Source organism: Trichomycterus rosablanca, chromosome 6 (genome assembly GCF_030014385.1).
Source record: "Trichomycterus rosablanca isolate fTriRos1 chromosome 6, fTriRos1.hap1, whole genome shotgun sequence".
NCBI lineage: Eukaryota > Metazoa > Chordata > Actinopteri > Siluriformes > Trichomycteridae > Trichomycterus > Trichomycterus rosablanca.
This window is the reverse complement of record NC_085993.1, coordinates 13610364-13682452: the sequence shown is the minus strand read 5'-3', so window position 1 is coordinate 13682452 and position 72089 is coordinate 13610364. Positions and strand designations below refer to the sequence as shown.

The window sequence follows — 72089 nt, the reverse complement described above, 5'->3', positions numbered from 1 at the left end:
GAACCAGCAATCTTCTGATTACTATGCCCATGAGGTAGAGGCATCTATAAGGTCAGGCATTGATGTTGGACAAAAGGTTTGCTCCACAGGTTAATATTCTGATTTTTTCCTAAGTTGTTCAACAGCATTGAAGTCAGGGCTTTATGCAAGCCATCATGTCTTTATTAACCTCGCTTTGTGCACAGGAACACAATCAAACTGGAGCAGGAAATCGCCTTTCTCAAACAATTCTACAGTTTAAAGCATAACTACATTTTTGTCAATAAGTTTTATACATCTATTAGCAAGGAGTGTGGCTGAAACCTCTGAACTTAAGAAATAGGAGGGGTGTCCACAAGTCCACACACTTATGGCCATATGGTGTATATTAAGGTTAAATGTGAGATGCCAAATAATTTTCAGAGTGACTATCTTGTGTTGCGCTTATCATATAATCATAATCATAATGGGTTTAGTCAAATTAGTTTATTAAATTCTTATAAAGGCTATTTGGTGGTTTCTTCTGCTTCTTTGAGGTTCTTTTTTTTTTAGGTTGGATTGTTATGGACAGTTCGTTTATGATGACAAAGCTGTTCTGCAAAAACAGCAACTAATTTTTGGTGTAGCCTGTTTAACCACATGGGTGACAAGGTTTTTGGTCTCCTACTGAGTAACTGTCATAAACCAGTGACATACAGGGGTTGGACAAAATAACTGAAACACCTGTCATTTTAGTGTGGGAGGTTTCATGGCTAAATTGGACCAGTCGGGTGGCCAATCTTCATTAATTGCACATTGCACCAGTAAGAGCAGAGTGTGAAGGTTCAATTAGCAGGGTAAGAGCACAGTTTTGCTCAAAATATTGCAATGCACACAACATTATGGGTGACATACCAGAGTTCAAAAGAGGACAAATTGTTGGTGCACGTCTTGCTGGCGCATCTGTGACCAAGACAGCAAGTCTTTGTGATGTATCAAGAGCCACGGTATCCAGGGTAATGTCAGCATACCACCAAGAAGGACAAACCACATCCAACAGGATTAACTGTGGACGCAAGAGGAAGCTGTCTGAAAGGGATGTTCGGGTGCTAACCCGGATTGTATCCAAAAAACATAAAACCACGGCTGCCCAAATCACGGCAGAATTAAATGTGCACCTCGACTCTCCTGTTTCCACCAGAACTGTCCGTCGGGAGCTCCACAGGGTCAATATACACGGCCGGGCTGCTATAGCCAAACCTTTGGTCACTCGTGCCAATGCCAAACGTCGGTTTCAATGGTGCAAGGAGCGCAAATCTTGGGCTGTGGACAATGTGAAACATGTATTGTTCTCTGATGAGTCCACCTTTACTGTTTTCCCCACATCCGGGAGAGTTACGGTGTGGAGAAGCCCCAAAGAAGCGTACCACCCAGACTGTTGCATGCCCAGAGTGAAGCATGGAGGTGGATTAGTGATAGTTTGGGCTGCCATATCATGGCATTCCCTTGGCCCAATACTTGTGCTAGATGGGCGCGTCACTGCCAAGGACTACTGAACCATTCTGGAGGACCATGTGCATCCAATGGCGGTGCCGTGTATCAGGATGACAATGCACCAATACACACAGCAAGACTGGTGAAAGATTGGTTTGATGAACATGAAAGTGAAGTTGAACATCTCCCATGGCCTGCACAGTCACCAGATCTAAATATTATTGAGCCACTTTGGGGTGTTTTGGAGAAGCGAGTCAGGAAACGTTTTCCTCCACCAGCATCACGTAGTGACTTGGCCACTATCCTGCAAGAAGAATGGCTTAAAATCCCTCTAACCACTGTGCAGGACTTGTATATGTCATTTCCAAGATGAATTTACGCTGTATTGGCCGCAAAAGGAGGCCCTACACCATACTAATAAATTATTGTGGTCTAAAACCAGGTGTTTCAGTTATTTTGTCCAACCCCTACATAAGCTGCTACACACACACACACACACACACACACACACACACACACACACACACACACACACACACACACACACACACACACACACACAAGTGGTAAATTGAAGGGAAATGTAAATAAATTATTTTAATTATTTGATCAATAGTGTTTTGTTATTCATCAGTTTCATCTTTGGCATATGTGTAGGATCAAACTCACATCTGGATAGAGTGTGCTTTATTTTACATTTACTGTGGAGTATTTTATCACATTATTGTTATGTTCACTCACTGAACTCTTTATTAGGTACCCATGTCTGATACCTACATTTGCTGATTATTTTATAAGCTATACCTACTATGCACATGACATAAGTGAGTATACAGTGACTAACTGTAGCCCATCTTTTTTATCTGTACACTTGGTAATCACTCTTTTACGCCATTTGTAATTCTGAAGAGACCCCGATAACCCCTGCTAACAAAATTCAGACTTAGGTGGTGGACCGTTCTCAGCCATGCAATGACATTAATATGGTAGTAAACATGGTTGTAAATGAATGGTGTCTTTGTCTGTATGGTAGGTGTAGCTTAGGTAATTAAATAATAACAAATGTTTGTGACAGACAAGTTAATACAAACATAATAAAATAAATAATAAGAAATATAGTCACACTGGATCCAGATTCTATCCAGGTACCCTGGGCACAAGGCAGGACACCCAGGTACAAATTCATCTTATACAGAACACCAAACCGTCACACTCATTAATTCATACTTATTTACACCTAAGAGCAATTTATAGAACAAAGTGGTTACAAATCCTACATTGTAATGTTGTCAAGTTTAAACACACATTATGTAAAAGTAAATCAAATATTACAGAACACACATTTTTAAATGAGGAACTTTATTGGCTTAATTAGTGCTTGAATTGGGTAGTGAGTAGTGAAATGGTTAAAGACTTACATAACATAATATCCATCAGTAATAAAAGTGATGCAGACCACAATCCTCTTGGGCTTCTGTCCTTAAAACTGTCGGCTGTGCTGACAGCTGATATTTTTAATCCATGGTTTAATACATGGTTGTATTCCTTTAATACTTCATCTGCTGTGCTAAAATTTATTTTAATTTAATTTACTCCTTTCACTTCTGGTGACTGTAACCTTCTTAATACTCTACAACATGCATTAATTAGGGTGTGTTTCATTTAAACAAGATAAACAAATAAATTGCAGCATGTCATATTTAAATTATAATGTAAATGTACATAACAGAAGTGATTTATTAATTGTGTTTAATTGCTATGTGACAGATTCAGATGTGGAGTAGTACGTATATCATTTAGGGCACTTAAATCTGCACTTTTTTATACTCAGTTATAGTAAATAAGAGTCATTACCTGAAGTGGATTCAGTATTTATAACACTTGATAATTAAACATTACAAGCCAGGATTTTTCTTTTGGTTGTCACCACTCATAAACTGGCATGTGTGACAAACCACAGCACATGCATTTTGGGAATTGGGGACTGTTTTATCGTTCTGTTTGAATGTATTTATTCACACTTTGGAAAGAATTCATCACCTGTGCATATTCTTTGACAAATGGAGAAAGAGGAATTAACTCTCTGAGTGTGCACATTCACAGCATATGGTGCTACATCTGTTCCTAAACTGAAACAATTCAAACTGAATAGGCTTCATTCTATTCTTTTGTATATTATTAGTGCAGGTTAAATCTGACTGTAGTCAGGTGCAACTGCCAGCTTTCGGTAACCTGCCAAAACAAGTTGGTGCAAGAATTTAGGTCACCATGAACTGACATTTTGATATGTGGCAGTTGCTGAAGTAAGATGCATTAGAGGAATATTATTTCCAGCTCACTGGTACTGATTTCCTGGTAGGAAGGTTTTCCTGTTTTGACTGTCAAGCTAAATATTAATAACCAGTTGTGTTTTGTTAGACTATTAATTAGTGCCCTCCTTTAAGTGTAGCTCTCTAATGATGTTCCATATACAGCATTGCATGATTTTATTCACCAAAGCCCCATTTTACAAACTGAGGGAGGAGATTGTCTGGTCATCAGTACTTAATCTGAAGTGAGTTATGCAACAAGACAATGATCTAACATAGAAGAAAGTCCAGGCTTAAAATAAACAAAATTACAGTTTAGGAGTGGCCTAATAAAACTCCTGACCCAATTTTAATGCATGACTGGGCTTTAAACAGACAGTACACACTCAAAAGACTTCAAATGTGACTGAATTAAAGCAATTCTGTGAAGATGTGCAGGCCACAATTGTTCCACAATGATTTGAAAGACTTTTCTTCAGGTATTATAAGTGACTGGTTGCTGATATCACTGCTAAAGATGGCAAAACCAGTTACTAAATTTAGAAAACATGGGTGATATAGAGGCTACATGAATTCTTTCCTTCTACATGATGAAACTAATGATTTAAAACTGGGGGGCACTGTATATGCATAAGGTGGAATACAGTCAGAGTATCCAGTGGAAATCTGCCCAGAAAGTTGGAGAACATGGCAAACTTCTAAGACACAGCAAATAAAGGCATTGCTTGAATCTGGATCACTTGAGATATGGCATCATCACTAATTGTTGATTCACTTGGCTAACATTATCTTACAATTTAGCTGAACTGCTGTATTCACAAAAAATAATAATACATTTAATCTGACAGATTATAAATCCAAACTTTATATTTCTTTTTCTTTCTTTCTTTACTAGAAGGATATGATAGTTATAACAGATGAAAGAAATATTGTGGTAGTTTACATTATAGCTGGAATAGTCTGGAAAAAAATATTGCATTAAATCTTGTTTGGAGAATAATAAATGACTGCATATCTTAATCCATCTCTGGGTAATAATATGCAAATTTAATTAACTATATCGTCAACAAAGGAAGAAAGATTTCAGTGGGAACTCTAAAGCACAAAGAACACCAACTATTCTCTAATAAACTAATATTACTGCAATAGAGTATCATTAACTTTTAATATAAAAGTTGTTCCATCAATGAACATGGAGCTCATTTAATGCAGACACTGTAATTTTAAGATCATTAATAATGCACAATATGTAGTAGTTTTTATAACAAAACAATGAATGTATTCCTGATCACTATATGGACAAAAGTATTGGAAAAACCGCTTCTAATGTTTTTAATTCATTTGTATCACTGCGCCCCTGAAAGAAAAGCTTGGTTTAAAGAAACTCCAGTGGCCTGCACAGAGTCCTGACCTCAGCCCAACTGAACAGCTTTGGAATGAACTAAAACATCAATTAAGGCTTTCTTGACCAATATCTGTGCCCAGCCATACAAACGCTCTTTTGATTGAATGGGCACAAATTCCCACAAGACATACTTCAAAGTCTTGTGAGAAGCCTTCTCAGAAGAGTGGCTGTTGTTGTAGCTGAAGGATCACATAGTGGTCACTTTGTTTTAATAGCATTTGTTTTTTTTAAATGGGACATCCAACTAGGTCAGGTGTCCAAATACTTTTGGCCATGTAGTGTACCTTTAATTTAGCTTGATGCTTCATAGAATGTAAAACAAGCAAAACTGGTCAGATTGAATATGCTCATAACTAGAAATGCACAGTTATTGTTTTAATTATTCATACAGTAGTAATATTTGATTGTGTCAGTTATTATAGTCAAGTTTATTTAATATAATGTGTAAAATCCCCTCCGTTCCACCACTGTAGTGTTTCAGGACAACAATATTTAATCACTGGTGAATCCCTAATGTGTTTCCTTTGCTCTGTTTGAAGAGTGCCTGTAGGAAATTCTGGCCATTCAGTCAAAAGAGCATTTAAAAATTGGTCACTGATTTTGGACAAAAAGACTTGGCTCCCAATTGATGTTCTAATTCATCCATTCACTTTTTTCAGGGCGGCACGGTGGCTAAGTGGGTAGCACTGTCGCCACACAGCAAGAAGCTCCTGGGTTCGATCCCCAGGTGGGGCGGTCCAGGTCCTTTCTGTGTGGAGTTTGCATGTTCTCCCCGTGTCCATGTGAATATCCTCCGAGTGCTCCGGTTTCCTCCCACATTCCAAAGACATGCAAGTTAAGTAAATGGAAGACACTAAATTGTCCATGACTGTGTTCGATATAACCTTGCGAACTAATGAACCTTGTGTAATGAGTAACTACCGTTCCTGTCATGAATGTATCCGAAGTGTAAAACATGACGTTAAAATCCTAATAAAAAAACAAACAAACGTGTTTATACTAAACTTGTCAAACCAAGTCTTTATGGACACTAGTTTGCACGGGGTACAGTCAGTTTAAAATTTAGAAGCATCATTTATTTTTATTTTATAAATAATTTTACTCACCTGTTGGCAATTAGTTTGACTAAATACCTGAACTCAACCATATATTTTATTATATTTTGTATATGTATGTCTATAATAATAATAATAATAACAAGTTAAATTTATATAGCACCTTTTACATACCCAAGGACACTTTACAATGTAAATATTAAAGGAAAGAACTCTAAACGTCTAAAATGGGGAACTGCTAGAAGGCCTGTGCCAGAGGATCTTAGGGCATGGTTGGGACAGTAAGGATGAAGAACTTTGCTAAGGTAGGAAGAGGGGAGGCCATGAAGGACTTTAAAAGTAAGCAGAATTACTTTGTATTTGATACGGGTGGCTATTGGAAGCAAGAGCAGATAGTGGAGGATGGGAGTGGTGTGGGCAGACCATTTAGTAGATTTGAGAAATCTGGCTGTTGAGTTTTGTATGAGCTGAAGCCGGATTACCAGCATACCAGGAAATTTCAATAATAATAATGCATTTTAGCACTGTAATCACATAAGTATGTGTTAATATGTTTACAAAACCCTTAGACAGATTAATATACTTTTTACACTTATAATTTACAATTTTATGTGTGCAGTATCTGCCTGCATTGTAGTACAAACAATAAAGATAAAACCGATTTTAACCCTGAAACTGATTCCTCTGCAGTATGCTCCTGCGTATGTGCATTTTCTGCATGCTGTATTATGTATGCACAGATGTTGCAATAGCAACAGTGAGGCAATGCAGGACACATCATAGAAACATCAATACAAACCAAATCATTGTACCTGCTCGCCTGACTCTTAATAATATTCTGCACTTCTATTATTAACAACCATTGATAATGAATTTAAATTCAAGTCATGATAGAAGCCACGTCATTTTAATTTATTCTGGCAAGCCCACATGCACTGTTTTGCTGTGTCTGGATGTTTGGGTGGGTGTGCTGAGAAAAGAGATGCACCTGTCATCGCCCTTTGACCTGTGGGGAATACTGGTGCCGGCTGATTGATATAGAGAGCAGTAAGGTCAGACATACACCTCCTCCAGTGTGAACCTCAGCATCAGAAGAGTTTAACTATTAGGCTTTGATGCCTTTAATGAGACTATCGTGTAATTAACAAGTGTTTGATGCAATTAGCATTAGCATACCAGGGTTGGACAGTTTCTTGTTAGTGGATACGTTTCAGTGACACGTGTAATTACTGTTTATTGCTCCTCTATCATAGGACACATTACACATGTATTTGTCCTAATGCAGTATGTTGCCAAATATATGTAGAACCCTTGAAATATTTAATTCAGTTTACTGCTAACAGCTGCAATGTACAGTCATATAGTCTTTAGAGACGAAGTCTGACAAAAAGAAGATTATAGTGAAGATCTTTACTGCATCATTGATTATCCATTTAGATTTATTCCCCCATATTTTTACTTTTCCCTTTGTGTAAATTAATGTTGTGCTTAATGATCTGAAAAATTTAGTGTGAGAAGAATGAGACAATCATATAGGGAGCAGCTACTTTTTCACATCACCTTAACCAACAACAATATGCCAAAACTGAGGATGAGATAAATAACTAAGATAACTGACACAAACTGTATAGTGCAAAAACTGTATTAGGCATCTGCCAAAAAGATGTGGAAGGTGGATTGGCTACATTAAATATTTATTTATTTGAATTGTACGTTTGGTTACATTCATGACAGAACAGGAAGTTACTTATTACACAAGATTCATCAGTTCACAAGTTTAAAGTCAAACACAGTCATGGACAATTTTGTATCTCCAATTCACCTCACTTGCACATTGTACTATGGGAGGAAACTGGAGCTCCCGGAAGAAACCCACACAGACACAAGGAGAACATGCAAACTCCACACAGAAAGGACCCAGAGTGCTCCTTCTGGGAATCGAACCCAGGACCTTCTTGCTGTGAGGCACCGTGCCACCCACTCTACAGTAAATATATGCGAGTGTGTGTGTCTGTGATGTTTGTGTTTTTACAGAATGTGTGTGTGAGAGTGTGTATGTCTGATGTGAGTGTGTGAGACTGTGTGTGTAGTGTGAGTGTGTGTGTATGTAAGTATGTGTGCATGAGTTTGAGTGTGCGAGTGTCAGAATGTGTGTGTGTGTTTGTGTGTAGTGTGTGTGTTTGTGTGTGACAGAATGTTTGCGTGTGTATGTGTCTGATGTGAGTGTGTGTTCGTGTGTGACAGAATGTTTGTGTGTGTAAGTATGTGTCTGATGTCTGTGTAGTGTGTGTTCGTGTGTGACAGAATGTTTGCGTGTGTGTGAGTATGTGTCTGATGTGTGTGTAGTGTGTGTGTGTGTTTGTGTGTGACAGAATGTTTGCCTGTGTGTGTGTGTGAGTATGTGTGTCTGATGTGTGTGTGTGAGAGAGAGAGAGAGACAGAATGTGTGAGTGTGTGTGAGTATGTATGTCTATGTACTGTATGTCTGATGTGTGTGAGACTGTGTGTGTAGTGTGTGTGCATGAGTTTGTGTATGTGTGTGTGTGTGACAGAATGTGCGTGTGTAAGTGTATCTGTCTGATGTGAGTGTGTGAGACTGTGTGTATAGAGAGGGTGTGTGTGTGTGTGTGTGTGTCCATCAGTTCAGACTCTGTGAGTTGAGAAGTCTGATGGCTTGTTTAAAAAAGCTGTTGCACAGTGTAGCGGTGAGGGAACGAATGTTACGGTACCTTCCTCCAGACGGCAGGAGAGTGAGGGGTGTGATGGGTGTGACGGGTCCTTCACAATGCTGGGGGCTTTGCAGATGCAGCGTTTGTTGTAAACGTCCGTGAGAGATGTGAGAGAGACCCTGATGATCTTTTCAGCTGTTGTCGGATACGGTGCGAATCCCAAGCCAGACAGTGATGCAGCTGCTCAGAATGCTCTCCATAGTTCCTCAGTAGAACGTGGTGAGGATGGGTGAGGTGAGGTTAGCTTTTTTCAGCCTTCGGACACAGTAGAGATGCCGTGGGCATTCTTGGTTATGTAGCTGGTGTTGAGGGACCAGGTAAACACCAAGAAATTTAGGTGTTACCCCCCATAAAAATAAAGAAATTGAATGCTGTAATTGTATTCATTTTGTCCCCTTCTAAAAATGAATGATGCTACTTATAGATGATGATCTATCTATCTTTGTATCTATTTTTCTATGTACCTATCTGTATGTCTGTCTGCCTGTCTATCAATTTACCTACCTACCTATCTATCTCCCTACCACCTACCTTCCTACCTATCTATGTGCCTATCTGTATGTCTGTCTGTCTGTCTATATACAGTATCTATTTACCTACCTACCTATCTATCTCCCCACTACCTACCTTCCTACCTACCTATCTATGTACCTGTCAGCCTACCTACCCAACTATCTATTTATGTACCTGTCTGTCTGTCTGTCTGTCTGTCTGTCTGTCTGTCTGTCTGTCTGTCTGACTGACTGTCTATCTATTTACCTACCTACCTACCTATCTACCTCCCCACTACCTACCTTCCTACCTACCTATCTATGTACCTGTCTGTCTACCTACCCAACTATCTATTATCTACCTGTCTGTGTTTCTATCCATGTACCTGTCTGTCTAACCACATACCTACCTCTATCTATCTATCTATCTGTCTGTCTGTCTGTCTGTCTGTCTGTCTGTCTGTCTGTCTGTCTGTCTGTCTGTCTGTCTGTCTAACTATCTATTTATTTATGTACATGTCTGTCTTTCTATCCATGTACAGTGGTGTTCAAAAAAATAGCAGTCCAACACCATTAACCTGATAAATCACTGTTTTTAGTAGAAGTGATATTTCTACATAGCAAAAAATTGACTTGAAAGTGTAGTAGAGTAATGACAACAAAACAAACCCAACAATTAGGACATGCATGCCACTCACTCTGAGTAATCGAAGCATTGATTGAAAGTGGGTTGTTCAAAATAATAGCAGTGAGGTGTTTAATTGGTGAAGTCATTCATTCTGCAGAAGAACGGGTGTCAATTTTGGCACTTATTTAAGGTAGGAGGGGGGCAAATGTTGCACAGGTTGGTCATAGCGCATTTCCTTCTGAAATACTGGGTAAAATGGGTTGTTCCAGACATTGTTCTGATGAACAGCGTACTTTTATTAAAAAGTTGATTGTGGAGGAAAAAACATACAGAGAAGTGCAGCAAATTATAAGCTGCTCAGCTAAAATGATCTCAAATGCCTTGAAGTGACAACCAAAACCTGAAAGACGCAGAAGGAAGCGTGGAACTACTGTTCGAATGGATCGAAGATTAGCCAAAATAGCAAATACTCAGTCAATGATCACCTCCAGAAAGATCAAGGAACATCTGAAGTTAGCAGTGAGTACAGAAGATGATTAAGTGAAGCCAATTCACCAGCAAGAACTCCTTGCAAAGTCCCGTTGTTAAGAAAAAGACGTGTCCTGAATGGGTTCAAATCTGCCAAGGAACACATTGACTGGTCCAAAGAGAAATGGCTCAACATTTTGTGGACTGGTAAAAGCAAAATTGTTCTTTTTGGGTCTAGTGGCCGTAGACAGTATGTCAGACGACCCCCAATCACTGAATTCAAGCCACAGTACACTGTAAAGGTAGTAAAGCACGGTGGTACTAAATGATGATATGGGGATGTTTCTCATACCATGGTGTTATGCCTATTTATCACATACGAGGGATCATGGATCAGTTTAAATATATCAGAATACTTGAGGAGATCATGTTGCCCTATGTCAAAGAAGCAATGTCCTTAAAATGTTTCAACATGACAATGACCCAAACCATCCTGGTTACAGACAAACAAGATTGAGGTAATAGAGTGACCAGCCCAATCCCCTGACTTCAATCCCAGAGAGAACTTGTGTTCTGATATCTGAAACACGTTTTTTTGAGGCAAAACCCAAAAATTGCAGAAGAACTGTGGAATGTAGTCTAATCATCCTGGAGAGATCCAGCCAGAAGTTGGTCGACTCCATGCAACACAGATCTCAGAAACAATTGTTATGCCACTAAATATTAGTTATTATTAGTTAAATATTAAAGTAAAGTGAAACCTCAAACATTTTTTTCAGTTTATAGATACATTTTTTGAGTTTTTAAAGAAAAATGCTGGCACTGCTATTTTTTTGAACAGCCTAATATTCATTTTTCTTAACTTTCTGTAAAGGATGAACACAAACTGGCTAAATTCTGTTAATGTTTTGATTTAGAATTAAAAGTGTAGTATTTTCAGTGCATTTGCATTTATGGAAATAAAAGTTATCATAATGATTTTGTGCTTTATTCACTTTTTTAAAACCACTGCTATTTTTTTGAACACTACTGTACTTGTCTGTCTACCTACCCATCTACCTATCAACCTATCTATATGTCGGTCTACCTGTCTGCCTGTCTATTTGTCCATCCATCCATCCATCCATCAATGTCTCTGAACATAGTTGTTCACTTTTCCAGATAGGTGAGAGCCAGATGAAGTGTGGTGCCAAACAAATTTTTTAAAATAAAATTTGCACCCACAGCATTCCCTTTATTTAGCTGGTTTTAACAATACAAATATGTGTTTTATGTGAGTAACACGTCCTACCCGGAGTGTCACAGGATTTGGTGATTCACAAGCAATGTGAATGAGATGCATTAATATATGAGAAGAAAAACAAAAATGAACCTGCTTGCCACATCCATCTCAGCTTGGACATTACACACAGAAACCTTTTGTTCTTTAAAGGATTGTTCCCGTCTGTGCAATAGCTGTCTGGATGAAATATAAATGTTTTGCTTTGATTCATTAGTCAGGAAGGACAATGCACACGGGAGCCTGAGCGAACTCACGCAAGCTTCTCTGTTTCAACAAAACCTCTTGTACATTAGTATGACCCTGAATTCCCACAGCAGTGCCAGAGGTCACACCCTCTGTGTTTAGAGACACATTAGATGACCTCGGACGCATAGCCTGCATGAATGTATGAGTGGGTGCGTGCAGGGGTGTACATTAGACAACCTCTCACCAAAAAAACTTCTCAATAAATATTGAAGTGAGTCAGTGATGATATGTGTGTGTAAGAAATGAGGGTTTGTTGTGCTTTGAGAATACAGACACTGTCATTAAAGTAGAAATAAAAGAATGGTGACCCTAATGACACTTGTGACAACACAGCCATTGCGACACTAATATTTCCTGAGGTTCTCTTCGTTTGTCTCACTTTTATTCCTCCTTGGACTGCTTCAGCTGTTGTTAGAAAGTATTCAAACACAGGGAAAGTGTTCAAAAGTTGTGTGCTCAAACACAGGTGTGAAAGCAGTCTTGACACTTTAGTCTTAAAACCTATATAGACCACAGGCAAAATCAGAAAAAAAAATTGTTGGCACCCCTGGTAATAATGAATGAAAATGATTTTAAGAAATTTGCCTTGTACACAGATTTAGGCATAACATTATGACCACCTTCCTAATATTGTGTTGGTCCCCCTTTTGCAGCCCCATACGTGACAAACTGTGATGCACTGTGTATTCTGACACCTTTCTATCAGAACCAGCATTAACTTCTTCAGCAATTTGAGCTACAGTAGCTCATCTGTTAGATCGGACCACACGGGCCAGCCTTCGCTCCCCACATGCATCAATGAGCCTTGGTCACCCATGGCCCTGTTGCCTGTTTACCACTGATCCTTCCTTGGACCACTTTTGATAGATACTGACCACTGCAGACCAGGAACAGCCCACAAGAGCTGCAGTTTTGGAGATTCTCTGACCCAGTCGTCTAGCCATCACAATTTGGTCCTTGTCAAACTCGCTCAAATCCTTACGCTTGCCCATTTTTCCTGCTTCTAACACATCAATTTTAAAGATAAAATGTTCACTTGCTGCAAAATATTTCCCACCCAGTAACAGGTGCCGGGATGAAGAGATGATCAGTGTTATTCACTTCACCTGTCAGTGGTCATAATGTTATGCCTCATCGGTTTATATAAGCAATAAGCCTCCCTAATAAAACTACCACTGAGGTGGTATCTAATGGTTTTGGAGACTTGGTGATCCCAATATGCTATTTTTTTCTGCAACTTTCCAACAGTGATACTTGGGTGGGTTTTTGCCTCTCTTACCCTTCAGTTTGAACGTGGGTGCAAAAACAAACTTGGTTCTTCATCCAGGCAAGTTTGTCACTGATTCAGTTTACTGGAATTTTTTGTCTGAATGTTCCCCCTTTCCCCTATGACCAGTGGTGCATATGGAGTTTGTCCCAAAAGTGCAGGAATACACCCTAGACACAAGGCATCACACACTCACTATCACACTTATTTACAATCACACCCAAAGACAATTAAGCTATAACTAACTTGAAAGTTTTTTGGATACACAATCAAAGACAATAGAAAATTTGAACAAACAGTAACTGGAGGCTGTCAATAAATGTTTGTCGCTCGAGCAGTATGGCACCAACACTGCCAGCATGTAGCCCAAAATGTGAATTATTTTGTGAATTGTGCACAGGGAGTCCTATTAGAGTTTTTAATAAATGCAAAATAGGTAAACATGGCATATAAGGGTTTGTTTCATGTTCAGATCCTCTAAGTTGTATTATGTTGCTTTGCACTCAGTGTTTAAGCTAAGCAAAGAGAAAAGAAGCTGGTGAATTACTTCACATAATCTACTTATAAAATGTTACCTTATCTTTATCGATAATGAAAGGCAAGAATATTCTACCACACAATATTAAATGGAACACACACAATTGCACTTTATATCTCACTTTTGATATGTGAAGGTTTTTCTCAAGAAAACTAAGAGATTTAAAAGGAAAATTGAAGAAACATTGTGGAGCTGCATGAAGCTGGGGAGATCTTAAAAAATTGAGAGTTGGCCGCACAGGTGGCGCAGCGGTAAGATACCGTAGCACACCAGAGCTGGGATTTTAAATACATCGTATCGAATCTCAGCTCTGCCATCCGGCTGGGCTGGGCGGCTGCATGAACAACGATTGGCTTGGTTTTTCACAGGGTAGGATGAGCGGGTTCCTGATTCCTCATAACTGAGCGAATTACGAACTCTGCTGGCTGGTTGATGGCGTCTGCACAAAGTCGAGGAATAATGCTGATCAGGGTGTGGGTCTTCGTGCACAGAGCTGATCTGCATATGAACTCGCCTCGTGCAGGTAAAAAAATGCAGTCCGCTACTGCACACGTGTCGGAGGAGACATGTGACAGTCTCGCTCTCCTCAATCGGGGCGGGGGTCAGCTCCAGTAGAGAGGAAGCATAACACAATTGGGTAAAATTGGACAAGCTAAAAATCAGGAGAAAAAGAGAGAAAATGCATTAAAAAAAAATGTGAGAGTTTATTTTTTTAATACTGTTGGTGCTCTCCCTAGGAATGGGTTTTGTGCTAGATCACTCCATGGGCAGAAAGTCTAATCCTGAAATAGGTATTTAACAGAAAAATATTTGCTAAAATCTCGTAAAGAAAAAACATTTAGAGAATAGAAGAACTTGTTGTACACCTGAAATTTGATGAACATTTAAATGTTCCACAATGCTTCAAGGACAATGTTATGTGGAAATGTTTTTAGAAAAAAATTACAAGGTAGAGTTAAAAGGTCCTGCATACCAAATCACATCAAAATCTCATCTTATTTTTAAAGCAAAGTGGAGGGAGCATCATTGGAGTGGTTGTATAGCCTAAAATATTGAGAAAACAATTGAAGTACTGTATGTGTTAATACATTTCACAGATGAATGTCAGGGTAGAAGTTTGAAGCTGAAGCAACTGAAGCTTCCATTTTCTCTGTACATGAATGTAGATTAGCTAATTGTGACAAAAGAGTCTCATTATGATGTTACAGTGTTTCTGTCTTCTTTCATTCCACTCGCCATTCATATTTTGTCTTGAACAATCTGGAACTCTGACTCCCTTTGCAATCTTTCGAAATCAAGACCAAATCTTAAACTAAGGTCAAACACCAGCGAACATGCTCTACACCACTCATTGTCATGTCCACTCTCCTAGGACAAAGCAGAAAGGAAACCCCATGTGCCACCCCTCTGGTTTCTCAACCAGCCTGAAACACAAGAAGACACACAATTTCTTTCAATTATCATGATCAGGGCAGCTCAATAAATTTCAGTTTGTAGTATAAGACACCGGGGCCCTGGAGTCTGGCTCAGACTAAATGAAGACTAATGTGTGTATGAGCTTGAGCTGCTGAGTCGTTCTTCCACCTTAATGCCTGCACAACGATTTCATGCTAATTAGTATCCAAAGCTCATGCACATGCATTTATAGAAGTACATGCATATACTCACTCAAGCATTTGTTTCACTTCTTGCACATTTTATCAATGAGACCATATTGAGTAACTAAATGACTACGAATCAGTGGACTAGATTTAAAGGGGGGTGACTATGGTATCTATTTGTAGGGTCGTTTTAAAGCAGAAATGATAAAAAAGCATTTACTTTAAACTTTGCAGTATATTTTTACTTTAAAGTATAAGAATCATTTCCTCTGTGAAGAACCACATTAAATGACCAGACGAATAGCCACACTACTGATTTTTCCTGCTCACACACATATGAAGTGCAGTGGTATAGTTTGTACTTCCTTTCTCATTTCTTTTATTTTTGCCTATTTCTGACACTTTATTGTTAATATATAAACAAAAATTATTAAAATACAACCTGAGTAAGAACCAAATACAAAACTTTCCCTGTGAAAAAAAGAAATCACCCCTGTACTTAAACAATTAACCAAATGAACCCAGGCTTGATTACTGCTAACCCTGTTAAATCTGAGCAATAAACACCTTTATGTCCAAGCATTTTAGGATAATGTTCTGGGGAGGTAATAGACTGGGAAGCCAGTAGTAGGAGATTTTGGAGGACATGGCTCCTGTTACATCTATACGTTTACATTTATGTCATTACATCTATACATTACATCATGTCGGCATTTAGCAGACGCCTTTATCCAAAGCGACTTACATTACAGTTACAGTATACAGTCTGAGCAATTGAGGGTTAAGGGTTAAGGGCCTTGCTCAATGGCCCAACAGCAGCAACCTGGCAGTGGTGGGGCTTGAACCAGTGACCTTCTGGTTACTAGTCCAGTACCTTAACCACTAGGCTACGGCTTGTTAAAAAGTAAACAAAACATTCAGTTAAAAAAACATCAAACCAACAGTCAAACATGATGGTGGTAGTGTGATGGTGTAAGGGTACTTTGCTGTCTCAGGGCCAGATCAACAATCCAAAACTGAATCTTAAATTTTGGTCTCAACAGGAAATTTGCCAGGATGATTGCCTGGTCATCAGTCTGTGATCTAAGCACAAGAACAACAGGGATTCCAACTGTGAATGACCTTTAAAGAAAAAAGCTTTAAGGTTTTGTAGTGGCCTGGTCAAAGCACTGTATAATGTAAAGGTGACATTCAAATAAGTTAATGTTAGATGTTGCTGCTGCAAATTAAAAAAATTTAAATAAGAAATGTTCTTGTGCATCTTGCACCTGGTTTACGCAGCAGTCATGTTCCTTGTAGGATTCCAAGAACAACATGTTAATAGTTAATTACGGAGGTGAGAGCGTTATGATATGGGCCTGCAAATGGTGCTGGGGCATTACATGTATTAAAAAAAAAAAAACATAAATGGAGCGATCTGCCATGACGTGGAATGTATAAAAACACAACAACACCAAACATTAAGCCAAAATATCCCAGTAGTAGAATGTGAGGGTTTATGAAGGATTGAAGATTGAAGGTTTATAAAGTCCATCAATAGTACCATAATAACCCTGGAAAATTAAAGACCATTTACCAAAAAAGTCAAAATGAGGAAGTTATCAGTGTTTTTAAACTTTTTATATAATTGTGTACAAAGTACAAACAGATTATGTGTGTACACTTAAAGTAAATATATACACGAAGTAAACTGAATAAAAAAGCACAATAGTTAAACTATTGTTTTACCATCACTGTACATTTAAGTGCGGTTATTTTTTTCTGGACCCTTAGTGGAAACTGCGCCAAAGGCACCTGTCTAATTTGCCCATGCCGATCAGGCTATGCCTGTGGGTTTCCTTCCATCAGCATACCAAAACCTGGATTGGCCATTATTCTAAATTGCCCCTAGGTATGTGTGTGTGAGTCAGTGAGTGGAACCATTAAGACCCAGATAAAAAATATATTCTATCATTTCTTATATATTATGGTTATTTTATGTTATTGTTTGTCATATAATATTATTTTACTTTTATATATACCAGCATTGAAAGGAAATCCATAAAAACACACCCAGAGAACGGATACATGCTGTCCAGATCCGATCCGATCCCAAAGAATCAGTAAATATGGGCAACTTTATCTGGCAGATTTAGGACTTATAACAGGGTGAATATTACAACTGTGTGGTTACTGCATGGTTTGAATTATGGAGGGATTGTGGAAGTTTTACCCCCCAAATTAATACCTGAAACCACTCAAAAAGAGGTAAAAATAACAGTCAGAAGGGGGTCTTGTCACTGTATAATTCACACTCTGGTTACAAATGCTGACTAGAGAATGTGCAAATAGGTTAGGGGATGTAGTAAAATGACAAACAATGGGTTTAAGAGAGATGCAAACTTTAAACTGGTGTTATTTAGAATTTTGTACCAGTAGGATTTTGTCATACACTACTGCTCTGTTCGGTTGTGTGATAAACATTATTGAAGCCTACACTAAATGCAATGTCCACTAAACCTTAACTGTTAGTTTAAACTGCTACTTAGTCCATTCTAATTTACAAATGTTCTTTCAGACTCTACAATTGAGAAACTCTATAGGAGAGACAGAGCACAGTTATGTTTATGTCACAACAGAGCACAACCATTCTAATTGGAGATCAAAACAAACATGTTTCTAACAAAATTACTAAAGTTGGACGTTACTGACAGGCTTCCTTTTAAATAACAGACATATATTATCTAGCAGATCTTTCACATCTCTGAAAGGACATAACAATAATAATAACTGCGGTGAATAATACAAAGCCCGTGTATGGACAGGGATGGTATGCTGGGGGCTTGGCCTACAGGCAACAGTTAGTTGATTTAGGCAGAAATCGTCTTGCTGCTTCAGCTGAGATATATAATTTATAAGTCATACTAGCTAGAAAAATAATTGATTTTTCAATTTGGAAGTCTATCATAAAGAATCACGGCAAGCCAAACCCATTAATAGGAATAGGACATACTTTTGTTTCAAGTTCCCTTTGGCTATTGGACCATCTGCAAAAAATATAATAAAGAGGTGGGGGAGGATGATCACAAGCAAAAACAATCCTTACACTTCATCAGAAATTAGAAAAGAAGAAAGACAATTGCATGTTTGGCAGTGATGGCATCTTAACATTTTAACTGCTTGATGCTTAAAGACATAAACTGTAATATGCAAGTTATAAAGACTATTCAACTGAACACATGCATTAGATTTACTTGTAACATTCAGGGCATTATTGTGGTATAGCAGGTAGTGTGAGTGATGCTTCGCTTTAGCAACCCAGGTTTGATCTTCAGTTATGGGTGCAGTTTTGTTTCTTTTTATTCTTTCATGTTTTTTTTTCTTTTATCTATATTTATTTCCATGATGGCACAGTGGCCCAGCTGGTAGTTTGGGTCCTGCCAGCAATTTGTTTTTGATGTCCTGGGTTTTGCATGTTCTCTCTGCATTAATGTAAGTCTTCTCCAGGTAGGCCTGTTTCCTTCTGCTTCCCAAAAACATAAGGGGAGGGGTGAACTAGCTGCACTATGTTGGCTTCAGATGCGAGTAAGTAAATATGAAAGTAGGATTAAGCTTTAGTTTTGGTTGTAGCTCCAGGGACATGGGTTTGAGCCTTCTATCACTGTTTATTTAGACTGTTGAATGTTCTCTAAAGACACCTGGTTACCTTCCAGCTTCCATAAATATGCCAGTAGACATATTAATTAAAGTAAATGGTTTGTCAGTGAGTGAGTGAGTGATGCATTGTGGTGGACTGAAGCACCTGGTACACTTGCCTTGCACCCAGTGATGTGGTGTCCAAAATAATACATTTACTTTTACATTTTCAGCATTTAGCAGACGCTTTTATCCAAAGCGACTTACACAATGAGCGAAACATAATGAGCAATTGAGGGTTAAGGGCCTTGCTCAGGGACCCAACAGTGGCAACCTGGTGGTGGCGGGGCTAGATTTACAGATTATTTCCTAACTTGAGCTTAGCATTAAAATAATAGGTTCTGGACCCATCATGACCATGACCATGATAAGTTGACTGATTATCATGAGAACTAAAATGAAAAATACAAAGCCTTGATGGAGTGGTTCAACTACTTTCAAGATTTCGGCCAAAGCTTAATGCAGTTCTGGTTGGACATGAATGTTGTGACATTGCATAAGCTTGTCGGAACACATTCGAGTATATGCATGTTGTAAAACTAAAGGCAGTCCAATAACAGATAACTTTATTTGCACTTGTGAACTAGATGTGGCAATGCTTATTTTTAACAGGAAAATACTGCTTCATGTTATTTGAAATATGCTTTTTGCAATCTGTGCTGAAATGTGAGGACTTTTTTGATTTATGTAAGCCAATTTCTACTAAATAATGAAGAAATATTATTACTATAAGCTCTAAAATTAAAAAGACTATCAAAGGATGTGAAGACTGAGTTATAGAGAGGAAGCATGTGAGTGATAGGGAAAATGAAAGAGATGAGCAGCGATATATTTTTAATTCTCAATCAGATTGGGAGGATTCCTGCAGGCCATTCTATTACCACTTGGCCAAATATAACACATACTAATACAGCTACACACAAAGGCACACACACACTAACACAAGTTATATTCATTTATTTTAATAATCTATACTGATGAGAAAATGAAAGAGAAGTGAAAAGACACATAATTCTATTTGCAATGACTTTCCTGAGTGTCTTCATAACACCTTATGATAATTCCATTATGATATTTTGCCATAAAGTGATAAATTCATTATCCTGTAGGATAGTAAATGGATGCAATAATATCCTTTAATATTCAGACATTATTCATGGCTATTATTTGAAGAAGTTATTTTCCTCCCCTCCATTATGTCTTTGATTTTTCTCTTTTTTTATGAGGAGCCAAAGCGATTAGAGCTGGTTACTCTACAAGAAAATGCAATTACAACGCTAGACACTGACACTTTGGCATAAAAATTAATGAAAGCTTTTGCCAGTGTTGGTAGAGAATGTAGAAAGCTTATACAATCCAGCTATATGCATTAAAGCGGTTGTTTTATTTTAATTTGTGTAAAATAAAATAAATAAATTAATTAATTATTTAATAAATAAATAAATTAATAGATATTGATATGCTTAAAACCACTGCTATGCTTAAAATCTACTGTCCTATTTGTTTTGCATTCATTCGTTCATTCATTCATTTATTGTCTGTTTTACCACCATTTTATCCTGGTCAAGTTGTGGTGGGTCTGAAGCCAAGGAACACCCCAGACATGTCACCAGGTCATCACAGGGCAAACACACACATTCACACACACACACACACACACAAAGCAATTTGGATTTTTGATAAGCCTGTCTGAATGTCTTTGGACTTGTGTGAGGAAACCCATACTGACTCCAACTCCACACAAGCTGGGGAATCGAATCCGGACTTGTCACCATCTTGTTGTGAGATGACAGTACTACCCATTGTGCTATTAGTTTTAATGCTGATTAGAAACTGAATACAATTTTTAAGTGGTCTGGTCAAAGATCTGACTTGGACCTGATGAGGTTGCTGTTCTAAGCCCTAAATGTATCGCCCTGTTAGTGATACATGCTCTAAATGCGTAGATGTTTAATTTGAAGTAAGTCTGCAACTGCTTCATACTGTTATACAGTCATGTACACAAAGACTATCAAATATCACACTATAGAAAATTAGGCGATGAAGTTATTGCTGCTAAAGGTGGGTTAACCAGTAATGAAGTTAATAGTAATATGCATATAAAAGATGATACAATTATTTATCAAAGGGTGTTGCATGATATGTTTAGGTTAATGATATTTGTTAATAATGTAATATCATTCAATATAAAAATGCAATACCAAAGGGAATCGAATCAGGAGGGGGCATTTACTTTTTTTTACAGCATTGTACAGGCATTGTCTTAAAAAATTTCTTTTTTATGAGCCATGGCGTTATTAGTCACATTTGGTCTTCACATAGACACATCACATAAAAAATGAGTCATATTGAATTTACTCTACTATATATTACCTAATTTTTCTTTTTATTTATAATGACTTTAATGACTCTCTTCATAAAAAAGAAGCAAGAATTAAGTTCAACACTTTTTCTGTCCTATAATGAACATGGTGGGTTTCATGCCACCCGAAAACATTAAGCACAAGGCAATAATACACCCCAAACAGGTTTAGATTCATAGCACTTCATCATACATTTACAGGAGCAATCAACAAGAGCATGTCATGATTCTATTTAAATCTGTACATTAATAATATAAGAAACGGTTTGTTGATCAACGGTTTAGATATCTTCTCCTCTGTCAAACTGATTTCTTGTTAGAAAGTGGAAACGCAGGATGTGAGTGTGTGCAGTGAAATGTGGTCTTGCATAATTCAGTCAAAGCACACAGATGGACAGCCAAAATAGGAACAAATACTTAAAACTTCTATGAACATCTGTCTTGCTTAGTAAGAATAATTTAAAGGAAAACTTCAGTCTCTTTTAACCTATTATCTATCGACCGCATCTGTAGCATATGTGCAATTTCCATCAAAAAAAGATGTGCTTGTAAAGAGAAAAGAACGAAAAGTTTACTGAGAAATAATATGTAACAGAAGTCAAAGTTGTTGTTAAACAGTGTTTGTAAAATCGATGTCATGTTTCATCATTAGTTCTCTGTCTTTCAGTCCAGCAGATGCACCTTTGTGAATATGTTAATGCCAACATTATTTAAGATTTTCTTTTTTTTCTGACAATGCAAATATTTTACAAGCAGGTTGGTGGAAACATGTTTTACTTCATACTGAACTGTGGAGAAAATGTGCTCAGTATCCTGTGGGTTGGAGCAAATATATGAGGTGTGTGGGAAGAGGGGAAATCTTCACAGTTTTATTTACAGTCACTGTTTATTTGCTGAATGTAACATTTCGGAGACAAATTCATTAATTTCATTCATTTACATTTTCAGCATTTAGCAGATGCTTATATCCAAAGCGACTTACAGTACTGTGACAGTATACAGTATAAGCAACTGAGGGTTAAGGGCCTTGCTCAAGGGCTCAACACTACTATTTTTTTTATTTTATTCTGTTATGTTAACTTTAGCAGATAATGAAGAATCACACCAAAAACTTTGGGTAAATATACTTCAGTTCAGTTTGTTTCTTTTACATTTTTATATTTTGTTGTTTTTACTTGTTTTAACTTAACAGATTAGGGAAAACCAGGAATGTCCAATTTTTGCATAAGACGTCATTAACAAAGGGGAACTGTCTGTGCATTTCTCTGATATTGTCTAAATGAAAATATATGTTATTCTCAAATATATTGACTGTATTCTAAAAGTCAAATATAAAAAATATTTTACAGCAATTTTAACAGTTTAAAATTTTTTAACTGCTGTCCCTACACTGTTTTTCTCCAAACTGAGTTTAATTCAACTGTATTTGGGTTGGAGGTCAAAGGGCAGAGGTTTAAGAGTCACTGTTCACTACTGCTAATGAATGTAGAATTGTTGCATTATTGTGATAGAGCTGGTTCCAGTTAGTTTGACTTCAGCTAAGTTAGCTTTGCAGAGTGATGAAGCAATGATATTTAGAAGTGGGTAGTAGTCACAACTTTTACTCCATAATATAAAGTATCTTTTTTAAATGCACGATGTAATAAGGGGTCTTTACTTAAGTACATTACTAAAGATACTACAAATTAACAAAAATAGTTAGAATGTTGTAAATCAGCTGTCCTAATTAAAACCCCTAATAGTTTTTCATTTCTGCTTTCTAATTTCATTATGGTACACGGTATGCAAACAACTAACCATATGCTTGTTGGACATTTCATTCCAGAACCAAGAGTATGTGAAAGTTTAGGCACATATGGTAGACAGATAGGCTTGACCCAAATATTCTCAAAGGTTTTTAAAGGGTTAAAATCAGGGCACTGTGCAGGCTACTAGAGTTTCTTCTCAAAACCAAAATCATAATATTATAGTCTATTATATACAACCCCAAATCACCAAATCAGAAAAAGTTGGGACAGCATGGAAAATGGAAATAATAATTAAAAAAAAACACAGAGTTTCTTACATTTATTTGGACTTTTATTTCATTGCAGACAATATGCCCATGTGGTTATATCTGTTATTGTTGAGTGGCAGTTCTTGATGCAGTGCCATCTGAGGTATCGAAGATCACAGGCGTTCAGCTTAAGCTTGCGTTCTTGGCCTTTACGCAATGAAATTCCTCCCGATTACCTGAAATGTTTAATGATATTATGCACTGTAGAGGGAGAAATATGCAAATCCTTTCCAATCTTTCTTTGAGGTACATTGTTTTTAAACATTTCAATAATTTTCTCTCACATTTGTTGACAAACTGGAGATCCTGTGATCATCTTTGCTCATCAAAGACTGCTCATCCTTTCCTGGATGCTGCTTTTGTACCAAACCATGATTACAATTACCTGTTGACGTCACCTGTTTGGAATCACATCATTATTTAGTTTTTTCACCTCATTACTAGCCCTAAATTGCCCCAGTCCCAACTTTTTTTGGAATGTGTTGCAGACCTGAAATGCAGGAATGAATGTATATTAACAAAGGAAATGAAGTTGAGCAGATAAAACATGAAATATCTCAGGTTCAAATTGTCCGCAATCAAATAAAAGTCAATGTAAATGTAAGGAACACTGCATTTTTAGTTTATTTGCATTTTCCATACTGTCCTACCTTTTATTTGATTTATGGTTGTAATAAAGTCTTTATGGACTTTGTGCACAGGGACAAAGTCATGCCAAAACCGGAAATGCCCTTACAACACACACTGTATGTGTGTAGACTGTAATTGTTTTATTACCTATGACTTAAATTGTCTATTAGCTGTGAATATGACTGAAATTCCTGAAATTAGTTATTAGGGGGGGTGCCCAAATACTTTTGGTCAAATAGTGTACTTCCGGTACAAAGGTTTAGTTTAATTTGTTTAATTTTATGTTATTTTATGTTATTTTATGTCAGTTTCTGTCTGTTAAAGATGGACCATTAAAATTTAAAACCCTGTGTTATGACCAGGATATCTAACACAACCGTCTGGCTTGTTGGCAAAATGACCAAACATAACAACCTAATGCTTTAATGCACAGCAGGATTTATATTGACATTTACTGTATCGTGCACCAATATTAACTCCAAAAACATAATATTGGAAGAATATTCTTCAGCATTGTTCGTTTTGTAATAAGAAACTCAGTGCTTTTGAATGTAACCTGGCTCATGTTCCCGACCGCCATTCATGATTGACACCAAGTCACAGGCTCATACACAAATCCAGAACTGCCAAGAACCACGGACAGGCTGGAGCTTCATTCTCTGCGTTTCTGTGTTTTTTCTCTCTTCCTGTCTCTCATCTCTGTCACGGCTCTCTGAAACACAGTGCACCTTCTCCACAGAATACTCCAAATAATTGTCACATTCAACATTTCCAATAACACCTGGAGGGGAAATAAATTGGTGACTGGGTGAAAAATAGTCCTTCTGCAGGAGTGGCACACTCAAATTTAAAATAATAAGATGTGCGTCTGCAGTACCAGCTGTCTCGAGCACAAAAGTGCCTGTATACACACACCCAGCCCTGAAGCATGATGAAGGCAGAGACAGGTGACAGGTCCTGTGCCGTCAGGGAATATTTCAGAAGAAAGTCAGGAGGGTAGACGCTCAGAGAGGGGCAGGTTAGGGGTGATGCACAGATAATGTGAGAGAATTGGGGGAGCTCTTTTAATATTTATTTTTACACGCTGGGCCTGTTCAGTGCTCAAATGAACAAATCAGGCATTTGCTGTGGTGCAGTTAGTGCAGGTGCCGCACTGTACCAGTGAACTGAAGACCTGGGTTTGATCCTCGTCTTCACTCTCTGTCTACAAGGAGTTTGGCATGTTTTCACATGTGTTCATGGATTTTCTTTTGACACAAGTATATTAATAATTGCATAATACATTTTATTTCATTTCTTTGTTTACTAACTGCTTTATACTGATCAAGGCCATAGAGGATCTGGCATCCTCCAGTAACTCTAGGTGTGAGAGAATGAGTGAATGGGTAAGTGGGATTCTTTGTTATAGAATGGCGCCCTTATCCAGGTTGTATTTTATCCTTGCACCCAATATGTTCGGGTAGTCTCCAGCCACACTGTGACCCCGGTGAGAGTACAACAATTCATTAATTCATTGTCTGTTTTACCACTCTTTTTCCCAATCAGGGTCGTTGGGATTCTAATTCATTGGGCAAAAGGCAGGGAACACCCCGGACAGGTCACCAGTCCATTACAGTAATGGACACAGATATGCAGACACAGGGAGGACATGCAAACTCAACACAGAAAGGACCCTGGCTGTCCAGCTGGGGAATCAAACCCAGGCCTTTTTTGCTATGAGACGACACACTACCCACTGCATCTTTATGCCCCATTACTGTAAATAAATGACTAAATGTATAATGCATATTGGAAGTGAAAAGTAAAGCTACCAAAATGCATTTTGTTCATTAATTTTTATTACATTATTCATTTTATTTTTACTTCCGATTAAGGTTGTAGTGGGTCCGGAGCCATTCGGGTCCAGTATAGTGTAGGTTGAGAGTAATTTAGGCAAAAAAGTCACAGCTTTGTGACTTTTAGTGACTTAAATCTAAATAAAAAATTAAGACTAAAAATATAACTAACTAACAAGACAGATTTTAATAATAATAATAATAATAATAATAATAATAATAATAATAAAATGTATTTAACAGTTAAACTTCATTTTAAATGTACATTTCAAATAATATAAAGTCTGTAACCAGTATGAAGCAGTTATTATAAAATAACTGTTTAAAAGTTTATAAAGTAGTTTTTAAAAGTGAAAAATAGTTTCAGACTAAATGTTAGACTTTTCTAACAGACATTTTTAAACTTTTTTACACATTTGCATAAGTAGATTTGATCTTTTAAGAATAACAGATGTTAAGATAATATGCACCTGTACTAATGAACAAAGAATCCAGTCTCAAAGCGACTCACACAGCAGCTTGGGTCTGAAAATAACATGTTTGCTCTTACAGGTGTAACCTCTTTTTTATTTTGTTGACACTGGTATTTTACTCTTGTGCTAAAAGTCCTTAACTTGTCCAGGTCCTGAGTCATCTATATCCAAGGTCCCTAGACGTCATTGCTCCCTCTGTAGGAGTTTAAATGCTCTATCTGACAGCGGGCAGTGCACAAGTGGGTGCTCAGTTGGCCGATCACTGTCACCAATTTGTACATAGCCATGAGGGGCATACAGGGGAGCGAGACACAGAGACAGAAACTCAACATACAGTCACACTAATGAGCCACTCAGAGTGCCAACCTCAATCTTCTCATACCTGGCTGTGCTGAGCCTGTGCCAGCTGCCACATTACAGAGTCTGTCCCACACACACATGCCACATACACCTAAATGTTCCCGCCAGTATACCAAAAAAAAAGAACCATGTTTTTATGTATATATAGTACATAAATATTTAAATAATACAGATAAGCCTTCTGTTTATGTACATTGTTTTTTTCTAATGTAAGCTGGCTGGTTCTGCAGGTCAGTGCAGAGGTTTGTTAATCAAAATTCTATTTATGGAAAAAATAGAGAAAAGAGATAGGAAGCACCAAGGTACAAACCCCCTTTCTAGAAAAGTTGGGATGTTTTGGGACACAAAACAAAATCTGTGATGTGTTAATTCTCTTGAATCTTTATTCAACTGATAAAAGCAGAAAAAAAAGATTTCCAGTGTTTTCACTGATCAACTTCATTGAAAGTGTAAATAGAAACACATTTAGATGACTGAAATACACTCCAAAAAGTTGTGTTCTGTCAGCTTTTCTATTAATAAAACTTTTTTATACTTTGGGAACTGAGGACACTTATTGTTGCATTTTTTTTAATCCTGCTTGATATGAGACTTCAGCTGCTCAACAGTCCATGATCACTGTTGTCTAATTCTACTCTTCATGATGCACCAGACATTTTTAATAACTGATCAGTGAAAACATTGGAAGTCTTTTCTTTCTACTTTAATCAGTTAAATAAAGATTCAAGAGAATTAACAAATCACTGATTCTTCTTTTTAATTGAATTTTACAAAATGGGGTTTGTACTTTCTAATATGTTTAAGTATTTGTACTTATTTCTTCTACTTCATACTTTTTACTCCTACTCAATATGTTATTAATAATAAGAAAATAACAACATTATACTATTCTTGACAATAACAAGTGAGTTAAGGCTTTTCTTCGGTAAATACACCACAGTTATATAGTGCACTGTCATTGTCTGAAAAATTTCTCTCTGCTTGTCACCTCCGGTGTTATCAATATTTATCAGAAATCTGATTTAAATGCAAAAGCTCTGTAACAAAAGAAGATGAATGGAACAATTTCACTATGTGATATATACTAACATAAAAAAATCTATTATCATCAGCCAAAACTTTAAAGTTAGTGTAATCTACATTTATTATACTTACAATTATAGACCTAAATGCAATAAAACAAGATTAGTACAAACAGAAATGCCAGTTTAATGTTATTATAAACCACACAGTGTGATTCATAGCAATAAATCGTGCAGGTAATGCTGTTTTAAAATATGGAAGAAGAGCAATACTTTAATTGTATTACATTTACACACGTGCCAAAACATTCTCATTCCTTCACTTGAGCAAGAAATTTCTGACACCTTTATAAATGGGCCCACAAAATATTAGACAAAAGGTCAGAACATGTGTAGTTTAAATGTTTTTAAATTAATTTACATTTTTATATTAAATTAAAGCACGTTAGCCCTGAGATCTGGAGAGCCAGGGTTCGAATCTCAGCTGTGTTATCGATCAGCCAGACGTCTGCATGGATATGTTTGGCCTATGTCTGAAGAAGAGGGTGTGGCCAAAACAGCCAAGCCATTGAGAGGCACACTTGTCAGTGCACTTACAGTGCCAGTCCCAAGCCAAAAATAGGAGGGTTCAGCTTCAGGAAGGGCATTCAGTGTCAAAACTGTGCCAAATTAGTTATGCAAATCAGATCTGCTGTGGCAAACCCATTCACAAAAGCATATATTTAATAATTGTGATATATAATATAAATATAATATATTTATAAATTTAATTTTGATTAAGTATGATCTCCAATTTAAAGGATTGTGTAAAAATGCCAGTTACTGTATGTGAACTGTTTTTTTCATGCATTGATTATTGTATGAAATGTATTTGTGACAAACACCAATCTAAACCAATCTATTTGGATTGATCTGCTTGGCATTTTACTCATTTTTACAGCTTTTTCCAAGTTTTTACATGTACTTGTATACAGTAAATCAAAACCTGAAAGTTTTGCTTTTATTTTTAGTTATTTTTTATTTTTATTTTTATTTATTTATTTATTTTATTTAGTGTATTTTAGTAGACGTTTGTAACCTTTTTCCAACAGAGAACACTAAAAAATATCCAGGATTGCCAGATTTTTCTGTTCTTTAATTTTATAATATAATGCAGGAAATGACAAATGATATACCTATGTACAGAGTATTTTGTAAAGATTGGGAGTGAACATGTGAAACTAGTTTGGTGCAAAGGTTGCTAGTGGTAAATTTTCATGAATAAAAACATCTTTGGAATTAGGTTACAAAAAGGACAACAGGTCTACTGACCATTCTTCAAGTACTAAGGGATTATATGAAATGTAAAATGTAAATAACAATAATGATATTAAATATCAATATGAAATAATGATATTTTTGGATGGGGTGTTGCATCTGAAAATATTTTTATTTCAAAGGTCTCAGTGTAAACAGCACCGAATCAAAATACCTAACTAATAATAAGTAAACATTATATTTTTGAGTTGTGCTTATAGATAGCTGAAATCACAAACATTTACCTCTTTACTCAACATGTGGGGAAACGCTTATTACATGATTGGAGCTGTATTAGAAGTCATAATATTTTTCTATCCATTAGCGCCACCATGTGGTCAATGCGATCCTTCACCTTTTAGGAGAGCAAAATAAATTGTAATTGACTTATAATGAGCTTGACGTGTGACTAATTAATTAAAATAGTTGACGTTCATTTATAAGTTTATTGGGGATTTTCTAAAAAAAATGTGCTAAAAAAAATTTGAATTGTCATGTAGAAATGTGTACTGTTAAATGTCAATTAGCATTGTAGCATAGCCTCATAAGTCCTCGTAGTAACATATTCAACACTTTTGTGTATTTAAAATAAGTTTAGTGCATATTCACTTCAAACTTACAATTCTTTGACTTTGTACTTGTAAATATTAACAGACAAGTATGTATTTACCACCATAAACCTGGATAGGCTTTTTTTAATGGGTGGAGGAGTATCAAAATAGTATTGTATAGTATTGTATTGTAGTACTACAATTTAAAGTATTTAACATTAGGCTTGTTGCAAAAACACTGTTGGCAATTACAGCTCTGTGGCATCTATGCAAAAAAACAAAACAAAACACAGCATTGTGCTTTAATTTGAGCAAGTTGGCTAACTCAAATAGCCAAAGGTGGGAAGTTTTGAAGTGTTGTGTCTCTGTTTATGTTCTTTTTTGTAGTACATTTTAAAGAGAAAATCTTAAAATAAGCAAGCAGATTGTCTTCACTGATTATCTAACAGATTCTGTCAAGCTTCGTTACAGAACAGCCAGTTTATTTCTGTTATTTTTAGTCGGGGAAAGTGAAATCATATTCTCTGATTCACATCAACCGAGTTAAATCCTGAACTTTGTGTTACTTGTATACCTTCAAAAAACACTACTAACTTAGCACAACAGCTACACTTGTAGTTGGCAATACTGTGTATACATTGTATACCTATAGAAATAATTAAAGTTGTAAAGTAACTTACATCTTTTTCACATTTCAGAATAAATATATAAAACATGAGGGGGAAAAGAGCAACATTTACTGTTGTATCAAATTAGACAGAAAGCAACTAAGGGATACATTTATGACACCTTTTGCTAGAACATGTTTTTATTTAAACAAGTTTAAGCAATCGAATCTACAATTTTGTGACTAAAAGTGTTCAAATTTCTGATTTATTCAAAGCACTGTGAGTGATTTGAATAAATCAAACATGAGTTGTTTACAGGCTTATTTTTCTGTCAATCATACTTCAACGCTCTATAATTATTTCTGACAAGAACCCTGATTATGGTGTCACAAAGGCTTTCAAAGCATGAACTAGCAGCTCTACAAATAAATTTGTGGAAACCCTGAACCAGTAAACCACCAACCTAAAAGCCAATTAACCAAAAAAAAAAAACATTAAATTAACAGGTTTGACTTGCATTTATAAGAAAATTCCAGGCTGGCATCACACCCGTTATTTCATCGTTTTGCTCTTGTATAAAGTACAAATTAAAGATGATCATGTTTGCAATTAGCAATTTGATATGAATAAAATTCCTTGAAAGAGCAGCACAGTGGTATAGCCGGTAGGGTGGGTGCCACACAGCAACATGGAAACTGAGGACTTGTTAGTTTCCTTTGCGTCCATTGTTTCTGGATGGTGGCAGACCACCGCAAAGCTGACCAAGATAAAGTTTATTAAAATAATAGAATTAATAAAGGATACATTAAACCATCACATAAAAAAAATAGCTATTTCATATTACTTGCTGCAGCTTACTTTGATTTCTGATAATCATACTTTAAATTCTCTTAATTTATTCAGATTGGACAGGGAAGAGACACACCCAAACTGTCCTGTAATTAATGTCCACCCCATAAAACATGTTGTTATTGACAGTTTGAAGATCATTACATTGCATTTGTCTTGATAAACCAATTAGCTGTGTTGATTTTTAGGGGTTCACTCTCACATTTCCCACACTTTGTAAAAATCATTTTGTTAATTTGTCAAGCTTGCTATGGTTGATTTAATTAAAAAAATTGTTTGTATGTGTAAATAACTTTTATTATTTGTTTACGATTCACTATTGGGCAGTTTATATTTTTTGCATAATTAAAAAAAATTCTTAACCAAGATCACACATTTTTAAATGTATAAACATGTACACTGGCACTATCCCATGAAACATTCAATGAGTCTCTCATTATGTAAAGACCAACATTTTTGCACCAGCAGCAGGGTTCTGGGACATGGGTTTAAACCTCAAATCCATCAGTGTCTTCAAAGAGCTTGGCATGTTTTCCCCCATGTGTGTAGACTGCCGTTTTCTTTCATGTCACATACATGCCAAAAGGTCAACTGAATACTTTAAACTTGCCCTAGGTGTCAGTAAATGAAAAGGTTAAAGTGTGATGACTTGAGATGGCCTTGCAGCCAGTGTTTTTGAATCAAGATTGAGAGAATGAGTTTGAATTAAAGCATATCACAATATTAAATGACCTTCAGTTTTACATAAAAGAAACATTAATACATGTACAACACATTAATTATAGGCTTTATACTATACAGCCTTTTACCAGTTATTCTCATCTAAGACAAAAGATTTAAAATGTACAGTAAAAAATCAAAATATTTCTTTTGTAGACAATTTTTTTCATTTATTCTGCCCTAGTAAAACAAAAATGTGACACTGGAAAGTTAACACTTTCATTCAGAAAATTAAAAGATATATTACAACAAATTGACAAGGCTTTTGCTAAACTATATAAACATTACCAAAGACATAGTATGTTAATTTATTACATTGTACTGTAGTTTAAATACATTGTAGTAATTCCAGCACACTCAAATTGAGACATTATGGATTAGAAAGTCAAATACAAGCATTAGAATTTTTAAACAGAAATGAACAAGTTCAGCACTGGCAGTTTTCTGATTTTATTGATGTGTAATTCAGGCTGTACTCTTTCATGCTGACTGATTCTCAAGCTGGCGTTTCTGTTGAGCGGCACTGTGAAAAAACCATATGTTTCTGTGTCACACAATATTACATAATATTATTAAAGTCACAAGTTTACATACACTAATAAGGGATCTGTATGTCTTGGCATCTTAACTGCAACAATTATTGTTTCCTGTAACTAAATTAAAAGACTTTCATTAATTTCAGTTCTTTCATAGGTTTATTGTGGGTTTTCAAAAAAAATAAATGCCAGGTCAAAAATATACATACAGCAAGACAGAATTAATTTTTAATGGCTGCAGCTGTATTTAGGGGTTACTACAGGTTGACTGCCCCCAATAATTATATGGATTATATGGATATTATATGGATTGTGGTTTCTTGTTGAAACTTAAACGTTCACCATAAGCTGAGAAACTAGTCCCAGGTGGTTAAATGTAATCTAACAACCACTTAAAAAACACAGTCAGTCATAAATTAGAAGGTGCTGAAACATGGGTGACGCTGTCCACAGTCAAGCAAGCTTTACTTAGCAATAAGCTTAGAGACAGTTGGCCAAAAAGAAGTCAGTTTGTTTATCTTGTTGATCTTCAGTACAAAGCAGCATGTATCCCAGTTACTGAGTTAAAGAAGAACCATTACAGAAAATCCTAAAATATGACGAACGGGTCCCATACAAGTGAAGATGAACTGAACTTTAACTCCATTAATATTCTGAATGATTTAAATTTAATGTGATATAAACATTACATTTGAATTGATTATAAAATGGAAAACAAATAAATAAAATAATAAATTACTTGTTGGCAAGAGTTACCTTTTTTGTATCAACCCAGATGATTTGCTGCTGTTCAATCATCGTCCTCCTCAACCTCCATCTGCTCCATGATCCCCTCTAACACCTTCGCTTGCTTTGGCTTCTTAGGAGCATCTAATATTAAGACCATCATAACAATGAATGAACAGATTGAATATAATATGACAACACATCTGCTTTATTCACAAATGCCAAAGTGCCTGCTTTATATATTTAAAGCCTACCAACACAGCCACATTAATAACACCTCTGCATTTATTTGGAATTCACATGAACTTTCAGTATGTAAGTCTCCTTAGATACAAAGCACAGAGCTTGGAGAGTTTAGAGCTCATGGTCAGATTTTTTCATGATCTGAGGTCCCACCTCTCTTACTCAGGTTTGTTTGAATGGCCCATGGATAGGTGCGTGATTTTACACTTCTGTGGCAATGGGACCAAATGAAACGTCCCAATACTTTTGACCATATAGTGTATTTCTACCATAAGGATAGTATTAATTGTATTTTAAGTGGGACTGTCAAATTAGTGTTATGTTAAAATATTCCAAGTTATTGTGAAAATGTTGTTCAATGTAAGTGAGGCTGTGTTTGAAACTACATGAGTGTTAAGGCATACAATTATGAAATCTTACCATGGAAATGCTGAGCTGTTTTTTTTCGCAGGTCTTCTACACTCTCCTCTGTGTCTGCCCACTCCAGCACAAGCCTCCTACCGTATAAATGGGTGCTGTGGCACAGTGCTGAGAATGCTTTCTGAAAGATGAGGCAAGAGAAAGATTTCCAAGATTATTCTAGTGGTTAGCCGTCTTAAAACTTAAATGACATTAAAAACTGAATATATAAATTGAAAAACACACATATAAATTGAAGAAAAGGACAGAAACAAATGCTCTTACCTTGGCATCCTGCTTTGTGAGAAAGTCCACAAAAGCAAAGCCACGGTGAGATCCACCAACACCTTTCTTTGGAAGGCGAACCGTCTTCAACTCCCCAAATGTACTGAAAGCAGGAAACAGTAATGGATGAAAAGGCAGGGCTACAATTGTAATGCTAATCATTTCATTATTATACAAACCAGATTAAATTTTCCCCCAAGAATGTATTGTAATACAATAAAAACTGCCACGTTATCAAAAACACTATTAAACTATCAGTTGTAAATATTTATCCTGTAATACTTTAATGACTATTGATGTAACACTATAATCATGCTAATATTACTGGGCTTATATATTAAGATCAAATTGACTAAACAGAAAAAGGAATGTTTTAATGCAGATTTCATGAAACATAAATGCATTTTAAGTTTACTTTTTCTATACCATCAAACTCACATCTGGATGGAGTGCAAGTACATTTTTACCAGCTTTAGAAATGCCAATGTATTTCTTGTTTTAAATTATTTACTTCTATCCATCCTATCTTTGTCAGGGCCACGGTAGCTGAGCAGGTTAAGATACTGGCCACTGTTGGACCATTCAGCAAAACATAGACTGTATTCAGTCATTATAAGTCTCTTTGAATTAAAGCACCAGCTAAATGACATAAATATAAATATACAAGTCTGGCACCTCCCAGATACATTATGTGCAAATCACAAGTAAACCCTGAACAAACTGTGAATCTATTGAGAATCTATTGAGAATTGAGTATCTATTAAGTCCAGATTTTAATTATGAATTTAAAAAGTATTAACTAAAACTGGAAGTAACAACAATTATAAAATAATAATAATTAGAATCATGTTGGATCTGAAGTGGCAAAACAAAAACAGAATTTGGGGCAGGACAGTGCCAGACATTCACAAGGGATCACACACTCACTCACACTATAGAAGAAAGATAAAACAGTGAAAGCCTTACTTTTGTATAGCTGAACATCAAACATATTAATATATATGGTATTTCCTATATTAATGTACTAATTGCATTTTTTTAAATTTTACACCATACCAATCAATGCTATCAAAGATTGGTAATTAACAACCCTCTGTAACTACATAAAACATCCCAGGCATGATTCTGGAGTGCTTAACATAATTGTATCCTATGTTCACATTGATAATCTGTTACATACCAGTAAAAATCATGCACATTCAATTCAACTGAAACATGAGACGTACCCAATCTGACTCCAGTTCAAGATACACTTAGTACTTTTTTTACCTTTTGTTTTAGATTTTACATAAAACTAAGACTGATATATGTAAGGTCTCACCAGAAGAGCTCTCTAAGTTCTCTGACTGTGGCCTGGAAAGGAACATTGCGCACCAAGATTTTAGATGTCTTCTGTTTTTTCGTTACTTGTTTCTTCTTGCTGGTGCGTGCCACACTGGACCTAAGAGACAGATTGGAAGAGACAGACAGATAAACTTTTAATGTGATGTGTTATCAGTTTACTTAAACTGATATTGAACAAAGTCTATAATTCAGGAGACTGAGCAACAAGACTGAAATGGCTGTTGAATTGGAGGAGGTTGATTTCTCTTACTTGACTTCTCTTTCAGAAATTTTGATCTCGAGCTGATGCCCATCGACAGTACAGTGCTGCAGAGAGAAAGAGAGAGAAAGAGAGAGAGAGAGAGAGAGAGAGAGAGAGAGAGAGAGAGAGAGAGAGAGAGAGAGAGAGAGAGAGAGAGAGATGTTCAGCATTTTACAGATGCTCTGATATTGGAAAGCAGAAGACTCCTGTTTATGAAAACTAGACTCACTTGGAGCTGTCGGATAGCTTTCTGAGCTGCTTCTGGAGTTTTGTATTGTACAAAACCATAGCCCATAGATGAGAGATTGCCTGGAAAAGTAAGATTCCATACAGATAACCATAACAGTATCAGGGCATTTACAAGCAAAGACAAACATGAATACGTGCATTCAACCAATGGTTCAATGTGCATTCAACCAGTCAATAGTTAGGTCAGTAATCCTTGTTCTTTAGCTAGCATTCTCAAAAGTAGCTTAAGAATATTATATTTTCTTTTAGGGATGTCACAACATTCACATTTTTTAAACGAAATAGATTTTAGATTTTCATTGTTTTACCTAACAAATATGACAATTTAATGCAATTTAAAAATTTTATTTTGGAGTTGGGTCAGTATTTGAAATGCTAATTTTAAAAAAAGCTGTGATTTTGATTTTTGAGCTGTGCACTGTCATGCTGAAACAAAAACCTTCATAAACTGTTTCTTATTATTTATTTTATATCATGGATAATAAACACCCTTTAGCATTGGGCATATGCTATATTATTGAGCATAATTAGCAGATGTCTTAATACTTTTGGTCATAGTGCATTATTTCAATAGGAGATTGGTCTGTACTGCACATGCAAAATGTAAAATTAGCATGGACATCCCTCAAAAAAAAAGAAAGATTCTTTAAAAGGATACATTTGCTGATCAAAAATGTTTCATATCTTACAGCTTTAATGGCGCCATCACAGACTTGCAAATTAGCCATTGGCACTAATACACCCTGACATTCAGTAGTGGTTTTTGACATTACTATACACAAGAAATTGGCTGCAATTCCATGAACTATTTGATGATTATTTCCAATGTAGAGTGAAGAATGCCTACAATCCATGACATTGCTCTTTGAGGAATGCTGTCTTTAAAGTGGTTTTTGGGCTGGTGACAAGCCTCGACACATCCCTGCTCATAAAGGACTAGACCGTTCCTTTAACAGCCAAGAATGATTACATCACCCATTTAGGAATCCTGGTTGAGTTTTTTCCTTTTTAAAAAAAGCTTATTGAATTACCCTGTACTCGCTTTGTATGCATCAATTTTAAATTGAACATGAATTTTACTTTTTATGCAACATTACTTTTTTAGCAGTTTGTTTACAGTCTAAAGGATGAAAGGCAGATGTGCATTACCTGCCAGATGCCTGAGAAATCAATTCTGCATGCCTGTCTGTATGAAGTGTAAACACATGGGTGAGCACAGACATACCTGATTTATCCCTCTTCTTAGATATGGTGCACATCTTTACTGGTCCACATTTGGAAAAAGTCTGTTACACACACAGAATAAAAAAAGAGATTAAGGCATAGCTGATCCAAACTAGTGTTGAGTAGCCCTGTGATTTGTGGTGGTTTTGTCCTAATTAAACTTCATGCTGTCTGAAAGAAAAAAAAAATCCTGATTTTTTCAACAAAATGAAATTGAAGACAAATTAATTAAAAAAATTAAATACAATACTGTATTTGTGCTTATCTTTTATTTATCTAAATAATGAATGCCCTTTTATTTCTGAGGTAGATACAAACTATGAAAAACAATGCTGCACATTTCCCTTTTTGTGTAAAAACTGAAATGAAACTTTAAAATAAATCCCACATTAAATAAATAAATGAATAATACAAATAAAGAAAGTATCCTGGAAAATTCAGAACTTGGCAACCCTGTATTGACGTCAACCAGGCCAGGTGAATAGCACCAGTGCCCTCTGCTGTTTAAAGTGAATATCAATTCATTTTACATGTAAACCGATTTGAAGTTACATGTGTGAATCGTTTTTTTCTTACGTCTTATGGTGCATCATTACATCCCTAGCCCTCTACACTCTTAAAGAGGGCCTAAGAATAATATTTTTATAGTGAGCAGTTCTAATTTTATTTTATCCACTCACAATTTGACAGTTAAACAAACACAAATCTTAGCAAATAAATACTTGCCCATTAAATTTGTGTTGGAATATAAAGGGTTACATTTAAAAAGCCCTGTTGCCTCCCTGTCAGAATTTTGCCGCCTTTGCTGTTGCTGGTTGACTGGTGGTCCAGCTATACATTTTCAGGGGGCCAAGCAATAGTAAATCAATGAGAGAGCAATTTTAAATTACGATAAAACTGACTTATCATATCTTCCCTCTAAATGGGTGGGCTTTGTTATCGCTAACTTTATGACAAGTTCCACTCACTGTGGGTACAGGCTTTGTCACACCTTTGGTTTTTACCTCACTTATTATTTACTCAGTACAATCTACTGGCCAACACAACTCTTCGTCTTTAGTCTCGTCCACCTCAGTTTCTTTAGATTAGAAATGTCTCTTGAATTTACTGTAGATGTTTGTATTTATTGTACTGTTTTATCTGCACTGTGTTTATTGTATTGTTTTGCACTTGTGTTCTGTGTTGCACCCTGATCATGGAAGAATGTTGTTTCATTTCAATATGTACGTACAGTATATATAGCTAAAATGACAATCTTGAACTCTTTTTTTTTTTTTAACTTGCTCTTTTTTTCCCCCAAACAAGATGCGGGGGTGTCAGGAAGGCCAGGATTTAAGACCGACGGTCCTGGGAAACGGGAATGTAAAGAGGCATTCTGTGTCCACAGCCAATAAATCATGTGTGACCCCTAACTGTGTTCAACCGATGTTCACAAAAATGGCAATCCCATGCAGAGTGGGGTGCACTGTACAACAATCATGTAGCATGCACGGCATCAGACACTCAAGCCTCAACAGCATCGGACTGTCTGAGCTTGACCCCTTAAACCTTTTCCCATGAACTTTGACCCCCACCTCCTGCAGTGTTTCTTGCACAGTGTTGTAGTTTAGGTTCTTAATGAAGAGTGTTGAGCCAGGTGGGGGCTCCTCGTCTTCATCATCCTCTTCATCATCCTCCTCCTCCTCCTCTTTTTTGCTTTGGTCTGTTTTCTTATCAGCACCATCCTTGCCCGAAACCTCTGATTCTGCATAGAAACAGAGTGAAATCCAAATATAAACAAAAAAGAAACATAAAAGAAGAAAAAACTGACCTTAATGACCTTAAGTTTACCTGGTTTGCGTGGTTTAGGAGGTGTGGTAAAGACAGCTGTTGGTGCCCACTCTAGATATAAAGGAACATGCTGGAACTATAAAGAAATACAAATGAAATGAGCAACAGTAAAAAAAAAATGCAGAAAACATTAATATATTTTAAACAATAATAAACACTAATTACTTTTGTGTATGCAAGTCTGGTGAAGGCACGTTTGGCTTCAGTTGGTTCCAGGAACTCCACAATGGCAGTGAGCCCAGAGGGGGGCAGCAGAACTCTACCCAAAGACCCATGAGGCGAGAAGAGATTCTCCAACTCCTTTACCTGAACTCCAGATGGCAAGTTCTTCACCAAGATCACAGAGTTACTCCGCTGACCTGCAGCCTTTAACAACAGTTTGCCAGGAGGGGGTTGAGAATAGAGAAACCAGAGTTAAAATCACTGCAGACTGATTTACCACATCGTAACCCAGTACAATCCATAGCAGGAATCATGTGTGAATCCACTACATTACCATTCCAGGAGCTATAAGCTACATTTATACATTAAAGTAATTCAGTAATACATATTTAAAGCTCGTTATCGTTGATTTCTATAACAATGCATTTTGATATCAAAATAATCATCATGGTGCAGAAAAATGCATTTTTCCATTAATAACAGGCAGTTCTTTAGAAAATCATCTTGTGACGTCACTAAGTGAATGACAGTCTTGAGCAAATCATGCCCAATGCACATAATGACACTAAACTGTACTATACCCAAAGCTTTCCACTCTAAATGGGTAGTCATGTTTTAACCACAGCTTTATCCTGGTCACGGTTGTCATGGGTCCGACTTAAGCTAGGGATTCAAATTCTACATTCCAGCAGTAATGGGCTAGAGTGATTTACTACTGTGCCACCCGAATGCATTTATTATGCTTTGCTACTTTTAAATAAATCAGCAAAAAAACAGCCTAGCCATTAGAAAGGCAACAAAACTGGGATGTGGACCAGATCTGCAGTGGTGATACCTAAAAAAAGGAGCAGCCAAAAGAAAAAATACTGAAATAAAGAAAGTTTGAATCGCAGCTCTGCTAACAGCAGTCTGGGCGCCCACATGGACAATGATTGGCACGTTTGTTCGGTTGGATTGCCGGAGGGGATTCCTCATAACTGATGCAATTATGACCTCTGTTGTCTGTTTGATGATGCCTACATGAAGACAGGGGATAATGGAGATCGGTGCCTGACTCTGTACGAGTTACCGAGCCCCATATGAACACACCTTATGCAGGTGAAAAGAAACATTCAGCTACTGCACACATGTCAGGTCTCTCCTCAGAATTGAGTAACAGGATACAACTCAATTGGTTGTTAAATTGAAGTCCTTTTTCCAGTATTTTACTGAGGCATCATCTTAAATCACATAGTTCTTTATATAGTATCAGCATATCTAGCACACTGTTCATTTTATAGACTTTCTAGTGGTCTACTAAGAACTTTTTTCAGAAGGCAGTCTGTTTCCGTCTTTTCTTACATGTGGACAATTTGAGAAAACTGATCACACATCTGAATACTTAACATGAGCTAAATATTCTGATTATTTAACAGAAATCAAGGTACTTTACTGGGATTACTCAATCTGAATGCGTTCTTAATCTGATTACGATTATTAAAGTATGACTCCTACATACACTTTACAATTATTTAATTACTTTCAAAACCTGACGTAATTAGATTACTAGTGTGCATGGTAACATAGTTAACATCCAAAAAGGACATGTATTATCTATAGAATGGTATTTCTAGGTGTACCTGACTGAACGAGTCCAGTGATACTCCATTATCCAAGAGGAAGTTTCTGGTTTCCTGAACGATCTGTGTCTCTCCGAGTGCCATCCTCACAGCCAAGCTGCCCTTCGACTCCTGTGTAAATTCACCCACAGACACAAAGTTTATTTCTCTGGACAGGTTATTTGATGCACTTTTGAATGGTTAGATTAGAAGATTCCTAAGACCTTACATGATCCAGAACTTGGTTTTTCGTGGTATTGTACTTTTCAGCAATTGCATCAGCAACTGCACTGGTGCCAAGAAAGAGCGCGTTCCAGTTATAAGAGCTGTAAAGACCAGAGAAATGATTAAAAACTGAAATCTGCAAAACAGAGAGCACAATGTCACCTTTAAACCAATGTTACCTACTGGAATGACAAGCGTGTTAACGTGCACTGAATAATCAGAAAACTTCAATAAATCACAGTAGTTTGATAAGGTTTTATGCATGTCAGTAATCATATTATTGTATGGAGAACTACCAATTTACCAGTCAGTTATTCATAAAGAACACACATATGATAAATAATAATATTAATACTAATCCTTATCATCTTTGATGTAACAATTAAAAATGTCTTAATGGTCGTCACATAATTATTTTTTTAAAGACTGACCTGCCGCTGGCTGCCTTGTCCTTGGCATCCTTTTGTCTCTTATAGGAAGAGCTACCAGGAGCATTGGGCCCCTGCTCAGGCTTCTCCTTCTTTATCCTGGAAGGTATGATGTGTAAAATTCTACCCTACATAAGAGAAAACAAGTAAGCAAGCATGTATAATCATGGAGAGGACAAACATATGAGGAGAAGTAAGCACATCTGTACCTGGAAAATATGACCATCCAGCTGAGCTAAGGCAGTCACTGCATTTTCAGGGATCATGTAGGTGACAAAAGCAAAGCCCTTTGGTTTCTTAGTCATGGAGTCTATGGGGAAATTAAGCTCGGAAAGGACTCCTAAAAAAAGAGAGCAGCACTTATTAGATACAGTATATTATCTGGACATATAAAAGTACTGCAATTTAATAAACAGGTACTTTGAGTTTAATTGTTATTATAATCATCATCATCTCTGCATATCAATTTTTGAGTCATGGTGGCAACAGAGCAAGCAAAGAATCTCATGCAACTATGTCTCGTGCACCTTCTACCAGCTTCTCTAGTAGAATTGACAGGGGTTCTCAGGGCAGTTGGGACACAGACCAAGGGCCTGCTGGAATGATTATATCACAGGGCCACCTACCAGTTGACTATGCCTGGTATACCTCCAACAGGAGGTGTCCAGAAGGCATCATTATCAGATGAACCACCTCAACTAGCTCATCCAAGTGAAACCAAGTGCTAACTGGAAAAATGGATCTTAAATAAGACAATATAAACATTGTAGCTTAATTTTTTAAGTGAATACATCAAACAATAGGTGTATATTTGAAAAAATTGTGTTTAGTCATTTTTTCCACCATTTCATTAACCACTTCAGACTCGTGACAGGTCTGGTTCCACTGGGAATCACTAGGGGCAAAGCAGAAATACCCTGGACAGGGTGTCAATCCATCACAGGGCTTTGGCCAACATCCACCTCAGACATAGCTAATTATGTGTGTGTAGAAGCCGGCTGACCAACAACAACGCTGAGATTTGAACCCAGAGCTCAGCAGTGGTGGGCTAGCATAATAGACTGCACTACCCAAGCATCAAGTGTACAGTAAAAATGAGAAAAGTCCCAGGTTGTGAATTTGTTTCTGTGTATAATAAACAAATATATAAATAAATACAAATATTTTAATTATTGCACTGCTTGTATTTTAAAGGTCGGTAAAAGGATCAGTGACTTTAAAAAGTTCCAAAAAAACAAATGTTAATAACATGACCACTTGATGTATTTACGCAAGTTTAACAGAAGTGCTTATTCATACCGTGATTAGTAAAGAGCTCTTTCAGCTCCTCTTCAGTGCATGTGTAGGGCAAATTCCTCACAAAGAGCCGTCCCGATTCTGCCACATCCTCCTCCTCTTCATCCTCTTTCAGCTCAGAGGTAAAGTTTTTCTCTGGTTTAGAGAGTTTTGTTTTATCTTTGGGAGTAAAGTTTGTGGCACGGAAAACCTCAATATAGCGTCCACCTACAAACATAAACCAACCTCATTAATGCATCGTATTTTTAAGTAGTTTTAAAGATTTATGTTATTGTTTTCACAGTCTTACCCATGTAGTCTTTGTCAAGTCGTAGAGCTCTCTCCACCTCGGCTTCTGACCGCAGGTCCAAGTACACATTACCTGAGCACAAAACAACTTTTAATTCTACACCTCATATAAAATAAAAGCTGCGTCTTTAGGTATTTTGTGCCTTGCATGGCTGTGCACTTAGGTCTTCTAAAGCAGCACTTCTTTTGATCCCTGATTTCAGCTGTCCAACATCAGGGAAGATCACTTGGTAATTTGACCAGATAGATCTGGAACATTCTCATTAACTTTTTTAAATAATGCTTAAACCTAATAACCTAATGTATCCTAGAAAAAAATAGGGAATGGCAATACACACACTGGTCAAGCATTATCTTTGCATGTGTCTTCATAGCCTTATTCCATAATACAATTTTCCTAGTCTGTACGAACAGGTAAAAGAACAATAATAAGCAACAGCTATGACAGCCCAAATTAAATTCTGAATGAGGCAAAAACTATTAAAAAAATAAATAAAATTAGCCCTCTCTCAGGACCACTACAGAGTAGGTATTATTTGGGTGGTGGGTCATGCTCAGCACTGCAGTGACACTGACATGGTGGTGGTGTGTTAGTGTGTGTTGTGCTGGTATGAGTGGATCAGACACAGCAGCGCTGCTGGAGTTTTTAAACACCTCACTGTCACTGCTGGACTGAGAATAGTCCACCAACCAAAAATAGCGTCCACCAACAGCGCCCCATGGGCAGTGTCCTGTGACCACTGATGAAGGTCTAGAAGATGACCAACTCAAACAGCAGCAATAGATGAGCGATCGTCTCTGACTTTACGTCTACAAGGTGGACCGACTAGGTAGGAGTGTCTAATAGAGTGGACAGTGAGTGGACACGGTATTTAAAAACTCCAGCAATGCTGCTGTGTCTGATCCACTCATACCAGCACAACACACACTAACACACCACCACCATGTCAGTGTCACTGCAGTGCTGAGAATGATCCACCACCTAAATAATACCTGCTCTGTAGTGGTCCTGTCTGGGTCCTGACCATTGAAAAACAGGGTGAAAGTAAGCTAAAAAGTATGTAGATAAACAGATGGACTACAGTCAGTAATTGTAGAACTACAAAGTGCTTCTATATGTCAAGTGGAGCTGATAAAATGGACAGTAAGTGTAGAAACAAGGAGGTGGTTTTAATGTTATGGCTGATCAGTGTATATTAGTTAGTTTTTCTAAATAAATGGTACAATTAAAATAAACCTTACCTGAGTTACGACCCTCCTTGTTCTTGGCGATACGGATGGCCACAGGCTTCAGTGGAAGCATAAACTCTCTGATTTGTTGCTAAGGTGAAATAATTTTTTTTATTATAAATAAAGTGAACAGATGAACACCATTTTGTAACAGAATATCTATAGACCAATAGGAAATCACTCTTTCAATATTACCTCTTTAACGTTGAATGGAACGCCACGAAGTTTGACAGTAAATTCTGTGGTGGGTTCAAACTAAAAAAAATAATAAGAAATAAATGAACAGTTGTCACAGAGTAGTCCTGACAGTCGTCTCATTCTTCATACAACCCACCTTGTACTGTGACAGTGTAGCTTTTTGGCTGCTGTCTTTGTCACCACTGTCATACGCACTATCTGTGTGCTGGGCTAGACGCTTTTCTTCCTGTTCAGCATCTTCATCGTCTTTTTTGTCCCCCTTGTCGTCCTTTTTTTCATCATCATCCTCTGTCTCATTCTCACTGTCATGCATCACGTCTGATTTCTTCACTACTTTAGAGCGAAGGTAGTCCATATCAGACAGGCCTTCCTTCAGAGCCAGCTTGTCAGTCTCTGTAAAGTAAAACATTTGAGTTTTACCACTTCTACAATTAAATTCCCCTTAAATTGGCCGATGGTTCCTGTGTATGCATGGTTAACCCACCAGGCTCATCATCGTCCTCCTCAGGAGCCTCCTCCTCATCCTCCTTGTCACTCATCTCTGACTCATCTGAATCAAAATTTAAGTAATCGTTGCTGGGAGCTTTCTTTTTCTCCAGCTTTTTCTTTTCAACTCCGGATGTTTCTCCAGAATCGTTGGCCCAGGTAGGCACCTGTGTACGTATTTTGTGCACAGACAGGAACTCCTGGAAACCTTCATCCTTTTCCAGCTGAGGATTGAGGAAAATGGTGAACGTTCACAAAAAAAAACACACTTGTAATACCACTTTAGACAAATATGCTGAGATTTGACTAAATAACATAACACACGTTTTTAATGTCATAACAGAAATGGTAGTTATTCGTTACTTAATTTATCAGTTCACAGGTTCAATGTCAAAAACAGTCATGGATGATTTTGCATCTCCAATTCACCTGACTGCATGTCTTTGGACAGTGGGAGAAAAACGAAGCTCTCGGAGAAAACCCACACAGACACAGGGAAAACATGCAAACTCCAAACAGAAAAACAGACTGCCCCACCTGGGGATTAAACCCAGGACCTTCTTGCTGTGAGGTGACAGTGCTACCCACTTAGCCACTGTGTCGTCCTGCATACATTATTAAATAGTAACACATTTGATTCAGTTTTTTCCAAGTGTTAAGTGTTCTCCTATAATCGCTGAGCAAAGACTCTAAAAGCACCAATCAATCGATACAGAAACAATCGATACTCTAAATACTTACTCCAAGTCAAGGTCCTCTCTTTTGGACTCTTTTGGAGTTATTTATCAGTTCACCCTACAGTTTTTCAATAGGGTAGAAATCTGGGAACTGTGAAAGCCAATGCAATATTATGCGCTCAATCCAAAACAAACGTCTAAATCCACATAAAAAAGTTTTTTTTAATAGAAGCTCTAATGTGATCCAGTTTAGCTTATATGCAAATGCAGCCAGATTTTCTTTTAAAATCTTTTAGAATTGTAGGAAGCCAATAATGTTGTGTACACCAACAAGGTTCCTGTAGAATTGAAGCTAAAACAGTCCAGAAGCACCACAGATACTTCTTCATACTAACCACTAAGGATTTGGTTCTTTCTTTGTATTAGCATCTGTCCTACAAGTTTCCAAACACAAACCATGTAAAAAAATGCCTTCTTAAAGTTCCTCCCTAAATTTGTGAGGGTAAAATACACATGTCCTCCTCCAGAGATGATTGTTTTAAATATTCTAGCTGTTTTTTATTAAATGTGGGCATTAATGCCTTATTTAAAGAAATAAGAGTCAATTCTCATTTGTTTATTTTCTAATTAACACGCTTACAAACTTACGTCTCCAAGAAGATTCAGAGGTTTCTTCTCTTTCTTTCCCTGTAAATAAAGACAAAGGCTAAATTAGTTTTTTGTTTTATTTTCCATTTTAATGACATCTTACGATTTTAAGGATTTTATTGATATTTCTTTACCTTTTCATCTGTCGTTTCTCCTTCGTCTTTGCTCAGCTTCTGTTCATCTTTAGACGGTCGACTGTGCTTGCTCCATGGTCTTGCTTTGTTGGGGTCTCCAAAATCTGTACAAAATTCCACCTGAATCAGATAAAAGAGATTATATGTTATACATATATTTTGGGCAGAAAAACCAGGGAAGTTAGAGAATAATTTGTTCTAAATAACACATTTCTAAATGTGTATTTTTTTACTTAACTGTTTGATAGTTGGTAAAGCTTTAAAAAACATTATCTTAGATCTGTCCCACTCAAAGACACATTGTTTAACACTAATAATTTAACATCTGTGTTGGTTCTAGGTAAATTCTAAGTCAACAGCCCTTCTGTCCTTCACTAAATATTAGTCAAAATGATTACTGTGCTCCAATCTGACATAGAGACTGGGTTGAAATCATGGAAGTTCAACAAAAAGGTGTTTCACAAAGCTGAAGCTGAGCATGATGGCTTTATATAATCATTTTAAACATTACCAATATGCACAAAAACATAAAAAAACAATACAAGGTCAAATACAAAACAGCACGACCAGAGTCCAGCAGGAGCTTAAAGGCTGTGGTGCCATTACAAAGCCCCTTCACCAAAATCAGCACCTTAATACATGGTTAAAATTTGTTGCTTTTCACAGGGACAGAAATAATCTCTGAATACACTTGGAGTTTTGTGGCCAGAAAAAAAACCACGAAGTGGCCATAATGACCAAAAATATGTTTGAAAAAGAAAGTTAATAGTTCTAATCCGACAACACTGTAACTACTGTAAACACCATGGTGGTTTTATGTTCTGAGGTTGTTTTAAAATAATACATTGCAGAAGTAGATGGAATAATCAGGCTAAAATTAAAGCTTTTGCAACTGTTTTAAACAAATTCTGACATCAGCTCTTTCAAAAAATAAGTGGTCTTTACTGAAAAGTCAAGTCTGAGCCAGAAGACAAACAAATTTGATTAAACTGGTTAAACAAGAAGTTTGTTGATGGCTATCAAAAGTGGCTGATGGGGTAAAACTAAAGGACATATTACAGGTGTGTTATGTGTATATTTTGTGGACCAACAAAAACATCCATGCCTTTTGCATGTAGACATTGTATTTCAGATGCATATTGCAAGGAGAAAAACCTTGGAAAATGACTAAATCTACAGAAAGTATGATGCCCCTGTGTCAAAAGTCAAAGTGGAAAAAGCAGAAGTACACACGTTGGCATTACTTACCTAACTAAATAGCTGTTGGAATTGAAAGCACTTACCGTTACTCTTGATGTGTCTACAAAGCTCTTATTAAAATGCTTCAATGCTTCTGCTGCATCTTCTTCGCACTTGAACCCAACAAAGCCAAATTTGCGAAATTTGCCATCTTTTGTAAACTTCAGCCCACAGTCTGTCAGCGTTCCAAAAGCTGCAAACATCTTCCGGAAGCGATCTTCCTTCATCTGTAACAGATAGAACACATTTCAATCTGCCTAAAGTACACCTACAATACATGCACATAATCGGCATGAAACAATAACAATTTATAAAACTACCATTGTAGATGGTGGCCAAACTTTGACGACCCCTTCCAGTTAATGGGTTCAGCGATTTCAGCTACACCCATTTACATTTTACATTTTCAGCATTTAGCAGACGCCTTTATCCAAAGCGACTTACAATACAGTGACAGTATACAGTCTGAGCAATTGAGGGTTAAGGGCCTTGCTCAAGGGCCCAACAGCAGCAACCTGGCAGTGGTGAGGCTTGAACCAGCAACCTATTGATTACTAGTCCAGTACACTAACCACTAGGCTACGGCTTGCCATTAAAGTCAGGTTCATACATTTAAGCACCCAGTCATGAATTCACCTGACGTAAAATGGCTCATAATAAATAGCTCGGTGACTTTCAATGTAATGCCATCGCACTTGTTCAGCAAGGGTTTTTTTGCCCATTAAGATCTTTCCTGCCAACTGTAAGTGCTGTTATTGTGAAGTGAAAATATGTACAAGCAACAACAAGTCAGCCACAAGGCCACACAAGCTTAAAGAGCAGTTCTGAAGTGTAATATGTGTATTATGTGTTATAATAAATCAAGATTCACACTGAAGTACAAAAAAGGCAGTTCCAAAAGCAAATCTGATGAAGAGAAATCTTATAATAAAGGTAAAAATGATTTTTGAAAGCTTATTTTTAATGCAAAATCAGCTGATAATTAATTAAATTTAATTTTAATGTCATGTTTTACACACTTTGGTTACATTCATAACTGGACAGGTAGTTACTCAGTACACAAGATTCATCATTTCAAGTTCAATGTCATGAAGTAATGGACAATGGACAACAGAGGAAATCGGAGCTCCAGAAGAAAACCCACACAGACATGGGGAGAACATGCAAACTCCACACAGAAAGGACCCAGACTGCTCCACTTGGAAATCAAACCCAGGACCTTCTTGCTGTGACTGTGAGGGGACAGTGCTACCCACCGAGCCACCGTTCCGCAAACCATTTTAAACCCAATATGTCAATAAAACAATCCACTGAATCTAAACAAGTAACACCTCGAATTCACTCTTTTTAACCACGACATTAATAAGGTCAACTTTAACATTTAATCACACAGCAATCATGTCTAATCATGCTTTTATTATTAAGAATCTGAAGACTTTTGAGGATTGTAGACCTGCTAAGCAGGTACATAGAAGTGATAAGGATGTGGGGAATATGCCGATGAGCCAGGGGTGTCATTTATATTTATTATGTAGGTTTTTTTTCTTTATTTCATTCTAAATGTCACCATCAAAAAGAAAACAACCCAGCTGCTAAAGCAAAACCCTCTTTATCAGAACATTTAGCATCGACTACACTATCGTCAGGTCTAAACCAGTATTTTGCTTGATATTTTGCTTAGCAGTCAAATACACTCACCCCATTAGGAAGGTTCTTTACAATAAGTCGTGACATTTTCTCTCCTGTCTTGTCGCTACACGTTTAAAACAAAATAATCCCCAAAATAATAGTTTATCAACAATCAAGCATGGTTCTACAGTGAGCCGCCATCTTTACAGTGACGTAGAAGACGGTCCTCATGGCAGAGGTGTGTGAAAGCTTCTGTACTGCCCTCTATAGCGCTCCGCACCCACTGCATTCTGTTCACACCGCATTCGTTTAGGTTTCCCTAGTGGTTAGGAATCCAAACTTATTTTCACATTACATTACATCAAGCTACGTTTTAAAACGTTTACAGGTTACGATTATTTTCTTTCGGGTGCTCCTGTTTGTAGGGATCACTTCAGTTTATCATTCTGAATTGATATAAATATAAATGAATATATATTGATATTAATATAACTGAATTGGCACTGTTTTTACATCAGACAACTTACCTAATGCAACCCTCCTATTTTTATTTAAGTTTGGGACCAGCACTAAGAGCGCACTGACAAGTGAACCTACCAATGGCTAGGCTGTTTTGGCCAATTGTGATTGTGCAGGTCAGCTAATAGGATTGCTGAGATCCCCAGACCTTAACAGTAGCAGGCCGGCATACTTACTCAGCAAACACAACATTGTTGTCACATTTACATTGCTGTCACATTTACAGTGTTGTCTTAATGTAGGTTTTTTTTTGTTTTTTTTTATGTTTTACTGCAAGTCATGGTCACACTGGCTCTGGCTCTGGTCCGAAATCACTGGGTGCAATGCAGTGACTTATCTTGAACAGAATGCCTAAGGCGAGGTCCACAACATACTAAATAGTACTTAAAATATTAATATTATTAAATAGTTTCAAAAGACACCTTTGTGGTGTCAACATGTACATTTATGGCATTTACCAGACACTTGTATCCAAAGCTTCTTAAAATTGTGACCATATACAGTCCAAGCAGATGAGGGTTAAAGGCCTTGCTCAGGGACCCAACAATGGCAACCTGGCAGATGTGGGGCTTGAACAACAACCTCCCCCTATTACTAGTCCAGTAACTTAACCACTGAGCTATTTTCTGAGCTGTTTTCTTTCCCTATGTAAGTGTATTATGCCTTGTGAATAAATTCTGCCTCAGTGTGACAGATCATTATGCCCAGTGTAGTAATTTAAAAAATAAATGTATTAAATTACCATGTTTTTATACATATTGTATGTGTTAATTCTTTTGTTTTTTTCAGTCATTTTTTGTGTAAAATGCAATTCACCTAATGAACATGTCTTGTAACTCACTGGTGAGAATCTATCACTGACATTGTGTCTGTGTTGTACAGTATATATACAGTATGTACCATATAATTAATGTAGTTTCTATGTGATATTTATCAATATAGGTAGCCCACCAAGCAAGAAATCTTACTTTTGTAATTGCAATTAAGCTACATTTAATTTTCAAGCTGCAATTTCTAATCCATTTTACCTTTCATCACAGATGAGGTCTTGTTTCAATAAATGTATAGTATTTATAAGCTACATTCTACTTACTGTTATTTAATATTGCATTTATTTATTGTCATTTTGTAACTGATTTTGGGGTGGGGTATTTACCACCAGCTTAGACTGAAGAAGTCGTGTATCTCCACACCACCTTTGTGTCCAGATGAACTGATGAACTTTGTGGAATTGTGTACCTGAATTATTAAGCATGCATCAATATAAGGTTGTCCTTATTCTCTAGTATTCAATTTATGTTACTGGTCATAGGCCACCTACAGTATATCAGGTATATTTTATCACAAAACATATTTTATTACTAAACATATACACAACATATGCATTTTTTGTACATAGCCAGTTATCTATAAACAGACAATAAATTAAAAAAAAACACAATAAATATTAAATAATGAAAAAAAAGAGCTAAAAATGTCTGTAAACATACTGCCTCTTATTAGTGTACAACCTGATTTTCTGGAAATCAGAAGACATTGCATTGCATGAATTATTCAAGCATTTCCTAACTATCTTCCAACACCTGGACTATTCACAATCCTAAATTTAAAATATACTCTTAAAATAGATTTACTTATTGGTTTTGCAGAACATTTGGGATAACATGCTCTAGTGAACCTGTAATCTATTACTGGCCAACATTTGAAATAAGGACAAAAAGCAGGTCTGTCAGAAAATCACATACAGTCACAAAATGCACATGTGCACATAGAGAGTAAAAATATCAGTACAAATAACCAGTCTCTTTTCAGTCATTATTTTTGAAGTATTCAGTTGGTCCACTTGGTCACTGAGGTCCAGTTCAATGAGCAATTTGTGTCTTATATTCTTCTTATCTGTCAACCATCCACGTGCAAGTAAAGTTCAGGTTTAAGGCCAGCTCGGCTGTGCATATTATCAGTTTGCAGCTCCAGAGCTGAATCTGGACGTCACACTGCAAACACACCCATCTGACCCACAGTGGGCTCCTGCAGTCCCAAAATGCTGTAGGACATTCTTTTCTGGTGACCTGGCAACCTCACCCCAATCTTTCTGATATCGCTGCAATAAAACAAGAGATAAAAATGAGCATGGAAAGTTTGGCATGCAGAGGGTAACGTATTACATTCATTTGTTGATTGTATCACTGATGTTGTGTGTATGTTTACTTACTCAGTTTTCAAGTGCAGCACCTGCTCTATGGTGGTGATTCCAGCATGGGAAAAAGCTTCTTCATACTGGCCCATCTTGATAGACTCCAACCATTCATCAACAGATCTGAATGGGCCTCCGTCATTTCCACTTGTGCTAGGCAGGCGAATGGACACTCTGAGGAAACGAACATGTCATCAGCTTGATTAATACACATTGTAGTGCTATACAAAATCCACTGGTGAGAGTGAGTCATAAAGAAACACCCCACATATTTCCATTTTCCATCCATCAAACATGCCAAAATTAAAATCAGATCACTATACACCTTTCCTATGTTTTGTCCTGTATTTTTAGTTAAGCAACTAAAGAAGTATTAGATGTTTACCGTAAGTCTATGTTGGCGATGGCTGTGAGAGATTCAGGATTGTGCAAAAGTTTGTCCAGGACATTGACAATATCAAGGAAGCGTGGGCGTTTGGAACGCTCCTGCATCCAGCACTGTAGCATCAGCTGGTAGATAGCAGACGGGCAGTCCATTGGTGCCGGCAGCCGGAAGCCTTCATGTATAGCTTTCATCACCTGAGAAAGATAAAGAAAGCAAGGTCAATATCCTGCTCTATGAACCCACACCCAGTGAGTAATGGTTGTAAATTACACTGACACTTCCCTGTACACATCCTGCAATATATGTATAAATTTACCAGGTTACATTTTTAGCTAGATAATGTTTTATTATTTATGAAAATTCCTTAGTAAAAGTTTTATGACAAACATTTCTGTTATGGTTTGTTTTGTTATAAAATAGCATTTTATATATTCTTTGTCTCATCCTATTAATCAACATTGGTAGTATGATATTTTTACTCAGGTCACTGGTTCAAATTTTGTTCCATGGAAGTAAGACACATTTAAAATCCTACTTCTTGGACTACTTGGACAATGTACCAGTAAGCAAACTCTATTAAAACAAATATGGCCCAATGCTGAGCATTCTCCTTAGTTTATGTAATGCTTTTTGATTTCATTTTACCAATAAAATGTTTATAACATGTGGACTAAAATATACTGTACCTCATGATTGCTCATATCCCAGTATGGTCTCTCTCCAAATGCCATCACCTCCCACATGACTATTCCAAAACTCCACACGTCACTGCCTGAGGTAAACTTCCTGTAAGCTATGGCCTCTGGTGCTGTCCAGCGAATAGGAATCTTTCCCCCCTAAGAAACAGAAAAATATATTTGATAAATGTACCATCCTTTATTACATGTGACTAATCCAAATTCAGCTCATGATCAGAAGTAAAGACTTACAGTGGTAGTGTATGTGCCCTCGGGATAGTCCTCTAGGACGCGAGACAGGCCAAAGTCTGACACTTTGCACTCCAGGTTGCTGTTCACCAAGATGTTGCGGGCAGCGAGATCTCTGTGCACGTAGTTCATATCTGAGAGATACTTCATTCCTGCTGCGATGCCACTAAGCATGCCCACTAACTGGTATGAGGACAACTCTTCATCATGGTCCTGTTATCAAAGAGTAAATAAATATAAATATATGCAATACGTGTACTTGATAAACAGTGTGTAGAAAAAAAAAACATGCAACATTATCTTTAGGGTTAAAGACCTACCCTCAAGTACTGATCCAGGGCTCCATTTTCCATATACTCGGTAACAATCATGGCATGTTTGACTGAAATAAACAACAGAGGAATTGAATTAGAACATGGCAACACAGTCACCGGAATATGACGCATGATGATACTCAATGATTCGTCTGAGTGGGTGCTCAGAGCTGTGGTGATAGAGTTGACACGTACACTTTGTGACGACCCCCTCCAGGCGTATGATGTTCTGGTGGGAGAACTGGCCCATGATGCTGGCCTCACTCAGGAATTCCTGCCTCTGCTTTTCGCTGTAGCCTGGTTTTAGTGTTTTTACCGCAACAGCAACCTCACTGCGTCCCGGCAGCTTCAGCACACCGCGGTACACCTCACCAAACTCTCCTATGAGACAAAGAGGAGCATCTACATGTGAAATCCATTCATGTACATATAAAATCCATTTCATTTATCAAAAAGTGTGATATCTTTAAGTTGGTGTCAACAAGACGTAATCGATTAAATATTGGTGGTATAGTATCGCTCATATGCGCTCAGGTGGGGCAAGGTAAAATACGCTAGTCCACTAAGACGAGGATCCAGGGTTTGAATCCGTAGACGTGCTATCAGACGATCAGGCGTCTACATATAGATATGACTGGCTATGTCAAAGGGGCAGGATGGCCAAGGCCCCACGATGAATTAGTGGCCAGAATTTAGGGGAAATTGCCAGAATTTGAGGAAAATTTCATCAAATAAACATACAATGCTAAAATATGAATTAACAATGTTAAATGTATAAATCTAGTGTTCATAGTATATGAGGTAAGACATAAATTGTTATTTTTTAATTTACCTGCTCCAATGACTTTTTGCTTGGTAATATGATTGGGATGAATTTCGCTGGCAAACTTAAGGACAGCAGTGCAGGGGTCCTCATAGGTGTGTGGATCCACATAAGTCTTCAGAGGCTGCAGTTTATCTGTGGAAAGAAAAAAGTGCATGTTTATAGATTTTACACTGTAGCCAATATACATACTGGAGCATGGATGTGAAGTATGAAGTTTAAAGTTTTAAAAGGTGCATTACATAACATTTAGGGCTATAAATAGTTTTTAACTGTTTGACAAATTCATCTAATTAGATGTGCAAGTCTTTTTAAATGCAAAAGTCACATAGTACACCCTTACACAATATAAGCAAAAGTATGTGGACACCTAACCCTTAGATTAATGCTTGTATTTTTGGACATCCCATAGCTGTTTCATACCTGGGCAAGAGAAGTAGTCCCCGCCTGTTCTCTGCCGGACATGCGAATTCAGTCTCCTGATAAAAAGAATGGGAAAGTCAAGATTATTTTTGCACGTTAGAGCTATTAAGCCTATTACTTTCACAAGATCAAAGCAGGAATTTAAACTAAAATAGAGAGGGTGCGGCTGGGTCTGTTGAAAAGGAAATACTGTATGATAGGGACACAGTGGTGAGAAAGAGAGACAGACAGAGAGAGAGAGACCATGAATGCTTCTCTAACCTTTTGTGTAGGAATAAAATGACCACCACGATCAGCAACATGACTCCACCTCCAGCGATGGCTCCCATTACAATCATAGAACTGCCCTGTGTCTGTGATTCAGCTATTAAACACACAACAAGCCTTCAGTTACATTAAACTCTTTACTTTAGTATCACTTTCGAATAAATGTAAATAAAACAACCACATATAGAATTATGCACTCTTACCTAATGGCAGTGTCTCAAACTCATGTTCTGCACTCTGGCTGCTTGGATGACCATCTGGTGTTAGTGTCTGGACACGAAACACATATTTAGTGCCAGGTAAGAGGTCTTTGATCTGAACCGTGTTCTTCTCCAGCCTAAGAACGGTGTATGTAGTGACATCTTGATCTTCCTGATCATCCTATGAAAATTTTTTTTATAAAACCTCAGTGAAACAAGCAGCAAAAAACGCAAAACTTCTGGAAAACAGAGACGAAACAGATTTAAGTGGGTTGTGGTTTATTTGCATACCTTGATGCGGTACATAAGCTCATACTGTGGAGCAAGATGGGACCGTGAGTTGAGATCCACAGCCCAGGATAGAGAAAGACTACTAGCGGTACGATCCACTGCTCTGATGGATGTTACTTTAGGAGGGTCTGTAATTAAGAAAGAGTAAAGTAGAAATTAATTTTAAAACAACTCTGATTGCTACAATATGTTCACTTATTATCATAAACAACATTTAAATTGTCTCTCAAAATAAGTTTGTACCTGTGAAATGTAGCACGGTGGTAATGCTAATGACAGATTTCTGACGGCTAAACTGGGACACTCCGTTCAGGGCTTCCACTGTGAATGTGTAATTGATATGAGGCTCCAGCTCGCTCACAGTAACCTCGGGTTCACTCAGTGCTGATGGTGTTGGCTCAAAGCGCACTCTTCCTCCACATGGCACACACAGGGCACCATTACAGCGCTCGCAAAGCACATTGTAGGTGACATCCTTTCTCCCACCCGTGTTAGCTGGCGGTCTCCACATCAGTTGTACGCTCCCAACAGTGAGCAGGGGATTGGATGTGAGGTCTTCTGGGGGACCAGGTGGACCTGATGGAGTAAACAATGATGGAAAAATGAGTCTAGTTATAAAAACACAAAGTAAAAGGGGTTAATGTGAGCTCCACAGCTAAAAATAGACCTACCAGAACATGGAGCAGAGCTGGAATCCGTAGGTGCTCTGTAGAAACCTTCCAGACAAGGACATTTAAGTGCACCAGTCCCTGATTTCTGGGTGTTTTCTGGACAGGCTTGACAGGGCTTGTTGGAATCAGAGTTCTTGTAGAAACCTTCTTCACATGCTAAAAAAGTAAAGAGACGGTTGAGGAACAAGGTACAGAATTCCACCTGAGAATCATTCCTGAGGATTTGTATCAGATCATACATAATGTTGACATGTGATTATTATATTCCCACACCACAACTGTACCTCCTCTATATGCCCTCAATTGTGAATGTCCTTTTTATTATTATTACATTTATTATCTCTACACTTGCACCCTTCTAGTACATTGTACACACCAGCCTTTGTCAATCTGAGCTTCTATCAAACTCATCCACGCTCACAACTTCTTAAGTAATAGAACCACAGGAGGCTGCTGTTATCCCCTCTCCCAATCAGAGAAGAACAATAGATGCAAATGGATTCACACCAGTTAAGCTACAGAGAGGATGAATTAATCCATCAACGACGACCCAAATCCTCATAGCTTATACTTATCACGGTAGGACGACAGACATACCGCGGTTTTAGCTTCCAACAAAAGCCAAGCAGTAGCAGGCATGAGAAAAAACTGAAAAGTTTAAGCTTGGAATAAAAGAAAGCCAAAAGAAAGGCTATGAGCTTTGCAGGTGAGCTATGGTGGTTGTGGATGTTGGTTGGACAAAACAGGATGCGGGAATTGCAAGCTTGTATAGCCTCCATCCTCTCCTCCTTTCCTTCCTGTGTTGAAGGATGAGAACATTCTAGGGCCAGAAAAGAGGAATGCAGCAATACTAACAATCATTAGCAAAACGGATATGGGGGGAAGTTCTAACTTTAAAGTACATGGACAGTACAAGGAAGAAAGTGCTGCTGATATATGTACATTTAATGACCATGAGAATATCATTGGCTTGCACAAAAAGTTTCTATAGACGGGCACTTCTGAATGACTGTGTGATCTCCTGGGGTCAGTCTTTCAGCGTCTGTCTCAACCAGAAGCAGTGGGGTTCAGTTTAATGAGCAGTAGGTGGTGCATGTGTATGTGAGTATGAATAGGACTGGTGCTTAGGGATTGCTGACAGCAGTTCTCTCGAGGGGATTTTTGTGGGGGGTTGTGTATTTGCTGTGTATTTGTGTGAGTGGATGAATGGACGGTGGGGGGTGGAAGAGATGTTCGCATAAGAAAAGCAACCTTCCTTTCCATTCTGTTTGAACTCAGGAGTGAGCGGAAAACTCCCACTCCATTCATCTACCCTAATGTGCGTAACTGTTCTAAAGTCTAAACTTAAGCCAAACCCAATGAAAATAAAACCTGACCAGTTTACAATGATTCTGGGGGATTTGTAAGAGTTTGAGGGTTTAGGATCTTTCTGGTTTGTACAAAACTACTGATATGTTCAAGGATCACTCATAATGCCAGGTTTCCTTATCTTATGGACATAATAAACGCTGAATGTGGTGACTCATGAATACAGGGACTGGTATGGGCACTCCCAGCTATGGTGAATGCTATGTAGGAAGAGCACAGACATGACTGTTTTCAAACCCCCAAAAGACCATTATCTGGCTAACCAGATAAGGCTGCCCAGACAAGACTTTGCTCTCATATTGTTATGAGTAAAATAACATACAAAAGGGACTAGTCAGAGTTGTGTGGGCGGAAGAGTCAGCAGTTAAAACAACAAACCCTTCAATGGAATAGGTCTGGAAAATGTCACATACATTACAAACTACTGGTCTTGATGAGAATTAAAATTAAAAATGTGCTGTTTTTAACTTTCTGGTCAACATAAAGGCCCTAACGAAAAAGAAAAAAAATCACACACTATTACTTATAATGTGGAATAGACGCTTGGCTATTACTAATTACACTAATCTCTACTAATCTATTGATGCCATTGTGTATAGAGTTAATTACTTCCATGTTAATCATCATAATGAGAAAGTAAGAGTGCTAGATGTTTCATCACAAGTCAATAAAATCATAGCTTTTCTACAAAAACCAGATGCCCTAGTACAGTCTGATCCCTCATAAAACGAAACATTAGGCAGGCGAATCAAGCCCCCGAAAATTCCCCTACTTAGTTTGCTCCACCACTGATCACTCACCACCTACTGCATATGCTTGGAAACCAATCAATGTAAAGTCTGATGAAGACTGGCAGGTGGCGATAAGCCTAGAAGAACAGAAGTCGCACACAAAGAGGCGCTCGTAAAACTCAAATGAGAACAATGTCACCCGCACCATGATTGTCTCCATAGCTGTTCAAGCTAAAGCACTTCTTTTGAATAGCTCGAGGCCTTCTGCTCTAGAGGAGTTGCATTTAACCAATTACATTAATGATTACATGCATTCAAGAGGCCAAATGTTGTAAAACCATGAAGTGCTATCATAAAGTGTTAAGTGAATGACAAAATGAATTCAACACTGGGTGATGAATTGAAAGCATTCAGTTTGACAGAGAGACCAAATTGTTTTAAAAAAGTACACTGTGAAGTTTGGACTTGCATTTACGTTCCTGGACAGTGTCATCATTCAAAGATAACACGACGTCGCTCTAATAATAACATTCCTCCCTAAGACCTCTAAGTGAAATCATCCTCTGAAGATGGCAAAACATTTGGAGTTGGTCTCCTAGAAACAGAGGAATGTCAGAACCCTTTAGAATTCCCCTTTTCCACGAAAACTTTCCAGTTCTTGATGAAGAGCATGTCCGCTTCAGGTGCAGCCTGTTGGAAGCCTAGAAGCCAAGGTCTCCAGAACATTCCTTCCTGAGCTTTGTTCTTCTTTATAATTTCCATACACATTCGCCCTGAAGGGTGTTCATACTATGAGTGAGACAATTAGACAGGGAATTTGTAGAACTGACATTTTCTAGTGGGCTATGTGGGCTGTGTAATCTTAACATACCCATCTCAGAATAAAACACACATGAAACAGTTTTCCTGTTCAAAGACTTTAGAAGCTTCACTTAACAATCCTCCCTTATCTTTGATACGGTTTAAGGTTACAGCTGGCCAAGCATGACAAACCCTGCATTTCAACACCACTGAGCCAAAACCCATATTTCCCACCACTACAAAAGGCGTACAGAGAGCTGAAGCCCTCAATTAGACGATAACTGACTCAGTGTTGCATGGGTGTGCCAAGCCTTCCTTGTAATTTGTGGTGAGGTGTAGTCATGGAAACACACACACTGAAACAAGGTAGTCTTCAGGTAATGCTAGGCCTGTCCGCTGAATCATATCAGTTTCTGTATCACATGAGAATTGGCGCACAAGATAAGCCTGAAAGAACCCCCCCCAACTGCAAATACATTGTTTAATTATGTACACACAAGCGTGACTAAACCACATTATTCATTTTACCCCAAACTAAATCTGTAGCAATGAAGAAGGATTTAGCACAGTTCTACCTGTTGACATTTGGTTGGTAGAAATGCTCACAATGCATGCTTAGGATTCATTCTATTCATTTTGTCTTGTTCAGGGAATCTACAAAAACCAGTTTTGCCATTACTATCTTCCCACAGCCTTCCGCTGTGGTAACCCGGTATCTTTAAGCTTCCTTCCTAAAGCACTAAGCACACATGTAGATCGGAAATAAAATGCGAGCAGGTGAAAGGGTGTGGACAAGGCAGACATTCCTTTAGACTCAAGTCATCTCCTCCGTCTTCCATGCACTCACAGGCGACTTGTCAGACAGCTTTTTGGAAACCACACGATGTACTCAGGCAATTTAGCGCACACACTTATAAAGAAACACACACTGGCAGCCCACCCACAAAGCCCTGCAGTTGTTCCTCAGCCATCGAGACAAAGACTGCTATTGCTTTACAAAGAAGTTTTCTAATGTCTTCAATTGCTTAAACTTGATACTTGAGTGCTACAAAGAATTAGATGAATCATACCAGTCTTACCAATTACAGTGGCCTCAGCTAAAAAGAAAATTTTTTTTAAAGGAAACTCCTAGGTTTTAACTAAACCATTGTATTTGTTTGTGAGTTAATACCAAAAACAAGAATTTTAACAAGTTTTCTAACACAAAATGGAAAAAAAACCCAATTCTCTTAACACTCAGCTGCTAGGGAGTCAATACATTTTTTGTAAAATTAACAATTCTTTAATTGCCAAGTCATATCCTAACGTTAATAAACACCTAAATTTGTATAATTAGTCCTACTGGAGATGAGACCATTTCCCAGTCATTTGTGGTTGGTGGTTTTAAATCATATGCTAACCCAACAAACAGGTTTGCTGCTCATTTTCCTGATTAAATGTGTTTCCTAAGTAAATGTGGGTGGAGTCTGAGTTGAGAAATACTAAAGTACATCTCAAATTTTATCATTTTGGGTAATATTCTGGGTCATAGTGGACAGTGGTAGCCTAATGGGTAAAGCTTTGGACTATCGACTGAAATGTTGAGAGTTTCGAATCACAGCTCTGCTATGCAGCCACTGTTGGGCCCTTAACCCTCACTGCTCCAAGATGCCGTACAGTGGCTGACCCTGCGCTCTGACCCCAGCTTCCAAACAAGCTGAGATATGCAAAAAAAAGAATCTTGTTGTACTGTAAGTCTGTATATGTATATATGACAAATAAAGGCATTCTATTCTATTCTATTCTATTCTATTATATTCTATTGTTGCAGCACTACTTCACATTGATTGAATAAACACTGCACCATAACTCTCTTACCTTGGCAACTTTGTCCTACGGCCTGGTAGCCAGCTCTGCATAGGCACTGTCCGACAGGCACAACCCACTCTCCCTCAGCAGTGCAGTACATCCGAGGAGGCGTCTGGCTGATAGTAACTGCGTCCTTCACACAGGTTCCCTCCACCTCAGTGAGGGCTGTTGAAGTCACTTGCTCGGGAAAAGTGGCCAGATTGCGTCTTGTGGATGGACATGTAGTGTAAAACACCCTCACACCCAGCAGAGCAACGCATGCACCGATGTCTTGGAAAGCCAGGTAGAAACCTTTTTTGGAAAGGGGCCCGATGCTGCGGGCCTCCACATTCACCCTCACAGATGCTCGTCCACCATCCTTGTTTGCAGTTACCTCGTCAGGAGCCACTGTTGCAATCTTGCGAAACTGACCCTTCCTGAAATTGGTGCCAACATCTGTGTTGGTTTCAGATATGTATAGGCCAAACGTTTCACGACAAGAAAGAGTTGTTTCTTCAAAAGTTTTGCAGTCGCGGACGACAAAACGTAGTTCCACAGAAACGCGTGAAGCCTCGAGAGGGCGCTGGATAAAGGTAGTACGAAGCCAATTGTCTTGTTCTGTATCACTGGCTACATTGCATACACTGTATGTGTATAGAAGGGAGCCATTCACCACCGTCTGGACTATCTCCCACTGGGAAAGACACAGAGAAAACACAAAACAGGCAAAAAAAATTAGTACTTAAATACCAGTTCTGATGGGTAGGAAAGAAAAACGCTGACACCATCCAGCTGGCCAAGACTTGTTACTATTTTATAATAATGTAATATAGAAGTAATAAGTGTTATATCAGTTCACTGACTCATAGATTTTACAGTTTCTCACAGGGTTGCATATCATTTGTGAGAAATGTGGGTGTGGGAATTACATGTCTAGGCAAATCTATTCCCAAAGCCTCACTAAAGGTGCATGAGAGGACCGGCAATCCCTAATGATATAATGCATTAGTTTAAGACTCCTCTTTCCTTCATCCCTCCTTCTGACTCTTTTTCTTAAACACCAGATCATGCTTGGCATGCAGACCTCAAAGGCCTTGTGTGGACACAGTGGCTCAAGAGCTCAAAGTTTCAAGGCAAGACCTCCAACATCTGAACAGGAAAATGACAGGACTAGTCTGCAAAGGAGTAATTAAACCCCCACCTTAGGAGTGTAAATGTCTCGTACTTGCCCTTAAACCCATACAACAATCTCCTGAGGGGAACAAACTTGAAGGGTATATCCCTTCTGGGGCCCTAGGGGGACAAAAAAATCTATGGAATATTCTTCTAATCCCAGTACTTCGCAGAGGTAAAAACGACTCACTCGCCGCCTTTGACCACGTCTCCATTTCCTCCAGTCCCTCAGAAAGGAAACAGCATGACTAAAGATAGAGGACTGGCCACTCACTCCCTACGCCACTGGCCTTGGTGTCTCACTTTCTCTTACTGTATATAATAGTGTTAACAGTATCCTTTGAATCCTAAACCTCTACACTGGATTAAGTAAGGCATGTAAACCACAAAGCATGTACCTTTATATATATAACTTTAAACATGAATTAAACCAAATTAGAAGGCAAAGAATATACACCCATATTACTTAAACAAGTTTAGAATATCTTAAAAATAGTCCATAATGCTCAAATGTTATTAATGTTAATGTCATGTTAATAAAAAAAGACAAAGCAAGAACAAAATGCCTACAGTATAAACCACACTTAATATGAACAGCTGGCAAGCTGACTACATTACTGAGTCATTGATACGACACCATGAAAATGTAAAAGAATTCAGTTTTACACGCAGCCTACTCACCCCTTCTTCATTTGGTAGTGTCAGCCAGCCCAACTCTCCCCCAGATGCCTTCATATCAAGCAAAATATCTAAAAAATAAAAACGTCACATTTAGAAACAGATATAAGACATAAGATTACTGTGGTGTGTAAGGTATTTGCTGTACTTTTAGTGACTTTTTAGAATCTGTTAAAAGAATAGCATAGTACTTGTGACACAAATACATTTACATGTAACTTTAAAGCAACATTATATTATTAAAGGATAATGTGTTAAATGTCAGTGGCACCTTTAAGCTAAAATAATAAATAAACTGGTCATTAAAATAACAAAAGCATGTAGTATAACTAAATTCACATGTTAGTAAGCTTACACATGTTAAATCAACTTTATCACTGGAACTTTTTAAATTAATAAATAAAATTGAAATAAACCATACTAACATTACAAATGTAAAACATTTCTTTAAAAACATATATATATATATATATATATATATATATATATATATATATATATATATATATATATATATATATATATATATATATATATATTTGCTCATATATGTGACATGAAGCAAGGAAATTCAAGTGTAGTTTCACATTTGTTACATAGGCTGGGCCTTTTACAAGCAATATAATGTTAAATATCAACTTTTCAATTGATAAATATAACTTAATTACCCACTTTTAAGATGTTTCATATTTTTAACTCTTTCAAATAAAAAATGTTAAATATAATTTCTACTCAAACAACTCAAATAAAAGATTCTTTAGGCTACACAAGTATTTAAAACATAGTACAGTTCAACAGGATGGATACTTACGTCCCTTGGCTTGAGGTAAAATAAATAAGCAGTTAGTAAATAAATAAAAGAAGAAAAAGTGACTGTGAAGACGTTGGTAATCCATGTCTTGTAAATATTTCCTATGTTTCTCTGAACATTAGTCGTTAGTTAGTTAGCCGGTAGTTCCGACACGCGTTCTGAACTTTTCCACACTGTGTCAGCCAGGCTCATTCATGAGGAGTTGAATGACGTTAGCCCCGCCCATTGGAATGTCGCCTTAATGCCATATTAGGAGTGGGCGGGGTTATATAACCTACCGTGAGCGCTCGTGCTTGTTGCATCTATGAAGTGCACGCGGATATTTGCGTCTGCTTTCGGTCACTTCTTAAAGCTAGGAGTGAAGCTCTGTATGCAGTATCTGTTTTATTTAAAACTAACCAGCGAAAAAGAAGGACGTTTCATTCACTAAAATCTATTTACATACATATTAGATTGTCATGTACTTTGTCTCAACCACCATGCTACCAAATCATTAATATTACCAGCTTAGCTTAATTTATTACAATAGCTAATATCTCAACAAAAACACAACTACGTGGTCATGACGTTGTTACAACTGCTAATTTTAAGTAAAGATGACCTAACTGTTGTCTTCACTAACAGACAAAATTAAAGTTTCTCTCTAGCTCATTAAAAATGAGAACTTCTTGAAATGTTTCAGAACACAAATGTTGACACTGTCCCACAGAAAACATAACTACAAATGTATAATATTTTCATCCACTATGCTACCAAATTATTATTTCCAGCTTAGATTAATTTATAACAATAGCTAATATCTCAACAAAAACACAACTAGGTAGCCATGATGTTGTTACAACTGCTAATTTTGACATTTGAAACGTTTGCTAATTAAAGGTGACCAAACTGTTGTCTTCACTAACAGACAAGAAATAAAGTTTCTCTCTAGCTCATTGAAAATTAGAACTTCTTGAAATGTTTCAGAACACAAATGTCGACACTGTCCCACAGGAAACATAACTACAAATATATCATATTTTCATCATGTCTTGTTATGAAGTAAACACAATGTTATGTTGTGACCAACCTGAATGTACCACATTTGCAAGGTTATCATTAGTGGATGTCATGTAACACTTGCACCAACTTATTCAAAGCTTAAATACAATGTTGCATGGAGGTTGAATACTGGGATAAAGCTAAGTATGGTAATGTGCATTTTTGCAGGCGAAACTACTCTTCTAACCTATTTTCCAAACCACATGCCAGATACACGATCTTATTATCATTTTACTGTAACATACAATTTAGTATGGTATTGTGCATTTTCGTAGGCACAGAGTGTTTTTGTGAAACTGTATATATTCTACTAAAAACAAAGCTAAAAAAGGAAACAAAGGTAAAGAAAGTGTTTGTATAATTAACCTGTACAATTAGCATATTAATTCTGAATGCTGTATTTAGGCTAGAGAAAAGGCCTGTGCAGTGAAACTTCACAGCTAAAAGGGAAGGGTGATCTATAGAAACCAATTATTTATCATGCTAAACTGTAGTCTAATGCTATGTATAAGGCTTACGCTAAAGTATAAATACTATATAAACATTATGCATTATGCAGTTCTTTTGTGTGGATGTCTGTGCACTAGATGGGTTTCTTGTTAGCTAACTGTGATCTTCAAAATTAAAACTCAAGTGCTATATGATAAAACAATAACTCCTGAATGTCTCCACTTAGGCTAAAGTAAAGTAGTTTATGTGTTGTTTATAGTTTTACAGCTGTGCATTTTATGTAGCACTCGGAAACAGTAAAGGAGAAATAATAAAAACATTTGGCTGCTTTTACTGCAGGCAAAGTTACAAAGGTCCTTATAAAGGTTAGTCTGTATCCTAAATTACAATGTAGTTATCTGAGGTTTAGTATCAGTAACAGGGGTGATACTGGCCTTATTTGCACTGTATGTGTGTGATACTGACTGATTCAACATAAATCATCCATGTAAATATAGGGCTATAATAGTGTAAATAAAGCACCATCACACCTGCAAACTTGCATGCTTGCAAAGAGTCATTTTCAACTAGTGAAAAAAATACTGGCATGGGTTCAATACAGCAGATATTAGTACAGATAGTCTAATAGTCTAATGCTATGTTTTAAATAACATGGTATTCTAATATTAATGTTTTAATACCTGCAAAATATACACACTTATTAGTATTATATTATGGGATTTTAAGCCACAGAATTATCTACACTTAATATATACTCAAAATAATGTGAAATTGCTACATAATTAATCAATTTAATTTCACTTTTATCAGCTGATTTATTCTGGCCAGGCTTGCAGTGGGTCTGGTTCTACCAGTAAATGGTTGGTGCAATGCAGGAACACCCAAATCAGAAGGATTTTAAAAAGCAGAACATGATTCCACAGTCTAAAGAGATTCAAATACAGATGTAAAAAAGGGTAATTCAAATATACTAGTCTGTTAAGGGTTACAATGCCATTGCTAAGGTTTTGAAACTTTGTCAATTCACAGAGAATGCCATTATCCACAAATTAAGAAAACTTGGAACAGTGGTGAACGTTCACAGGAGTGGCTGGCCTACCAATAACGAATTTATCGTTGACTCATCTAAAAGGTAACAAAAGAACCCAGACAAACCTCGATGGAACTGCAGGTCTAACTTGTTTCAGTTAAGGTAAATGTACACAATTGCATATTAAGAAAGACACAGGGCAAAAACTGCATCCATCAGAGAATTATAAGTTACAAACCACTGATGAAAACACAAAAGGCTTGTCTCACATTTGCCAGAACATCTAACTGATCCCCAAGACATTTGGGATAATATTCTGTAGACTGATGAGTCAAAGGTGGACCTTTTTGAAATACATTGGTTCCATTATATCTGGTGTAAAGCTAACACTGCATTCCACCATAAGAACATCATACCAACAATCAAACATGGTAGTGGTAGTCTCTGATAGTAGTCTCTATCAGAAAATCCTGAATGTCCTAAAGCTTAAGTGCAGTTGGACTATGTAGCAGGACAATGATCCAAACCACACAAATAAGACCACCTCAGCTCATGCTCAAAAACCCTTCATGTAGCTGAATTAAAAAAAAAAAAAAAATTAGGCATAAAAGATTGGGCCAAATTTTCTTCAGATCAATATAAATGACTTATTGCAGACTATGACAAATGATTAAATGATACTATTCTGTTCACTCTTTTGTATTTATCCTGCATTTAAAATAAGTTGGAATATTTGTAACATTTAAGTTTGACAAATTAGCAAAAATGAATAAAAGAAATCTAGTGAGAGGCAAATACTTTTTAACAGTGCTGTAAAGCACACACAATATTTGGATAGTTTTTTTAATTTGATATAAAATATGCTTTTTGCTAACCCCAAAATAAAAGCACATTATCTGTTGTGACTGCAAAGGGTGACATAACCAGTTATTAGGTTGGGGGGGGGGGGGGGGGTTTACTTTTTTATATGGGTGATATAGATTTCATATAAATCTTTAATAAATTAAATCATTTAGATACTGTAGATACTTTAGTGTTCACTTTTTGTATTCATCTTGCATTTAAAATGAGTTGGAAGGTTTGGAACATTTAAATGTGACAAATTAGCAAAAATAGATTAAATCTGGTAAGAGACAAATACTTTCTAACATAATATTTTATATAGTATTTAAATTGATATAAAATATGCTTTTCGCCAACTCATAAACAAAAGCATATTCTCAGTTGTTACTGCAAAGGGTGACATAAACAGTTATTAGGTTGAGGGATTACTTTTTTATATGGGTGATATAGATTTTAAATTTAGACACTGTATTTTGTGTTTACTCATGTTCAAAATGAGTTGGGAGAAAATAGATGAGAGGCAAATACATTTAACAGTGCTGTAAAGCATACATAATATATATAATATACTATACTGTATACAGTATAATATACATGGTAGTACACACCAAGTATATTTAAATTAAATATAAAACTTTTTGTAAACTGTAAAACAAAAGCACATTATTAAAGTAGAGGATTGGACACTTAACTTTGAAGGTATAGGATTGAACCCCAGGTTTAATCTTGGACTGTTGTACTCAGACTATTTCTGTACAGCAATATCATGTTCAAGAGGAGTGAGAGTTGTATGTATATGGTCTCCTTAAACATGTTGAAAATGTGGCCTCCCTGTGGCATTCCCACGATAAAAGTGGAAGGGGTCGAACGGGTGTGCAGCCATGAATGGATCACCGCTAATTCAGTAGCTATGAATATGTAGACACTAAAATACATCACACAATAGTGTCGCCGGGCAACTAGATGGAATTCTCAAGTCAGAGCTTTTTTGTGCCGCAGTCTGTCAAGAGTCCCTTGACCTGAGAGTCAAAGGGAACTGACTTCTGCTTAAGAGCTTAGGAGGCTGCCTGCATTGTGCCAATCACTATGAATATTCATTAGACAACGCTGAATAACAGATCTCCCCAATACTTTAAGGCAAACACGCAGACATTTTTGTGGATTCAGGAGTGAAGGTGCATTTAATATGCAAACCTTTGTTTGCTTAATATGCCAACTTAGATAAAGGCCACCAAAATGTCCACCTTATATTCAGATATCCCTTAATGGGTGACTTTTGTCCTCCTTATTTTTATGTGGCTCTTAGAAGTAATCCTCAGATCCAGGTCTTGCACAAACGCCCATGCAAAATGAATGATTAATGACTGGAGTCTGTTTGGTTTGTGGGGGCAAAACACTCATGTTACGAAGGACGTTTGTCTTCAGCAAATGAGGTGCCACCGCCATTGAGACACGCTGACAATGCAGAGGTCCCCTTTTCACTCAAGAGCCATGTGTGTAGCAGGAGCCTGGGGTTTTCTGCCTCACTCCCACTATTCTTCTCAGGGCGGTGGATTTTTCTCTTTTCTTCCCCTCGGCGGCACCCTGTGCCATGCATCCACCCTTACAAAGGCGTCCGCGCTAGGGGGCTGGGCTCAGGCTTAAGGGGTCATGAAACTGCACTAGCACCGACACAGCGAGGTCATATAGTTCCCCCACCCCTCCTCTCTACCACTTGTCTCCTGCTTCCAGAAGCTCTAGGCGATTCACACACTATTGTGGCAGCACTGACTGTCTGCTCCTCAAAGGCTTTGTTAACGGCCATGACGCACTACTGAACTCTAGTGCGGTGGCGTGAGATATGTGTTAAAAGACATATGGAGAGCAGTTAACACATTTTTACTACACAGTTAACATGACTGCTTTCAAGGTCCATGGCGGTGGATTAATTCCATGTGTGAGCACTGAAGAGATTGTAAAGTTTCTCTTTTAGAGATGTGCTGTATGTCTGCATTATAGTATGGTCACAAATAGTATGTATATATTTGAAAAAATACACATATCCGAACAGTGATATAGCAATTTGGCTTATACTTAAACAATAAACAGGGTTTATATACAGTATATATATACAGTGTATCACAAAAGTGAGTACACCCCTCACATTTCTGCAAATATTTAATTATATCTTTTTATGGGACAACACTATAGACATGAAACTTGGATATAACTTAGAGTAGTCAGTGTACAGCTTGTATAGCAGTGTAGATTTACTGTCTTCTGAAAATAACTCAACACACAGCCATTAATGTCTAAATAGCTGGCAACATAAGTGAGTACACCCAACAGTGAACATGTCCAAATTGTGCCCAAATGTGTCGTTGTCCCTCCCTGGTGTCATGTATCAAGGTCCCAGGTGTAAATGGGGAGCAGAGCTGTTAAATTTGGTGTTTTGGGTACAATTCTCTCATACTGGCCACTGGATATTCAACATGGCACCTCATGGCAAAGAACTCTCTGAGGATGTGAGAAATAGAATTGTTGCTCTCCACAAAGATGGCCTGGGCTATAAGAAGATTGCTAACACCCTGAAACTGAGCTACAGCATGGTGGCCAAGGTCATACAGCAGTTTTCCAGGACAGGTTCCACTCGGAACAGGCTTCGCCAGGGTCGACCAAAGAAGTTGAGTCCACGTGTTCGGCGTCATATCAAGAGGTTGGCTTTAAAAAATAGACACATGAGTGCTGCCAGCATTGCTGCAGAGGTTGAAGACGTGGGAGGTCAGCCTGTCAGTGCTCAGACCATACGCTGCACACTGCATCAACTCGGTCTGCATGGTCGTCATCCCAGAAGGAAGCTGACGCACAAGAAAGCCCGCAAACAGTTTGCTGAAGGCAAGCAGTCTAAGAACATGGATTACTGGAATGCCCTGTGGTCTGACGAGACCAAGATAAACTTGTTTGGCTCAGATGGTGTCCAGCATGTGTGGCGGCGCCCTGGTGAGAAGTACCAAGACAACTGTATCTTGCCTACAGTCAAGCATGGTGGTGGTAGCATCATAGTCTTGGGCTGCATGAGTGTTGCTGGCACTGGGGAGCTGCAGTTCATTGAGGGAAACATGAATTCCAACATGTACTGTGACATTCTGAAACAGAGCATGATCCCCTCCCTTCGAAAACTGGATACCGACCCCAAACACAACCTCCAAGATGACAACTGCCTTGCTGAGGAAGCTGAAGGTAAAGGTGATGGACTAAACCCAATTGAGCACCTGTGGCGCATCCTCAAGTGGAAGGTGGAGGAGTTCAAGGTGTCTAACATCCACCAGCTCCGTGATGTCATCATGGAGGAGTGGAAGAGGATTCCAGTAGCAACCTGTGCAGCTCTGGTGAATTCCATGCCCAGGAGGGTTAAGGCAGTGCTGGATAATAATGGTGGTCACACAAAATATTGACACTTTGGGCACAATTTGGACATGTTCACTGTGGCGTGTACTCACTTATGTTGCCAGCCATTTAGACATTAATGGCTGTGTGTTGAGTTATTTTCAGAAGACAGTAAATCTACACTGCTATACAAGTTGTACACTGACTACTCTAAGTTATATCCAAGTTTTAGTTCTATAGTGTTGTCCCATGAAAAGATATAATAAAATATTTGCAGAAATGTGAGGGGTGTACTCACTTTTGTGATACACTGTATATACTATTAAAACACAATTTTAGAACAAAATGGACTCAGTCCATGGCCAGTCCATGACTGTCAGTGGTTTATTGGCTGTTTTTCTCACCATTTTCTCATTTCCCTGCATTAACATTGTGCTTGGAATCATTATCATGATAAAAAATTAAACCATTCCACAATCACATGCTGTCCAGAAGAAATAGTATGATTAAGTAAAACCTGTCTGGACTTTTCAGCATTCATGACTCCATCAATTGGGGGCCAGTGATAGCTCAGTGGTTAAGGTACTGGACTAGTAAACAGAAGGTTGCCGGTTCAAGCCCCGCCACCACCAAGTTGCCACTGTTGGGTCCCTGAGCAAGGCCCTTAACCCTCAGTTGCTCATCGTGTTCTGCTCATTGTGTAAGTCGCTTTGGATAAAAGCGTCTGCTAAATGCTGAAAATGAAAATGAAAATTAATCAATTGACCACTAGCAGAAATGCAACCCCAAAATAGGAGAAACTTTCCACCATGAAGGCCGCAAGCACTCATTCTTCTATTTCTGTCCAACACTTCCTCTCACATATTGTCGACAATTAGACTAAAAAATTTTTCACTCTATAATACTGTCCACCAATTTTTGTGACCTTTAGCATATCTTAGCCTTTTCACCCTGTTCCCCTTCCATAAAAGTGGTTTATTGGCAGCCACACTCCCAAAAAGACCAATCCTGATGAAGCTTCTTTGAACTGTAAAAGGGGCAACTTGGCATCCTGATGAAGCTGCCAGATGCAGAGCAAGGTCCTTGAAAGTTTGTTTGGCCTTGCAGTCCTTTTTTTGTCCTTCACTGCTTAAGTACCACATCTTGAATATTCAGTTTGTCTGCTGATTTCTCTTTGAGAGTGACCTTGCTGATGCAAAATTATGATTTTATGTCTGTCAAATACGTGATCTTTGGTATTTTGAATGACATTATGTGATTAAACGTTGGTATTATATTAGTCAGCTTTCAATAAATTAAACTCACACATGTCTTGAATAAACCTGGAGTACTAGACCTTTTACAAAGCAGTTATTTTGACATGACATGGGATAAATTCAGATGTTAATAATGGCATTAGGGTTCAGTTCCATTTAGATTTAGAGATCCAGGGAGAGATATAGGGAGGTAATATAAAGATGACTGAAGGTTTTGAGTAAAGTATTTTTAAATTAAATTACCATACCTGTTTTAGAAACTACGCTATGCTAAAAATACATTTTTAAAAACATTAAAAAGAAAAATGAAAACATATATTAGGCTGGAAAGTTACGGTTCCAGTTCTAAGGCAATATAACTCCAGCAAATCATGCAGTTATCACCAAATGAAAAAAACAGTGGTGAATCATTTAGAAGGTTTCAGCCCTAAGCTTTTTTTTTTTAAAATTTTCTGTCACATGGGTCCAATTTCAGCTG

General features: G+C 37.4%; 2 protein-coding genes across 2 annotated transcripts; both read right to left on the bottom strand.

Moving 5' to 3' along the window:
* Positions 1-32066: 32066 nt before the first annotated feature.
* Positions 32067-49381, bottom strand: rbm19 (RNA binding motif protein 19). The gene is made up of 25 exons (XM_062997451.1): positions 49293-49381; positions 47639-47821; positions 46356-46475; positions 46222-46260; positions 44895-45120; positions 44547-44803; positions 44408-44467; positions 44225-44303; positions 42984-43055; positions 42698-42901; positions 41608-41738; positions 41402-41526; positions 40975-41071; positions 40767-40877; positions 39151-39351; positions 38986-39061; positions 38730-38899; positions 37157-37217; positions 35912-35991; positions 35692-35747; positions 35419-35538; positions 34098-34200; positions 33834-33954; positions 33201-33314; positions 32067-32431 (listed from the first exon to the last, which is right to left on the bottom strand). The coding sequence occupies exons 1-24, from the start codon at positions 49326-49328 to the stop codon at positions 33235-33237; spliced, it is 2808 nt and encodes a 935-aa protein (XP_062853521.1). The 5' UTR covers positions 49329-49381; the 3' UTR covers positions 32067-32431; positions 33201-33234.
* Positions 49382-51087: 1706 nt separating this feature from the next.
* epha2a (eph receptor A2 a) lies at positions 51088-63710 on the bottom strand. Its single transcript, XM_062997450.1, has 17 exons — positions 63626-63710; positions 62818-62885; positions 60994-61657; positions 56237-56392; positions 55809-56141; positions 55566-55693; positions 55278-55455; positions 55069-55171; positions 54808-54863; positions 54394-54519; positions 53757-53942; positions 53568-53629; positions 53251-53460; positions 53008-53157; positions 52322-52515; positions 51955-52110; positions 51088-51843 (listed from the first exon to the last, which is right to left on the bottom strand). The coding sequence occupies exons 1-17, from the start codon at positions 63708-63710 to the stop codon at positions 51732-51734; spliced, it is 2967 nt and encodes a 988-aa protein (XP_062853520.1). The 3' UTR covers positions 51088-51731.
* Between the last annotated feature and the right edge of the window lie 8379 nt (positions 63711-72089).

Excerpts from the sequence above, each read along its gene's own strand:
- rbm19 (XM_062997451.1), bottom strand. The coding sequence starts at position 49,328 with ATGTCACGACTTATTGTAAAGAACCTTCCTAATGGG. Across the intron at positions 44,468-44,546 it reads CTACACTGTCACAGTACAAG|TTTGAACCCACCACAGAATT; the intron begins GTGGGTTGTATG and ends TATTTTTTTTAG. Across the intron at positions 43,056-44,224 it reads CAAGGAGGGTCGTAACTCAG|GTAATGTGTACTTGGACCTG; the intron begins GTAAGGTTTATT and ends TTTTGTGCTCAG.
- epha2a (XM_062997450.1), bottom strand. The coding sequence starts at position 63,710 with ATGGATTACCAACGTCTTCACAGTCACTTTTTCTTCTTTTATTTATTT. Across the intron at positions 55,456-55,565 it reads AGCTTATGTACCGCATCAAG|GATGATCAGGAAGATCAAGA; the intron begins GTATGCAAATAA and ends AAATTTTCATAG. Across the intron at positions 53,943-54,393 it reads GCAAAAAGTCATTGGAGCAG|GAGAGTTTGGTGAGGTGTAC; the intron begins GTAAATTAAAAA and ends TTTGTCTCATAG.